General features: G+C 45.7%; 6 protein-coding genes, 1 long non-coding RNA gene and 1 pseudogene across 15 annotated transcripts; 4 read left to right on the forward strand and 4 right to left on the reverse strand.

Moving 5' to 3' along the window:
• Positions 1-3,814: 3,814 nt before the first annotated feature.
• Positions 3,815-5,897, forward strand: LOC100273738 (MYB transcription factor). Its single transcript, NM_001148147.2, has 2 exons — positions 3,815-4,317; positions 4,525-5,897. Exons 1-2 carry the CDS (start codon positions 3,858-3,860, stop codon positions 5,268-5,270), a joined length of 1,206 nt encoding a protein of 401 aa, NP_001141619.2. The 5' UTR covers positions 3,815-3,857; the 3' UTR covers positions 5,271-5,897.
• Positions 5,898-11,918: 6,021 nt separating this feature from the next.
• On the reverse strand, positions 11,919-16,178 carry LOC100216799 (Phosphatidylinositol:ceramide inositolphosphotransferase 1). 3 transcript variants are annotated; one of them, XM_008656256.3, is made up of 12 exons: positions 15,684-16,124; positions 15,512-15,601; positions 14,389-14,522; positions 14,249-14,317; positions 13,610-13,690; positions 13,460-13,531; positions 13,312-13,372; positions 13,141-13,243; positions 12,925-13,020; positions 12,798-12,844; positions 12,556-12,716; positions 11,919-12,391 (listed from the first exon to the last, which is right to left on the reverse strand). In XM_008656256.3, the coding sequence occupies exons 3-12, from the start codon at positions 14,398-14,400 to the stop codon at positions 12,311-12,313; spliced, it is 783 nt and encodes a 260-aa protein (XP_008654478.1). In that variant the 5' UTR covers positions 14,401-14,522; positions 15,512-15,601; positions 15,684-16,124; the 3' UTR covers positions 11,919-12,310. The 3 variants fall into 3 exon arrangements, with proteins under 3 accessions (XP_008654478.1, XP_008654477.1, NP_001145356.2); NM_001151884.2 differs by having other exon boundaries at positions 11,929-12,391; positions 14,389-14,475; positions 15,684-16,132; XM_008656255.3 differs by lacking the exon at positions 14,249-14,317 and having other exon boundaries at positions 14,389-14,475; positions 15,684-16,178.
• Positions 16,179-17,986: 1,808 nt separating this feature from the next.
• LOC111589978 (uncharacterized) lies at positions 17,987-19,851 on the reverse strand. Its single transcript, XR_002749051.2, has 2 exons — positions 18,906-19,851; positions 17,987-18,235 (listed from the first exon to the last, which is right to left on the reverse strand). It is a non-coding gene; the product is annotated as an uncharacterized lncRNA (long non-coding RNA).
• A 3,905-nt stretch (positions 19,852-23,756) lies between these two features.
• On the reverse strand, positions 23,757-26,200 carry LOC100191633 (uncharacterized). Of its 3 annotated transcripts, none has more exons than XM_023300724.2 (5): positions 25,537-26,200; positions 25,096-25,437; positions 24,633-24,972; positions 24,417-24,524; positions 23,757-24,340 (listed from the first exon to the last, which is right to left on the reverse strand). In XM_023300724.2, the coding sequence occupies exons 1-5, from the start codon at positions 25,750-25,752 to the stop codon at positions 24,201-24,203; spliced, it is 1,146 nt and encodes a 381-aa protein (XP_023156492.1). In that variant the 5' UTR covers positions 25,753-26,200; the 3' UTR covers positions 23,757-24,200. The 3 variants fall into 3 exon arrangements, with proteins under 3 accessions (XP_023156492.1, XP_008654252.1, NP_001130534.1); XM_008656030.4 differs by having other exon boundaries at positions 23,757-24,307; positions 25,537-26,197; NM_001137062.1 differs by having other exon boundaries at positions 23,761-24,347; positions 25,537-26,116.
• Positions 26,201-35,522: 9,322 nt separating this feature from the next.
• LOC103636498 (universal stress protein PHOS32) lies at positions 35,523-36,804 on the forward strand. Of its 2 annotated transcripts, XM_008658841.4 has the most exons (4): positions 35,523-35,947; positions 36,047-36,156; positions 36,293-36,411; positions 36,485-36,804. In XM_008658841.4, the coding sequence occupies exons 1-4, from the start codon at positions 35,776-35,778 to the stop codon at positions 36,558-36,560; spliced, it is 477 nt and encodes a 158-aa protein (XP_008657063.1). In that variant the 5' UTR covers positions 35,523-35,775; the 3' UTR covers positions 36,561-36,804. The 2 variants fall into 2 exon arrangements, with proteins under 2 accessions (XP_008657063.1, XP_020398441.1); XM_020542852.2 differs by having other exon boundaries at positions 35,632-36,156.
• Positions 36,805-37,296: 492 nt separating this feature from the next.
• LOC103636499 (uncharacterized) lies at positions 37,297-41,221 on the reverse strand. 4 transcript variants are annotated; one of them, XM_008658842.4, is made up of 6 exons: positions 40,943-41,221; positions 40,172-40,250; positions 39,545-39,723; positions 39,367-39,421; positions 39,226-39,274; positions 37,297-37,646 (listed from the first exon to the last, which is right to left on the reverse strand). In XM_008658842.4, exons 1-5 carry the CDS (start codon positions 41,099-41,101, stop codon positions 39,258-39,260), a joined length of 489 nt encoding a protein of 162 aa, XP_008657064.1. In that variant the 5' UTR covers positions 41,102-41,221; the 3' UTR covers positions 37,297-37,646; positions 39,226-39,257. The 4 variants fall into 4 exon arrangements, with proteins under 4 accessions (XP_008657064.1, XP_008657065.1, XP_035817827.1 ...); XM_008658843.4 differs by having other exon boundaries at positions 40,175-40,250; positions 40,943-41,220; XM_035961934.1 differs by having other exon boundaries at positions 37,297-37,681; positions 40,175-40,250; positions 40,943-41,219.
• A 19,745-nt stretch (positions 41,222-60,966) lies between these two features.
• LOC103637530 (protein CHROMATIN REMODELING 19) lies at positions 60,967-61,618 on the forward strand. The gene is made up of 3 exons (XM_008659696.1): positions 60,967-61,156; positions 61,231-61,404; positions 61,481-61,618. Exons 1-3 carry the CDS (start codon positions 60,995-60,997, stop codon positions 61,616-61,618), a joined length of 474 nt encoding a protein of 157 aa, XP_008657918.1. The 5' UTR covers positions 60,967-60,994.
• Positions 61,619-65,157: 3,539 nt separating this feature from the next.
• Positions 65,158-66,195, forward strand: LOC103636500 (G-type lectin S-receptor-like serine/threonine-protein kinase B120; annotated as a pseudogene).
• The last annotated feature ends 3,123 nt before the right edge of the window (positions 66,196-69,318 follow it).

Below are 69,318 nucleotides of genomic sequence, written 5' to 3' on the forward strand. Positions count from 1 at the left end.
GAGTTTAATTGCCAAAATCAAACTTACACAATAGTTGGATGACCATACATATATTTCTCCCTTTTCCCACTTTGGTTAGTGATCCGTTGGGCCAAATAATAAAGCTTACATAGAGCATCTCTTTCAATCCTCATTTCGAGAGTAATTTGAATAAAAAGTGTTCTATATTTTTCACCCTCTAATAATTTGTTTATATCTCATGCTTATTCTAGAAAGTGAGACCCTCTTTGGAACGTGAGAATCTTTCATGTTTCATGTGTTTTTCCGTGAAAATGAATTAATTCCTTTGAAATTTTTGTATGATTTCCCCCCTCCCAAATTCATGTGTTCCAAAGGAGTCTTTAGTCTCGTTCTTTATTTTTATCTGATAAAAAAAAGAATGAAAATATTTAGAAATATAACTAAAACAGTTGTTGGAGAATATTTTCTCACTAAAATCTGGATCTGTTAATACAAAAGTGTATGAAGAAAATCATTTAGCAAGCAACACAACAAAATAAGGCAGACATGCACAAAACGAAACAACTACCCGTGCATTACATCGTACACACTTAAATTTTAATAATAATAATAGAGTAAATAATAAAATATTTATATAATTTTTATGCCTTTTAGTAGTTTAATTGTACGATAATTGCAAAAAAATGTGTAGAACAAATTTTGCCACTAGTCTAGATAGGTTTGGGGATTCGGTTCGTTTACTTGTTTTTTTTTAGAAAATTCAATTCCTAAAAACCTAGAAATGAAATATGTATCAAGACAGGACCGAAAAATCCGGTTTCCTTTTTTTCGATTTGGTTTCTTAACCAAATAGACCGAAGTTTAACAAAAACAACATATTTTTAAAGTTAGCTAAAGTGTGTAGATGACAGGATGAATGATTGGAGTTAAAGATAGATTTATTTGGAGATGTTGTGTGCTTATATACTTAGTATTTGGGAAGGGTATATTGTGATATGCCTAAAATTTTATTGGTCTATTGTGCTTATATTATACTAGTAGCTTGAGCGCGCTACGCGCGCGTGAAAAATATCATGATAAGAATATTATATTTTTATAAGCAATCAATTTAAACATAGTGCAAGTAGAATATTTATGTAAAAGGTAAAACAGTTGGTAGGACCGTTAGTTCGATCTAGAACAGCCAAGCTATTTAAATTAAAGATTTAGGTGATTTATGACAAGAGTTAGTTTTTTTGCTTGTTTCACTATATACAATTAGACAAGGATTTGCTCAACACCAAGGATTTGCTAAGACAAAGAGCTCCCTTACATCAAATGTTTGTTTAATTAGGTTTAATAAGTTTGTCTCGTCTTTTATTCTTTTATGTATAATAATAAGTTTTATAGTTAGACAATATTTAATACTCGTATTTATTATTTTAATATTTGATGCGACATGGACTAATCTTTAGTTGGGAGGAACCAAACTTTAGTGGTGGAGATGCAGCGATGAATTTGCACCTGATTGAAAGCCAACATAAACAATGAATAAATCAATTTTTATTTTTTAAAACCACCCGTAATTTAACCTGCATAATAAGTCAATTTAAATTATTGATAGATCCTGCATCATATATTAATGGCCTTGGACCCAGCTCTGACACGTTGCAGTTGTACCCCATTCCCCAACTAAATTCCTATACATATAATGCAGCTGTTTGATTTCTAGTGAGAAGATGCTGTAGTTAAACGGGTATAACGAAGAAGAATGACATAATGGATGAAAAACGAAGAGGTAACAAACCCGCTATCCAACCGGTTTGTGGCACGAAATTGCCCGCACTTATCTTGCTTCCGTGGAGCACTTGCTGCCGCTGGTACGATGCGACGGCCTTGGCGAGGGCGCACGGCGCGGCTGCGGGCCTGCGGCCTAAGACTGCTGGGTGGTGGGCATGAGCGTGGGCGTGGGCATGGGCGGAAGAGAGAGCCGGTCGACCGAGACGAGACCGCGAGGACGCTGCTGTGGTGGCAGACGGGTACCAGTCGAGACTGGAGGATTGAGACTTGAGCGGGGCGAGGCTGCGGCTACGGAGCGGTGGCGCTGGCGTCTGCGTGTTTTTGTTTAATCTGCTGGCACCGCAGCCCGCCTCCGTCCTCCGCCTCACCATACCAGTAAGGCAGTACCTCCGCCTAGTGAAACTCTCTTCCCTCCCTCCCCACTGTCCACACTCCACACTTCTTGTCCTCTCCCCTACCTCTCGTCGACCGCGTGCCTGGCAAGGCTCTCATTTATCCATATGCTCGCCGCGCCGACTCGTGGGCGGTCTCGGTACCCAGAGCTTAGAGGTCGGACCTTTCAGACGCGGAACGTCGCGGGATTGAGTTCGACGCTTGAGGCAGTGATGGCGAGCGAGGACCTGCTGCCGCTGGGCGCAATGACTTGAGGGCACTGAGGTTGGTTCTTGGTTGTGGCTTGGGTGAGAGCGATGACGGCTGGCGCCTAGGATCTGGCAGGACGACTGCTATGGGCTGGCGCATGCGCCGCTGATTTGCCGAAGGCCGAAGCACGGCCACACGACCGTGTTGGTCGAGCAGAGCCTACGCCAGTGCCGACGACGATAGCTGAGGATGGAGTTATGTCGGTTTTTTCTGGAAGGATCCCGTATGGTATGACCGTGTCGCCGTAAATGAAACAGGCTCGTGAACGTTTGATGCATATGGTATGACTGACGAAGAAAGGGACGACGTGGACTAACGTGGAGAGAGTTTTGCTCCCACGGTTAATATATAGATTTTCAGTTTTGTTTTTCGGTTAATTCAGTTTTCTGAGGTCTAGAACCTAAATTATTTTGATGATTTTGGTTTTCTCAAACATAGAACCGAAATTTCTAAGGATTAATTCGGTTTCGGTTTATTTTGCATAGGCCTAAGCCTTGTAGTAGAAAAGACACACTCTCTATGTAAATATACTTATTCCATCTTTGAATAAATTGACTAGCAATTTTAGAACACGTTAGTATTGTTAGACAAAATATTATACTACTTTTTTTATCAAGTGGAGTAGTTACACAATGGTCGGTGGTTGTCCTGATATCATACTAATTATAACATTTGTTACACATATTTGCTTTTGCTTTTGGCTGGATTCTTGGGCTATTCGTTAGAGAGAGTAGGAAAAAAAGGATGGTGATCCAAGAAAGCCGACTAATCATAAAGATAGCAAGTGAAGTAATGAGTAGGTCGTTTGTGTGGTGTCCGAGAGACCGTCGTATTTCTGGTTGAAGGGTACTTTGGGTGCATGTCTGTAGTTGGCTGCCGCTCAAGTGCTTGAATATCATTTTGGTCATCTAGGTTTATCTGGCGTGTTAGCTTGTAGCTGCTCACTGGCCCGTCGCCGTTGTATATAAGCTCTGCTTAAAAACTATGGTTTCGCCTGGACTGATGTTAGTGGAGGATGATCCTTGCTTATCTAGCATGATAGTATGTAGGAGTTAGTTCCACTAGGTGCTCTTTTGGTGATGGGTTATATCTCATCGTTTCGGATTGTAATGTCATTTATCCTATTTCCTAATGAAATAGGGGCTCTGCCCCTTCATAAAAAAAATATTTAAACATTTAAGTGCAGAAACTCAATATTGGATTAGAGACGAAATGAATATAGTAGATGCAAGGAGATTTTTTCGAATAATCTAATAGACCATTACAAATCTAGATATTGATTTGTTCGTACTTGAGATATGAATCAATTTACTCAGAGAAACAGGGCTTCAAGCAGCACTGATAAAAAAGATTGTCCAGGAAAGAGAAACGATTGACCAGTGGGACCTACATGTCACCTTCGCCGAAATGAAGCAGCACTCCTCCGGAACATCGCTCTACCATCTAGCGGCAGAGACCAAAGTGCCCATCGCACCATGTCGGCCGCCGAAACCGCTGTTTCTCCGACGACGACGCCGCAGCCGCAGCTGCAATCGGATCCGAACGCCGCCGCCGACGCGGCCAGTTCCAATTCTCTCTGGGTGGCCGACGAGACGCAAACCCTAACCGAGGTCCTGCTCCAACCCCAACCAAACCACCTGTCGCCTCCTCCTTCTGGTGAAGGGGACGACGGGATCACTGCCTCCGGTGCTCCTGTTGGTGGGGACGCCGCGGCATCTGCTTCTGCTGCGGCGGCGGCTAACGCGACGATAGAAGAGCGGGTGAGGGGGCCGTGGTCCCCAGAGGAGGACGCGGTGCTGAGCAACCTCGTGGAGAAGTTCGGGGCGCGGAACTGGACGCTGATCGCGCGTGGCATCCCGGGCCGCTCCGGCAAGTCCTGCCGCCTGCGCTGGTGCAATCAGCTCGACCCCCAAGTCAAGCGCAAGCCTTTCACTGGTACCGCCCTTTTCAATCTTTACTTACATTGCTATTTTGAGCCCATGATAAATGTATCAAAACCTAAGCTTGGCCTCACATATGCAGTATCTATGTGATATGTTGATCTCTGGTTACCTATATGGATTTGATGCATTCTGTCATTCATGCGGATCTTATATGCGTATATGTCTTGCTTTTTTTTGTTACCTTTGGCTTTGGCTGCAGAAGAGGAGGACCGCATTATAATGGCAGCTCATGCTGTCCATGGGAACAAGTGGGCATCTATCGCAAAGCTTTTGGATGGGAGAACAGACAATGCCATCAAGAATCACTGGAATTCCACCCTGAGGCGTCGCTACTGCAATGATGGCCAATGCAAGCATGGTGGTTCTGTGGAGCGAAGTATCCCAAAGGTGTCCAGGGAAGTTTCAGAAGAACCTTGGCCTTTAAACGATCTTAATTCCTTCACCGCTATGGATGTAAAGGATGATCCTGTGCAAACAGCTCCAGATACTTCTCCTCGGGCAAGGCACATCACAGATCATTGTTCTATTACTCAAGTCGTTGATCCACCATACCTGTCCCGACCAGCGGCAAAGATTGGTGCTTTCAGACCATATTATCTAGGACACACGGAACCTACCCAACAAGAAATGCCAGGTGCTGTCGTCATGTTTGACTCAACTCATAAAGTCTCGACTCCTGAAAGCGAGGTATTCAAGTTTGTTGATCCTATATGCTTTGCTGCTGAGGTGCCAGACAAATGTGGGTATGGTTGCTGCGGTGCTCATGAGCAGCATCGTAAGAACTCATTGCTGGGTCCTGAGTTCAGTGAGTTTGAAGGTCATCCACCTGTTTTAAATATTAGCTTTGCTTCATTGGTATCAGAAATTAGCAGCATTGCCTGGATGAGAAGTGGTATGCAAAGCAGTGATTCCAGCAACTTGATGCAATCAATTCCACCAACCTGACAAAGTAGGAATCTTTTGTCAGTGGCGGATCCAGAAACAGATCAAATGAGGGGCTAAATTATGGATTGGGGAGGCTGGAGATGGCTGCAATGCGAATGAATGGAACCACCATGTAAATAATGTGCGAATTACAAACGCGTGTGGGTTGCTGTGTGCCGTGCACATGGGTGATGAACTGATGGACCTGCATTGTGCTGTTATGCGCCTGCATCTTGTAATCGTGGGCCTTCTTCGTATTACTATGCTGAAATCACTACATGGTACTAAGTGTTACTTAGGCTGCTGGACCGGGGCTGCAGCCCCGCCAGCCCTGGTCCTGGATCCACCCCTGCTTATGAACTTGCATGCTGGAGTATTCTGTAGTTGTTTGCTATATTCAGACATAGTGATGTCAGGTCATTAATTACAATCCTGGGGCTCACTGTCAATAGGTGACGATGCATTTTCTTTTGCAAGCATTAATTTATATTTATTTCGGTGTTTCCACCTTAATATAATTCTATGTTAGCCTAAAGTAGATATTGTACTGTACCGTGTGTAGCTGTGCTGCTTAAGGTATTGGCCGTGTTTATTTCATTGTAGAAAAACACATGCTATCTATTTGATGTTTGTAGTTGTCTTCAGTTCATCACAGGCATTGACGTAAAAGAAGCCTCTAAAATATAGACTTGTTGTCTAAGGAACCATATCTTTGAAAACAAAATTAGGAGATCCATGCTTAGCACGTTTGGTGGAAGCAGTCGGGGAACAGTCCACCTGTGGGTTTTGATCGCTGGTGCCCGAAATCAGGTAGTGTAAAAGATCCACGGTCCCTTTCTAAAAACAGAGATTATTTGCTAATTTATGGCTGTTATACTTTGCTGACGATCGAGCTGTGCTGCTGCAGATAAAGTAGTAACTGAATAATGTTTTGATAATGCTCTTCCTGTGATGTCTGCTTCTGCAATCAGTTTGTTCCTCAAGTCATTTCCATGCTGTTTTATTGCTTGTTTGTTACTTTCTTCACCGGGTCATGATTATCTAGATAGCTTATGCATGGTAATTCAAGTTTTCATACAACATATGACTTACTTTTCCTTATAACAGCATATGGTTTACTCGAATGTGTTTTATGGATTCTCGTACAGATTGTCTTTTATATTAGTTCTGTCTATCATTTGTGATAGTGTGATACACACTATAGTTTAAGGCAACGACAAATCTCGCAATGCCATTTGTGTAATCCACAATTCCACATGCCTTCTGAATTAGAAACATATTATGCTATTGTCAATGAAGATATGTTCTGTTCCTTCACTTAGTATCTGATGTAGCTATACATGCTATTCACACCTTTTTAGTGGCATTTTGTTTGGTATAGCTTACGATTACCTAATCCTGAAAGGTGATATGGAAAAATAGCTCTTGAGATATTTTAATATATGCATTCACATGCCTCCAAGTTCATTTTTTGTTTGTCAAAAAGTATAACTTGTTATATATGTTTATGTAATGTTTGGCATCTTTTCACAACATTGCTGAATTTGTGTTACTTAATCCATGACTATACTCAGTCACAATTGGTGATTCTGAGAGTATGTGCGTGTTTTTTTTGCGGTGGGGCAGGATCTCTAGTGGCTCTTTTTCTTTGCCTTTTTGGTGAACATGACGTTCTGTTTACCTTCTAGCTGGGTTATGTTCACTAAAGAAAATCTGGCTTCGATGCTATATGCTTCAGGACATGTGCGAGTTTCTTCGCTTTGCACTTTGCTTTCTCTGGAAATAAAAATGTTGCCTTTTGTTTTCTCATACCTTGGAACAAAATAAGCAGATTGCCTTTTCTATGCACTCATGACCCATAGCATCATTTCTTATCCAGCACTATTATCGCTGTATTTGCATTGATTCAGAGTATCATGTTAAATCATGCATTCTGTTATCTCCTGATGCCATAAAGTTAGCGAGCATTCCATATTCTACAAAGTTATTTTAATGGTGATCTTATACGAGTATATGCTATCTCCGTCTCAAAAAAAGAAAACAATTCTAGATGTGAACCAAGTCAGGTTTTGTTAAGTTTGACTAAGTTTATAGAAAACAATATCAATATTTATGTATTCAAATAGTTTTACTATGAAAACATATTCTATGATTAACTAATCATATTTATTCATCATCATAGCTATTAGTACTTTTTGTATGTATTTGGTCAAACTTAAAATTGTCTGATTCACTAATGATATCTTTTTTATATAGATTTGGGCAAACGTAAGATTGTTTGACTCCTTGAAAAAAAAGAGAGAATTGCACTTTTTTAGGACGGAGGGAATAAATCCTAAACGATAGGGGTGGCAGCTACTGTAGTTTGATCCTCTTTTATGTTCCTTCACAAATTATCTTTTCCAGAGATCAGATTTCTCTGTGTCAACATTGCTTGTGCTGTCTGTCTTCGTAGCTGAGGCCTCTGAAAAAGCAGGATTCCTGTCTTCGTAGCTCCTAATAACGCTTGCTGCAGACAGCCAGGAACACGACTCTCGTCGTTATCAGGTTGAAGTGCTCTTTTTCAGTGAAATATAATGAAATGCTCTGGTTGTCTGTGCGTGGTAATTGGTTAGAGCAATCATGTTTGGTTGGTTGCTGATTAGCCCTGCTTTGATTAGGCAGCATATATTCTGCTTTGTAATTACTAGAATAGATCAAAAAATCGTCCTGCTTTTGAAGGAGTAGTCTTGCTTTCAAGTTTCAATGCGTCTGCCGCAAGGGTTTGGGTCCTGAGTTCCTGACTAGTGAATGTGTCATGTACTGCAAGACTGCTCTTTGGCCTTTGCTAACGCCGCCTGAGTTTTGTCAATTTCTTTAACTTTTACATGTCTGCGTTCATCAGGTGGAGGTCAGTTTAGGCACAATGTTCCTTCAACCTTTTTTTTTGCCGATAACAAACAGACATACATCGAGTCATTTTTTGCCGATAGCAAACAGGACAGACAGACAGGGATGAAACCACCAGATAAGGGCTTGTTCGGTTCTACCCCAATCCATATGGATTGAGGGGGATTGAGGGGTTTCAATCCCTAGCAAGTCAAAATCTCTCCCAATCCATATCAATCTCCTCCAATCCATATGGATTGAAAATAACCGAACAAGCCCTAATAGGGATACCCAACTCGATAAGCAGCAGCACCTGATTCAGACTGGTACAGTTTAGAAGCGGCCTAGTTTTTAAAATCTAGTTTTTGTTTCCAATTTCTAGAAACCGATTTATGCAACAACAACAAAAAACTGACTAGTAGTGTTTAGAACCACCTTAATTTCTATAAAATAGTTTTAGCCATGAGAGACTAGCCTTTTGTTTTAAGAAACTAAGAATTCAGTTTCTATAAATTAAGTCATAAACTGTTATGTTTGGAACCACCTCAAATTTTATAAATCAGTTTTTAAAAACTGAGGTTTCGCTTTCAAACAAGTCTTAAAGCTACCAACCAAACAGCTACAAAGTTCGAACCACCCAGTTTCCACATTAATCAACATATCAACTCCAACAGATTACAGACCACCGAACTGGACACATAAAAAATGTTCCTTCAAACTAAGGAGCTGGTGCACCATGGATGCAGAGCCCTTTCGGCGATGGAAGTTGCAGGAACGTGCGTGCCCATGCCACCAGGCGATGGGCCTGGCGACCCACTACACGTTGTAGGTGTCTGATGACAATAAGTTTTAAGTTTTACGCTATAAAATTCAAATATCGGATCAGATTAGAATTAAACTCTATTTATATTTATTTTTAAACTAAAAATAATTTAAGATCCTAACGAATTGTGATGAAATATTTGTTGTCCGGGGACAGCTCGATGCGTCGCGAATGAGGTTCCTTAGGCCCTGTTTGTTTCGGCTTCTGGCAGCTTCTGGCCACCAAAAGCTGCTGCGGACTGCCAAACGCTCAGCTTTTCAGCCAGCTTCTATAAAATTCGTTGGGGGCAAAAACCATCCAAAATCAACATAAACATATAATCGATTGAGTCGTTGTAATAGTAGGAATCCGTCACTTTTTAGATCTTAAGCCTTATGAACAACTTTATCTTACTCCATACGTAATCGTAATGATACTCAGATTTTCTCCACAGCCAGATTTTCAGAAAAGCTGGTCAGAAAAAAGCTTCGATTAGATGAATGAATGAATAGCGCTGGTTGCCTTGGGGGCAGATTTCACAAAGACTAGTTTTGGTCATTGCCAACGGCGAATGATTTTATCTCCCTAGATTTCTCCTGCCTTTGTCGCATGTGTTAGTTTTGGGGTAGCATCTGCGCACAGGACTCTGTTTATCCGCCTTTCCTTTTCTCCTGGCATTTTGGAGTAGATGATATACTATTTGTTGAGCCTTTTCTCCTGGCATGTGGCCATGTGCCAGTAGTAGGGATGACAATGGGTATGGATATGGGTAAATGGCCGCAGATAATTATTCATTAGATATGAGTATAGTAGAATTTAGTATCTGTATGTACGCTTATGAATATAATTAGGTATCCGTGGATAATTTTTCGCGGGTATGGATATCCAGTATCCATACCCGTTACCCAATAGATATATGATATATGGGTCATCCGGATTTAATATATTATCATAAATTCCCATTTTCAATTTTTATCCATGACATATTGTTTGGTACTGAAATTATTATTTGATGTTGCTGAAATGATAATTGTTTTGAAATGTGATAAAAATTGTTGTTTGGTGTTGAATGCTAAAATTGTAGTGGACGAGCGGATAATGGGTATAGATCCATACCCACGAACGTTTATAGGTACGGGTATGGGTTGAGTTTTGTCTCGCGGGTATAGATTCGCGAACTATATATCTGTGTACTACCCGACCGATTGCCATCCTAGCTCGTACTAGCAGCGAGCCGCATACATTTGGCAATCATGTTACTGTTGTAATAATGTTACATAAATTGTTTTATGTATTATTCGCTCTCTACAACAACAACAAAAGTCGAATAAATATTCGAATTCGCGTCCAAATTTGCATTCAAATTTTATATTTATCATTTGATAAAATATATGATAAATTTAAGGTTTACTTTTCATGAACTTTTACAAGCTCAATGGTAAAAACAAGAATAAAAAATTGTATAGCAGATTCTATATATTATTTGTTCGCAATCAACCAAAAATTGATATCCAAATAAGTTTCCATTTTTTACCATTTTAATCTCTACTTGCATAAAGCAAAGAGGACCGATTCTAAGCCCGAATTATATCTCGCATTCACCACCAAATCCAAATCAAGCCACATGCATCTCCTCAACTCGCGGCTGATGCTTCTTTCTTGTGGATCCCCACTTTAGAGAAGTATAATAAATTGATGTAGACGGGCTGTAAAAGATATCATATCAGATTTACAGTGATGTGAAAAAGGGAAAATAAAAAATGAGCTACTGACTATAGTAGCCAACTGAGAGCAGGCCCAACTCTGAGCCTAGGCCAGAGGCACGACGGCCAGGGCCCCAACCGGAAGGGGCCCAACTAGAAAGAAATAGAATTTGATTGGTCACGGTGTAACGGAAAGACGTTTCTTAAAATTGGAAATTCTGAAAATTTGTTTGTTATCAACTATGGTACAACAAAGATTGAATAGCTTGGCAATGTGTAGCATTGAGAAAAATATTTTAGATAACATTGATCTTCATATTATTCTTAATGATTTTGCATCAAGAAGCCTCAGAGGAGAATTTGTTTAAAGGACTAAATCATTATTATCCATAGAGTCACGTGGCTTAGTTACTATTCGAGATAATCATGTTTTTTTAAAATTTTGTGGCTCTTTTAGTTTGTGTTATAGACATGGTTTCTGCAAACTATATATACATATATCATTATTACAATTATCTCTTTAATTATACGGTAATTTTAAAAAGAAAGATAGCATAAAGGGTCTATACTGGCTAGTTTGCTTGGGGCCCTTAAAATCATAGAACCAGCCCTGGCTGAGAGTAGGCGACAGACGGACTCGGCTCTCTAAGAGAGAGAGGTAGAATAAATATTAAATGTACAGCTTGTATCACGAATGAGTTATTATATAAATAGGTTTTTAATTGACTACTAGTTATGTGCTCATGTGTTGCCATGAAAGTTAAAAATTTGTTTAAAACATAGATATGAAACGATAAACATCACTATGTTATGTAATATCCGTGTGACTATAGCCATGATATGTAAAATGGAGAGTGAAAGATCTTGTTCTCCATTGATTTGTGTACCTTATGGTTAAGTAGAGCTTTTCACCATAGTGTAGACTATAGCTATTGGCTATTATGGCAGAAATGGGAAGAGCTTTTCACCATAGTATTTACTGCAGACTTCGATAGATGTCGTGGAGCAGAGCAACTGCCGTACACCTGCACGGCCGCACCGCTGACATGGGTATGGGTAAGCGCCGTAAATGCAAATTGACCATGTCACATGGCAATGGCAGGAAGCATTGTGCACGGAATGCGGCGAATGCACGTGCTTTGCATCATACGCTCATCTCGCGGCAGCCCCAGTCAATCGCTGCTGTTTTGTTTTACCCATACCCGTGAGCGAATGAGCCATTCAGGTCTCGTGAACCCTGTGCCCGGATTAGTGGTGGTTGGACATTCAAAGGGGTCGTCACAGGGCTCCAACAAAGCGGTCATAACAGCTGCTCACGTTAAATTACCAATCAGCATAAGTTAGTCGTTCATTACCCATTGCCACAGCTGAATCTAATCAATATTTACATCAAACATCAATCTCCCTCTCTAACATCATCGACACTGAAACGTCTGAAGGATGCAAAACTGTAGCTGCGGCCTCATAGAAAAGCCGAAAAGGTCCTGATTCCGTTACTACTTCAACAGACTGTCATCGTGCCATGGAAAGCACAACAAAACGCTCTGTTATGAATGTCGCAACCTCGCGGGTACCTGAGAAGCCTTTCATCACACAATGATAGAGGCAGCACACCACACAATTTTCTTTTTGCTCGCAGATTCCATCTGTGGATATTGAAGACGATATTGACAGAGAAATGCTGCTGGTCATGTCCCAGCAGAGGTGGCATCAGCGACAGTGTGGCTCGTGTCTTCTCCGTGCTTTCCATTCATCTGCACTCGTTGTCGCTGGAATAATCAGAAAGGGATATATCAACAAAACTCAGTACCAAAAGCACGAGGTTATGAACAAAAAACAGTGAGATATAATCTAATAGCTCATTTTATGCATGCAGCCGTGCATTGAAAGGTACGCCCAGCCCGTTTACGATAATTCAGAAACTGTGAGGTACCCAATCTGTAGCATCGATAGAGTTTCCATTTAACAATTTATGGAACTCATCCATCATCCTCCCGTCCTTCTCAAGTTTATGGAGTTCTTCCTTCATCCTGCCGTCTTTATCCTTTGTGCTTACTGGAAGCAGAGACAATCCATTTGTACGGTCTGCCATTTCTGCAGAAAAACCACAAAAAGTTTGTTACAGAATGCATCATACGGCTGATTTACATGGCACGGGAGGGTGTAAGATTGTACCTGGCAGCTTGTTATCAACAAAAAATACAACCAAATTAACCGTGTACCTGTGGAAAGAGACTGTAAAAAAGGAAGGCAGGTGCTACTCCAAGATAACCATGTCACTGAAATTAGGTTTTTGTCCTACCAAGCAACAACAACATCGACAGTGTAGTGCTTGCGAGAAGCAATTATAAGAAGACTCTGAATTACAGCCATAAACCAAGAAAGGAGCTTAATCAACCTACAAGAACATGTGAAGAAGGTTGAGTTCGTGGGGAACTAATAATTTGTAAGATGTCACACAACTTGCATGTAAAACACACGGGAGAACACACATGATCGCCATAATAGATTTCCGTACCTGTTTGAGCCATATTTATGGTATGTGCGCACAAAAACCAGAGTGAAGATCATGTGAGATGAAAATATCAGATCACCACAACCAAAAAGCACTCCACGAGGAACTGCAAGGATCAATTTGAATCAACAGAACTTTCCACCCACAACAGTAGGCCAGCAACAGAGAACTTACAGTTAATCAGGAGCACTTCAAGTGCATTATTTGGTGGTGGGAGAGTGGCCAGTTTTGAGCCCTATGAAAGCAAAAGGTAAATAGTTTGGAATAATTTTGTTAGCAACTGTTCACATATGTTTTGGCTAGAATGAGAAATCAAGGTTACCTCACGGCAGTGATAATTGGGACCAGGAAGTTGAGTGGAATAGAATGTCATAATCCTTAAAAACTGCGAAGCCTGGACAAGAAACTAGGATCACTTGTTGAAACATGGATACAATCTATACACAATCAAAGTTAAGATAATCAAACTTACCACTAGAAATGCCAGCACCCTTCGCCATAGTAGAACAGTGTAGAAACGTTTGCTATGATAAATAAAAGGGTGAAAACTCCACTGCGATACAAAAAGAAATTAGCACATACCATGGCTCAAACAGGTACTAAAACTTGATCAACCATAAGTAAAAGGATACAAAAATAAAATTAGCACATCTCATTTCAGAAAAATAGCATAAGAAAATTAGGAAATTATGCAATAGACACTGAGAACGAGTACAAACACAAGTCAGTGTAACAAAACATTAAAATCATTTTTGTAAATATAGACATCAGAAATTTACATGAATCTTATCATTTAACCTTAACAAACATAGAGTACGATCAAAATGAGAGCTCGAATTTAACTAAAGCTAACTCATACTGGAGGTTCCAATAATTTCATACGTTGGTTAATTGAACCACGGTCTTCATGGTGCAAAATCATATTAAGCTAAACTACTAGGTTTGGTTTGACATGTCAATCTAGATGATCACCACTTCTGATTTACCGCTCAATGAGTCTGATTGCAGCATATGTTGTTTAATTTCAGCATTAAACGTACACACAAACACACAAATGGTACAAATATAATCAACATCAAATAGATAAACTGCAAAGTAAAAGGTCGCCTACCAACAGAAAGGAAATGAAGATGAAAGTGAAAACGCTTTCACTAAGATAACCTTTCTCTTGGCCAAGCTCCTGCCATACACAAAACAAATTAATGTTGTGTATTTTATGAACATGAAACTGAATAAAGGCAGATGACATACTGGAAGGGCCATAAATCCCAAGTCCTGGAGCAGTGGTCCGGGCTGATGCAAGTAATGCACTCCTCGAGCAGCTAATCCATGGATGTACTAGTTATAGGCAAAACGATTGCGTAAATCTCCAAAATCATCCATTACTGAAAATATGTGAAGAAGTAAATTTTGAAAAGACAATGTAAAACTACTAGATTCGGATATTAGGAAGTTTCTGCGGACTCAACCAGAAAAACTTCATATTAGCAGACAATTGATATGTTCCTTTGCTACTTATCAATAGGAATAAAGAACTCACTAGTTTCTAGTTCTACCAACTGTGCGCACAGAAAACCCAATCTGTACTGAGGTCTACAAAGCTCTTGGCTCATCAAATGAAGCAAAGTGCAAAACAGTTATATAATAGAAGCATCAGAAGGTCTTCTAGTGAAAACAAAAAATTGATATAAGAGGGATGCAGATTGATTGATAAGCTACACACAGATCAGACAAGCACAGAAGGCCTCAATTACGGTAAGGAACAGGAAGCTTTAGAATCTCTAGAACCACTTACAATGATTTCTCAAAATTTTGATTAGAGAAAATACAACAGTCAAAGCAGATTGCCAGGATACATCATACATAGATCATGCTAGTGACATGTCACTATGTCAGGGCTAACCTAAAAAGAGAATGAAGGATACCAAAATCGTATGGCTCAGTTAATTTAAGTGTCAAGACATAGGAAGTCTGAATATACATATCTTTCACATTACAAAGTTAACCCAAGGACTGTGATTTCTCTTGACGTCTAGGACTGCTATTTCCTTTCCTATAAAGCTTACGTCTTACTTGACGGGTGTTGTCATTTGTTACAATAAAACACAGCAAAAGAGTTGCCTAAAAGAAAAATGCCAGGCGGGCCCAGTTTATATGCAGAACAAAAATAGATTCAAGAGGCTTGGGGCACCCTGCTAACTAGGTAAAGGGGTAATATAAAAGGCAAATTACATAGTATTTCCAGAGGGGAGGGGGGGTCAATAACGTATTCATGAATTGAACTATGGCCATCTGCAAGTCAACGAATATGCGATGATGGCACAGGAGCGGTAAATAACATCTCATGACTAAGCAAACGAGATCGATCGGTCACCTGAAATACCAACCCTGCAAGTAGCAGTTGCCACTTCTGGAGCAGGAGCTGCAGCTCCGCCGTCGTCTCCGCGCACACCCTCCTCCACAGCTGCGCAGGAGGAGGCACCAATCAGAAAAGTGCACGAGCGGTACCCAGCAAGCATCCGGGGATGAGCGCAGCGAATCGAGACCTTGGTAGACTCCCGCGCGACGTACATCGTCGCGGCCGCAGCTCCCTCCCACTCCAGGCCCTAGTCCTCCACCAGCAGTGTCCACTACTTCCCGGTTGGGTCACACCCATATTCTGATCCGCGCATCGCAGCGGGATCGCGGCATCCCGCGCCGGAATTCCCTCCCCGCTTTGTAACCGCCGCCGCGGCGGCGGCCCTGTGGACCACTCGACGACTTAACCGAGGCAGCTCAAAGCTCTCGGGCCTCCGCGAGGGAGAGGGGACGGGACGGGACGGGGTGGGCGCAAATGCTGTCTGCGGAGAAGGGACGGCTGGGTAACGGGTGGTCGCAGGCCGCCGCTGGGGGGAGTCACGACTCTCTCGGCGACGGCGGCGACGGTTTGAATCGGGGAGGGTGGGTTCGGGTTCGGGAGAAGACGAGCCGGCGGTGTGGGCGTTTCCGTAAAAGTACGTGGGCTCGCTCAGCCTGGCGGGGCGGTTGGGTTGCTCTCAGTTAGAGATGGCCAAACGGGCCGCCCGGCCCGGCCCGGCCCGGGCCCGGTGAAGCCCGGCCAAAAACCGGGCCGGGCCTGCTGTGCCAGCGGGCTTAATTTTCTGTCCAAGCCCGGCCCGCAGCGGGCCTAAACGGGCCGGGCCGGTCCGTTTAGCACGGAAAAAACGGGCCAAAAGCGGGCTAAACGGGCCGGTAAGCACGTTTTAGTGTAAAAAAACCGGGCTTAACGGGCTTAGAGGTAAACGGGCCGTGCCGGGCTAGCCCGCCGTGCCTAGTTTCCTGTCCAAGCCCGCCCGCTTATTCTACCGTGCCGGGTTCGGACCGGGCCCAAAAAGCGGGCTTCGTGCCGGGCTCACGGGCCTCGTGCTTTTTGGCCATCTATACTCTCAGTTCAGCCGCGTTGATTCCGAGGGGAGGGGAGGAGCAGGACTGCAGGAGCCGGTGGACTTGGCGATCTGCCGTGCTGTGACCTGGGCTCCATGTGCCCCGTCGCTGCCCTTTTATGCCATCCGGTAGCCTGATCCATGACCATGTCCATGAGTAGAAATGGCAATAGGTACCCACGACCCGATATCCGATGGGTATTTACTCAATTAGAGTATGTATGTGGGTTAAATATTCTACTCGTGGGTTTGTTATTGGGCAAAAATCTTCACCCAATGGATAGACGAGTATTAGAACGTTCCACCGTCACTCATACTCGTTAACCCGTGGGTATAAAATACCCAATATAAACTTAGTCCAAGCATGAACTTAGACTTTAGTCATCCATCTTTTTTACTATTTAATAACCTTTTAGGTCATTATGTTATAGAAGGCTTAACGACAATTTAATGACCATGTAATGGAACATGTAATTCACCCAATGTGTGTTGAATGGATGGTTAAATGATGCTAGAAATTTTGTAATGATATTTAGATGGATATACTTCATATTTGTATAACTAGGTGTGTGCCCGTGCGTTGCAACGGGAGTACGCTGGGATGAGCATCAACACATATCTGATCGGATCTTATATTTCCTTGGTGTCTGGAGAAAGTTTGCTTGGAAGCCAAACATGTTAAGACCTGAGCATTTGTTACTCTTTTGCCCCATCAGCACACTATTCCGCGCTTATATGAGTCTTGTTAATTTGCATGCCTCGTGCATAGTCTCTCACCATCTATTCACTATAATATACAAAATTTGTGTGACAAACATTATCAATATCACATAAACTGTCTTTGAGGGGGTTATATATATATATATATATATATATATATATATATATATATATATATATATATATATATCCCTCATAATAAAGATAGACAGAAAGAGCTTACATCTACTATGTCTCGTGTTCCTCTCTGTGTTGGATTGCTGGGTAAGGGAACAGGCTTCTACAACTTATCGTGTCCCTACTGCTGTCTGGAGGGTTCGGAGTCCGAATCGAGGATCTGCGACGACTACGTTGTTTAACATATTCGACTAATACTTATCTATCAGATGCATGACGTAGTGGGACACTTCAGCACGAATGGAACAACTGACTTCTAGATAGTATGATGAGCCCATTAGCCAATTTTTCTGTTGCACCAATCTAGGAGCAGGGCCACTTGGGCTTCTTCCAAGGGCCGACGATGAGCATGGCGCGGTTACCAGGGGCACGTGGGCAAGAAGTTGCACTCCTCGCAGCAGAGGCCACATGACCTCCCCGCACCGTCGACCCCAAAAGCAGAGTCATAGACGACTTTGACATGCAGTCTGCAGATATCTAAATATCTGTGTTCTGAACCTGCTGGGATTAAATAGGCCATTGATTCAAAGTAAAGCAAAGCACTGCACCCTAAAGGTCTTGGTGCCAGTAAGGGCCATTCATTTGATGAGATGAGATTGCGCGAGGCAATGTACATTCCCAAGTCTTCCAGTAACCGATGGCTTTTCATAACAATTTTATTTACACAAACCAGGAAATGAAGTTACCATACAAAGCCACTAAATATCGAAGGTACACAGCATGTGTGGACGGCTTATGGTGAGGCTTCGAGTTACTGCTTCCCTTCTCTAGCAAGACTTCTGCACAAGAGATGAAATAAATGTGAATTGCTACTCCCAAGCATGGATCATCTGTTCAAGGAAAAACAAACTTCAGAGGCTGCTCAATCTAAACCTTGAATAACTAAATAGGTTGAAAACCCATAGCGCAATTCAGGATAATATCCATGTAACCAGCGGATTGTATTGAATCCAAAGTCTAAAACATCTAGCAAATCGGTCTCTCAGGTAGAGAACACTGCTAGAGCTAACACTACATTTCCTCTCGCGCAGGCCACCACGGCCGTGGGCACCTGCTGCTCATGATGTTGTTTTCTTGTTCGGAAGACTCATAAGTAGCCCGCCGTGAATAGGGACTTCCGCATCCTTGCAGGTTCTAAATATCGTGCGGAGGAAACATCTAGATAGAAGCAAAACCTATAGATTATGATGGGTGCACCTCAAATAAAATGATTCCCCAACTGATGAACGATTAGGAAGGTTTCAATCAGATTTTCAGTAGCCTTCTAAATCAAAAAGATGCTTTATTTGACTGGCGATATGGCATGTTCTCTATTCTGAACCTTGAGTACATGTACATGTTAAAGGTGAAGACAAAAAAACACCGGAAGTAGAATTCTATATTTGAGATGAGATTTGAATGGAAATTCTTTTTTAGACGGAAATTTTTTTAGATGCAATCACCGGGTACCTTGGAAGGGGAAAGGCTTGTGCTTCTTTGGCGTTGCCCAGTGGCCGGCCCCGCCGCTTCTTCATCAAGGCATCCTGCATCCTGGCGTTGTTAAGCATGTCGGGGCCGGACAACATGTACCTCATTCTTGGCTGTGCGGCGGCGATGAGGTAAGACGGAAATTTTTTTAGATGCAATCACCGGGTACCTTGGAAGGGGAAAGGCTTGTGCTTCTTTGGCGTTGCCCAGTGGCCGGCCCCGCCGCTTCTTCATCAAGGCATCCTGCATCCTGGCGTTGTTAAGCATGTCGGGGCCGGACAACATGTACCTCATTCTTGGCTGTGCGGCGGCGATGAGGTACTGTCGTGGACCGTGGTGTCCTTGGGTGCGGCCTGCATCTATTGCGCTTTCCGGGCTATGCGGGGCGGATAGAGCAGCTCGAGATCGTCACTTGCTTTTCTGTCGAACAGTGCCAAACCTCTGGCGCCAGTCGCTGGTTCCGAGAATAACTTCAGAAGCTTTAGCGCTTGCCAGGAAGGAACATCCGGACGACAATGCTCAAAGGCGCCACCTTAGCGACTCCAGCGGCAATAGGAGGGGCACGCCGGCTCAGTGAAATCTCCTCCAGCGCGACGACCGAACTCAGATCTTGACGCCGCAAGCTTCAGAAGGGCATCTCCGAACTCCAGGGGACCCCTTCCGTCGCCGTAGCGCAGATCCAACCATAGGAACGCCAATTTAGTTATTTAGGAGCTAAAAATACAAAGAGGAAGTTGATCAGTGTAGCTAATATGACATAGGAAGTTAGCCCGGTCAGTCTCTGGTGCTGATGGCCTGGCCAAACATAGGAACCCAACCTCAATAGATTTACCATGGTGATACCTGACTCGATTGAATCTGACAGATAGCCTGGCCGGTTTCTATGGCGGAACGTTCTTGAGTGTTAACAATTGTTCAACCCCCCAACGTTGTCCGTTCCAACTTTTGAAGCCAAATGTGAATTCTTCTACGCGTTTCTAGTTCGAGTTGAAAACGACGCACGCACAGAGTAATTAAATTAAACAATATATAAGGGGCGGCAGTGTCACCGTCCTTCTAGTACAACTGTACATGAGAATAATAGCTTTGCAACGCCCATCAACGTCACGAACCTTGTCCCGTGCCAGTTCGTCGGCACAAAGCACACGCTTTATCCGCGGTACGCAACCGTCACGCTGATGATGCAGAAGCAGGCTAATTTTGCCTCGGAAGAACATTGAAAACTCGTCAACACATTCAGAAGATGCTTCCGAATAAGAAAACCGAGGCTGGGCCGGCCCAAGATGCGATAGAAACCGCATCTGGATGTGGAGCCACATGTTGGGCCCCCCGATGCCCAACTCATCCTCCTACAGATGGCCCGGTCCAGTTGAACAAACAACACCGACACCGTGCCACATGGAGGCCCAGCCCATCATACATTGGCGCCTCAACTTTCATCGCTCATAAACAGAACGGAAACTTGGAGGCTCGATCCGTCGATCGAACTGTGCAATGACTCTAGAACGGCAAAATGAAACTAGGGAGGGGTAAAGCAGCTGTAACGATTTGCGGTTACATTAAAACTAGTAACTGACGCGCGCTAGCGCGCGTGTTCTTATTTGTGTTTTAAATAATAATAGAATTACTTAGATGAGTGATAGAAATTGATTTAATAGGTATTTATACATGTAAAATGGTATACAATTTTCTTTCTAAAGTAAAGGCGGAGAGGAACTTTAGAGGCAATTTTGTCAGGTTTTTCTTTAGCTCGAGGCACGTCATCCTATGAATTAATAGCTAATATGGCTAGACAACCGAAAAGAAAAAAAACTCATACAAATACACATGGAGGAGCGCGTGTAACTATCTATATAACAAATATAGAGGTATCATTCAAGAACTTCTTTAGCATAAATCATTCACGTAAGCAGCGAACAGAAAGTTATAGAACTGGATAAAAATTGAAACATGATACTAATAGGGAAAGCAAACAATAGATAATATATCAGTACTAACGAAACAATGCAAATTTATACAAAAGAAACGATTAGTACGAAATTTTTTTCTTTTATTCTTTGTTCCTATTTGGTTTGATGTCAAAACAAAGAACATAGTATTATTTGTTCAAAAGTTTGCAAGTCAAACTTAGAGATATGAAATGTTGACAATGTTATTATACAATGCGATTAATTACAAAGTGCACCTACAATTAAGAAGATAAATAGAGCACATAAACATATTATGAATGTACACTAAAAGAGATAACACCTTTTGGTGATCAGTGAATGCATGATGACCATTTTTCAATTCAACATAGTTACTATATATTTTGAATAAGTTTGTTTTATTAGTTGCAATGAACATGTCACAGTGGTTCTTTTTAGATCAATAGCGTTGGCACACATATGTTATCTAGAAACTATTGAATAAAGACTTGCAGCATCGAACATCTGCAGCGATATTCTTTTTATGAAATTACATCAAACGAAATTGGCCATATACTTAAAAAATGCAAACATTTTTTAATAGCATTTGTAGGCGCTAGACGATAAAACCAAAAAATATTGTAGTTCATGAGCAATTCAGTTAACAGCAAGTAGCAACATAATGACAATGAGTTAACTGATTTGTAAAGTTGATGTCTTATGCGTATAGATACAGAAGAAGAAGGAAACGAAAAGAAAAACAGATTTGCACATTGATAGGCGGTGTAAATCGAACGATTACGGACCAATTAATTGTGCTCCATATGTGCAACGGGGAAGCAATAACCTACGACATGCTCGATGCTTAGCGATTTAGGGAAATTTATCAGAACGAAGCTCTGTAGTGGGAAGTAAACTATACATTGGGGGGCAGGGAGCGATGCGAACGCGTCTGTTCTCACTGTCCCTCGTCGTCGATGAGCAGTTGAGCACTAATGGTGTGGGAGCGCCTATAGCGACAAGGTAGAGGTCAACACTAACACCAAGGAGATACATAAATGTGGAATCTGCGTTTGGGGATGGGCTGATGGGAGTTCGATTTTGTGCCTGCGTTAGGCAGCAACATGATTGGGAATGGGAGAGCTGGGAGGAGAGCAGATGGACCGCGGGCCGGCAAACACGCGGAGGTGAAGGGTGCACGACGCTTCCCCTTTCTCCCGTTGTCAGCTGCGCTTCTGCTTACTGGAGGACTTCCATGGCGTGGGTAGGAGCGTGGACGTGCTGGGAAGGAGAGGCAGCGGGGCGCGAACGGCAACCAGGGTCGGCACCATGGATCAAGAAGACGACGGCTCGCCGGATTCCCCTTTTTGACTGCGCGCCCGTTCAACTTATTTCTGGAAGAGTATCGACCCGTGGTGACGACGCGGCCCATTACCACCGCAGCGACATCTGAAGAGGGGGGAGGAGGCAGTTCCTGTCGGGCGGCGCGCGTTGCAGCGAAGGGACGCAACATCTCGGAGGGGCACTCGAGCAAGCGAGGAAGCGTTTGAGGTAAATACGACGGTGATGGGGGTGAGGGGAAGGAGGATGAAGTTCCTGCCTGCCGGCGTGCGTCGACGAATCACCCGGGCGGTGTTTGAGGGCGGAGGCGTGGGATTCGTCGAGCTGAGTCTAGAAGCTACCGGGAGAGACTGAAGCACAGAATAACTTTTAAACTTGTCAACAAACCCATGGCCGCGAATTTCCAGGAGCATAATGTTGCAATGGACACGGATATATATATATATATATATAACTAAATCTATCTTCCAAGCTGTTGAGCTCCCCTTCTTACCGAGCCAGAGCAGTCTGACTGAAGTTCACCACAATCAATACGCTGGCTGCTTCCAGTTCCCGGAACTGCGGCAAGCCATCCAAACCGAACACACGCACCTAGGCGACGTGCCGCCGGCCAGCATCGCCCGGACCCAGCCAAAAGCCATGGAAATTGAGACCCCCGACGTGATGATGCACTGCGGGGGAGGCGCAGCCTCCTCGGTGACCGGCACGTGGTGGCACGATTAATCTATTGAACGGATTACTTCTTCCGTGCGAGCCACACAAGGCTCTCCATTGTCGACACGGGGATGAGGACCTGGAGCAGCATGGCGGCGAGGAGCACCAGGACGATGTTGCGCGCTCACATGTTTGCGATCTACAACAATCGAAAGTGGAGACAATGACGGCTGGAGAGACGTGGGTTGCAGTGGGAGAAGGAAGCAGGGGAAAGAGGTGGAACCACGAGCGGGTGGCACAAGTTTCGGCGGCGACCATGGGCGAGCAGGCGGGAGCTAAAGGATTTCATAGAGCGGTGGGAATGTGGGAGAGAGGCGCTGGCCAATTTATGGGAGGAAGAAGAGCCTAGAAATGATTCGTGGAAGGAAGAAGAGCCTAGAAACGTTGTTGCTGGGAGCCGTCGAAAGCTTGATCGGTGTTCGTTCGACAACGATCCAACGGTCTTAAGAAAAGTGATGATGTGGACTAATATGGCGCGATCTTTCCTTCCGTGCTTAATATATAGAAATAGAAAAGAGTGATAATGATTGTTGGTTCTCCAGGTCGGCGCGTCACGGCACATGCATGACGACTTTACGGCTTTGCTCACCAGAGGTGGGAGGCAAAAGATCACGACTCCGGTCCGACAGATTATACTTATATTCGCTATTACCACGGAAGGAACAGGTCGCTCTCGCATTGACTGCAGATGGATTCACAGCGACATGCTGGCATCGCTGTCCGGGGCCTGGGGACAAGAACATGGCTGGCTTGGCGGCCACGGTGATGCAAAGATCCCAGGCCCGGGGCCTCGGCCGCAGCCAGATTCTTTGGCGGTAGCTGACCAGTTTGCTTCGATGGCAAAAATAAGCCAGAACAACGGGCACACAAGCCGTCAAGTTAATGCAACTAGACTCACAAGAAGTACACTGAAACAACCCACCTGTTGTTCTTCCTGCACCCAACTCCAACCACGCCGAACCGAACCAAGCACTCCAACAATCATAAAAAACGATGAAGCCGCAGCCAAAACTGGAGTGGTAGTACTCCTACTGTGGTTGGTTCTATTTCTGTCCTGGAGATGGAGATTCCTTACCCTTGAAGCAACGGGAACAAAAGAAGCAAGAGAGCCTGATGCGTTTCTGCACCGCAAAAGATGATGCAACCCCTGCTGCCTCCAACTTCCTAGTCAAACAACTATGCACACTCTCGCTCTAACCCACGCGAGCAAACGCTACCCCTTCCTACCTATCCCTAGCATTAGCGACAGTAATTTTTGTCTCAAATATGACCCGTCAACCTAGGGGAGATCGTCAGCGGTGCCGATTCGGCGCTTTCAATACGTCCATTCCTGGGGGAGATTCACCTCGCGAGAGGAGGCGCCATGGTGGAGCTGGGACGGACGGCTCGCCAGCAGGGCGTTGCTCCGACTCACCAGCGCATCTGACGAAGCAAGATCACGACAGGAGCATGCGACTGTAGACTGTTAGTGGTGCCATTCATTTATCAGTCCAGCCATGCCACACAGCCACAGTGACGAGAGAGTAATTACCGTGATCGAGAACGAAACCGCCAGGGTAGATGGGACGGGCTCCGAGGTCCACGACGTTCAGGTTGAGTGCCTGCACGACGCGCACCGGGAGAAGAACAGGCGAGCACGCTGTTCACAAGCGCCATCACAACACATCGGTTACGATCCTTGAAAAGAATCCAAGCAGACCGGAAAACCCGAAAAAGGCACTTGTGAGCGCCGCGCAGGTGCGCTTACCTGGCCTTTTCTTGGGCTCAGCGGGGGCGCCGGCCTGGCGAGGGATGAACACGCCGGTGCCGGCGCACTCGCGCGTGGCGCCAGGAGGAGGGGCGAGGAAGAGGGCGCGCACGCCCTCCGGGGACGCCGGCGCCTGCCGCTGCTTCTGTAGCGGGGGCCACGCGTACGAGCTCAGGACACGTGGCGCCGGCGCCGGCGCCGGCGCACCGTACCCGCCGGCGGCGGCGGCAGCGGCACGATGAGACCCAGCAACACTGGTGCCCCACGCCGCCGCCGTGGCGACGGCGAGCTCCCGATCCCGCCGGTGCTTGAGGAGCTGCCGCTGCTTCAGGGCATTAAACTGCAAGAACAAACCACGCCACGCCGAGGAAAAACGCCCATCAGATTCAGAGACCAAACAAACCAGTGGCCGAGCCTGCGCGCTGGTGCAACCTACGGCGCAGCGTAAGGACATGGGACTCACACGAGCAATCTGAATCCGTCGCTCTTCCACCGAGTTATTCGGCGGCTGGGAGTGGTTGGCCTTCGCAGTCTCCGCCGGCGCGGAGAGCTTCTTCGCCGGCGGCGTGACGGGGAGTCCTTGGTTGGCGGCAGCGTCGTTCGTTGGCACGGGGGTGCTGTTTGTGCGCAGGCGAGCCACCTGGCCAGCCGCCTCTTTAAGAACGTCCCAGGGATCCGCCGGCGGGCGCTCCAGCGGCGACGACGGCGGCGAGCAAACCTTCGACGCCGCGCCGTTGGGGCTGTCCTCCCCATAGTCCTGCAGGCCGCACAGAATCGACTGCGGCGAGCCGGCCAACACCTCCGCCTGTCACACGACGCGACGAGGGGGGTGACGACCAGAGCTCAGCGAAATTCGAAAACGGAAACCTGCAAACACGGCACCACAGCAGAAAAGGTGACCCACATTTGCAGGGGAACCGTCCCCCTGGCCCTTCGCGTTGCCGACGACGAGCCCAGCCCTGCGGCGCGGGAGGCCGTCAGCCCCTTCCTCCTCGTCGTCGTTCTCGCTCCTGGCGGCGACCGCCGCCTTCTCCTCCTCGGAGAAAAAATCGTCGTCCAGGAACTCGTCCGGAAGCCAGAGCTCCACGCCGCCGCCAGTGGGCGGGCACTCCTCCGCCATGAACGACACGCCGCTCTGCTTGCTCGGACGGACCGGGACCGGCCACGAACCTGTGAGTAATATAGCGCCCGCCACTGTGGCCAGAAATTGCCGCTGGAAGAAGAAACAATAATGGGCAGCACGGACGGACACGATGATGGCTCCTCTTGCCACCTCCTAAAACTCCTCCCCCTTCTGCTTTGCGTGAGGTGAGAAGGTAGGGGACCCGGCGCAGCGAAGCCCCAGGGATATCAGATTTTGTTATCTGCCCCGGCCAAAGCTTACGGACGGAGAGGGGGGGGCAGGCGGCCAGCGCAGCGAGAATGTCGAAGGAGAAGGACGGCGAGAGGCCTTGCGGAGTGGAGGGAGGTGAGGTGGTCAAACTACTTGCTTCTACCGGCTCTAGACATACTATGCGGGTGGCTTATAAAGCGCGGCGAGCGGAGAGAAACGCGAGATTGGATTAGCGGCGGGGCGTGTTTTCGTGCTCCTCGCGGCGTTTGAACTCGTGTGGTTAACTAAACCGGGTACGTCAGGCTTCCATTTGCACGGTTGTTATTCCTATTTGGCTATTTGAGGGTTTGGCATCGTTTTCACATTTGAGGATTGCTCTTTTCATATTGGCTGACACCCACCAACAGCTCCCACCGCTCGAGTCCTCGACATTAAAATGGTACTTCAACGAATGTTGACAACACAACACCATTGGTTAATAATGGAAAGTTCGACACCCAATCATAGCCTAATCAATTGCTCCTTCCATGTCTATGTTATAAGAGCAACGGTAAACTAACCCTAAAACAGATATTAGTCCGGAATAGTGGTTTTTCTTACTCCAACAGCTCATTCATTCTTCCCCAAAAAATTAGCGTCCCGCATCCACAGTCTCTTCTCGCTTTGGTGTGTTTCATCCCTCCACAATCCACTCCTCAACGTATCAGATCATTCACTGTCTCCCGACGACTGTACAAATTGCGTCACATGTCACATTTAAATAAACTGTTGGAGTATTCATCATAATTCACTCTTAAAAACTTTTAGCCTGCTCTTAATAATTAATTTTTGGGGTAAAATTTTTAACATCCTTTTAGAGTTGCTCTAAGTGGTTTAGAACAACGACATGATATTCAAAATACAAATTTCACACTTTTAATCATTTTTTGTTCAAATATACTTTTGTAAAAGTATTTGTAAGACAAATTGGTGCAAATGAGTACTTAGAGTTCAAAACTAAATAACAAAATGGTTAATTGTATTCAAAGTTTTATAAATTTGACTTAAATATTGTCCAAAACGATGGGATGGACTTAACGTGGGAAAACAATTTGCCAACTCAATGAAGGTCCATGCCCATGCGAAAATAAGTATATGGACGTAGTGTGGACATATATATTTCTTTTTATTATTATTACTTTTTATGACGTGAGCCGCTACAACTTAAAAGATATAGAGGCATAGAGCGAAGTCTTTATAGATGTTACCAAAACGTAACATATACATCGACATATTGTCTAATGCCTAAGATATAAAGAGAGGTTTTATAGATATTGTCTAAATATAACGACACATTGTCTAATGTCGGACTGGAGATGATCGGATAAGCTTAGAAGTAAGATTATATACCACTATGATAAAATGTGGCTAGTGCAAAAGATGGATAAATATAAAATATTACTACAAAGTGCATCTTTGTGTTTTCTTGTACTTATTAATTTCCATGGTATGATACACTTCAACACAAAAAACACGACAACAGAAAGTACATATGTAAAAGCAAGGTTTTATATAAATTGTCAAAGCATAGTGTCGGGGAATGAACCCCGAACCTGGGACCCGCCGGTCAGTGAGCGTACTAAGGGAAAGAGTCCCTGATCGCTGGGGCTCATTATTCAATCGGAAGAATGTGTAGAACCATAAAATATTATTAAAAAGGCCTCCTTTTGTTTTCTTTTATGTATCTAGTTTTCTGTTGTGTGGACTGCTTTGATGTAAAAGTACGATATCATAAACATATAAAAGCAAAGTCTTTATAGATATTGTAGAAACGACATATGAACATCTTTGCTTGAACTCGGCGTGACGAGGATATAGGTTATTAGCAAGCAATCAATATATCAGGGACATATCTTATGTCATTTCTTCCCCCGCGTGGTTTAATTTGTGCTTCTTACTTACCCTCGCAATTGCATCCATCTACTTATTGTTCAATACTCGATTATCAAGCATTATGTAGATTTCATGTAGTTGTAATTGTTATCTAATATATCTTAAAAGTAGCTCGCGTCATTTAGTTTATACCAGAAACCAAGCCACTAGTCTTTTTTACGGGTTTAAATAGGATAAACTAAAGCAAAGAGCAATCATACGCTTCACCTCCTCCTCTTATACCAGTCAACGTTGCTATATTTACGGGTTTAAGTAGGATAAACTAAACCATCGGTCATGCATACTCTACTTCCCGGCACTATCGCCAATTTCGCATGCATAGTGCCCACCGCTAATCATCGGTGGGCATGCGCGCGGCTCCCCTCCCCTCTGCGTTGTCGCTGGCGAACAGAAATAGCATGCGGCGCCTGTATTTTGGGGGTGCAAAGAAACGTGGAAGCGAGGCGCCGACAACGTCGGAGGTCGGACACGCCCCCGCGTCCGCGTGCTTTGGTCGCGATCGTGCTCCGAGTTAACGGGAAGCCAAAAACGTGCGCCCCAACCCTTTCGCTCGAAAAAAAACCGGAAACTATGGTCAGGGTGCAAAAGAATCTGCAGGCTAGCGAAAGGGTGGCTGCTATACAGGACAACAGAGGCTGCTATACAGTAATTTTCTCATCCACCGCAAAAAAATGCACACATTTATTTAAGCACGGCGAGGTACAGCAAGAAGCGGCTTTTTCCTGCGGTGACGACAGTGCTTTGACCCGGGCACCTTTTTCAGCGAGGCTGTGCCGCTGTGCCCAGCCCAGTGACGCCATTTGGCATTCGTAGTGGACGAGCCAGCACCAGCTGACTCCCACCCGCTGACCCTCATGTACACCAAAATTTGAAGGACGCCGGCGCCAACGACTCGTGCCGCCCACCCCTCTTTTGCCAGTTCAGTTCGCCAGGCCAGGCACGAGGCACCCAGGCGGCCACGAATCCGGTTTCCGTCTGGTCTGCCACCTGGGACAGTGACCAAGCCGTGTCTCCTGCCACGCGTCAGGTCCGCGAAGAAGAAAGCCGGCTCATGACGCCGACTCGGCAACTGTACTGTACCCCGCTCCGGCCTCCGGAAGCCACTTGTGCCGACGGTTGTCCAAGTACTCGTTCGTATCCAGCCAGGCTACGGGCTACCTACCGTCGACAACCGTTTAGGAGCCGCCAGTTGTCCAAGTACACGAACCATAACCACCACGCGCGCGCGAAATGAAAAGATAACTCGACGGGCACGGGCAGTCGGGCACTCGACGTTGCTAATATTTTCTTGTATGAATTCTGCTTGACTTGAAGGCTAGCTGTCATGTAGTGCACATGTCTGTGATGTGCCGTCGGTCCACGCTGTGTCCAAGTGACTGACTGACTGATGAGGACGTGGCGTTCGCTGTCCCTGTCCGGGCACCGCTGTCGTCTTTCGGCCTCGGTCGGCGGACTCGGCCCGATCGCCGGTGATCAACCGACATCAACGCAACGCCGACGCCGGCGAGGGTCACGGATCCGGATGGTCGTTGTCATGCCATGGCCCCACCACGCCACTGTTTCCTCTCGGGGCGATGAGTCGCTGGAGTTTTTTTTTTTTGTCTCGTCGCTTGCGTGTTGCTGGCCTGCACTGGTCTGCATTGCAAACTGTCAGTGTCAGTCAACTCTGCAAACGTAAGCTCGAGGTAGGGCTGTGCGTGGGCCGTTCCAGGGTAATAAATGCTATAAGAGATGTAGTCCAATTTACTAGAACGAATTTCATATTTCAAAATGGATGTAAATATAATTTATTTTCAATAGCTAGTTAGTATTTTGTTAGGCATATTATAAAAATTAATAATTTGTAATTTAATGTTATATACATTATTTACGTACTACAACAAAAAGAAATTTAAAGCATTCGAATACAATCGTACCCGATATTCGTATCTACCATTTAGAAGGATATATGATAAATCTGAGGTTTAATTTTTATTTATAAATACTTAAATATAAGTACTATATTTACAACAAATAACTACAAAAACAATATATACACACGCTATTATTAAGATGACATCGTGTTTTTACAGTATATAGTAAGATCATAAATCGCACAATAGTATCATCACATACTATGGAGGGGCGAAGCCAGAATTTGAGTTTGAAGGGGGTAAATCAGATTGAGGGGGCTGTTAAGAGGTATTTTATATTACTTGCATAGTGATTAGCTAAAAAAGTAGTAGCTTCTATGGAATTTGGGGAGAATTAGGGGGGACTTTGCCCCCCTCTGCCCCTCCCTGGAATTGCCCCTGATACTATGAGTTTTTTTTTTTGTTATTTGGTCTATTCAGATATTAAAGATTAAGAACCAAACCCTAATCCGTACTCGAAACATAGTAAATGTAGGAATCGAACCTAAAACTAAAAACTCCAATATACCGGCAATTCAATATATGTAGGTTGAGTTTAAGTTCGAATTTGTTTTTCAATTAAAAAAATGCTCACTCCTAATGGTAGGTAGGAGAGTCCATATCACCGAGTACGACACGGGTGGTAGACGTTAAAGAAAAGGTGCCAAAAAAAGGTTATTAGACAATCTAATTTTACAATAACCCTATATATTTTTTCCTGTCAAAACGTACCTAAATAATAACCAAATGTACACATGTGCAACTAAGTTTTTTCCCTACAAAGTAATTGTTGTTGTTTCCACGGTGTAAAAGGTGTTACGAGATCTAGTTTTTATCTATCAAATAGACTATGACTTAAGAGGTATTTGTTTGTTATTATAATCTGTCCAGATTATATAAACCAAAATATTTTGAACTAATAGTTATTTTAAAATATATTGGATCATATATTCCAAACAAACATCCTATGAGTTAGTTAGAAAGGGAAAACACGTAGCCAGAGAATCCCGTCGACAAAAGACATTTGTTTCCTGCTGTGTTCATGCTTCATGACGGCGCGCGCCGCGCGCGCGCACACATTCACACCCTACCAATCTTTTATCAACATGGTCCCGATTTTTCTCTGCAGCGACGCCGCCTTTCGGTTCCGAGAGCAAAACTGGATTCTTCAAACGCAAGCACAATGCTTTCCCACCGCCGAAAAGCAAAGCATACTTGTTGCAGGACTGGAACCACAGAGATTTGATGCTCGGGGGAAATTAAGAACGCGGCGTATCGCCGTAGCGACCGATCGATCGGAAAACTCAGTGCTACTGTCGGCTGCTTAACTTTACACGGCCAGCATCTTGGGCTCTTGGCAACATGCTCGCACAGCGCTGCTCAATGTTGACCGCTCCATGCGCCAGGCCTCCAGCGTTCGCGTGCGCTCGCAGCTTCAGAAGCAGAGCTGCCCGGTGCCCGCTGCCCGCTGCCGTGCCGGTCCAATTCAGAGTCGGAGCTTGAGTACGGCCATGAATATACTGCTGCTTTTAAAGACCGCAGCCGAATTGTATTCGAGATGGAAACATGAGCTGAATTGGACAGGAGATCAAGGTGGACCGGTAAGTAATCCGGATCACTGTCTAAGTTTACGTGCAGCTGCGGCCAGCAAGCTTCGAAAAAAAAATAGAGAATCAGCGTCGCCCTTAGACAGTGGAGCCGATCACAAAGACAAAATCAGGCATCCATACCATTTTTCTGAATACCACTACTGATGTGCAGGAATTGCGCAACGGCCCGGACGATCACGGTCAGATCTGCCCGTGGACTCGTACACTAATTCGTACAGAAAGATTTGCTTGTTTGAACAGGTGAGTTAGGTGCATGAGCCCTCACTGTGATGACTGGCAACTTTCCAGCCCGATAAGGGCTTGTTCGGTTAGCTCTCAATCCATTTGGATTGAGTGAGTTTAAATCCCAAGCAAGTTAAATTTCTTCGCGATTTTTTCCAGTCTCGTCCAATCCATAGGTAACAAGATTAATCGAACAAGACCTAATGGTGTCGTTGGGCGACTTGGGCCCTGTTAAGCACCGGCTCGACTCTTGGGGTGGAAACGAGCCGAGCCGAGCTCGGCTCGGCTCGGTTCGCTCATGTAACGAGCCGAGCTCGGCTCGGCTCGCTCATCTCACGAGCTCGAAAAAGCGGCTCGGCTCTGCTGGCTTCTGGCTCGCGAGCCGGCTCGCCGAGCCTAGGCATAAAATTAAATCTGCTCTCTAAATTATAATATAAAACCTTAAAAATATTTTAAATAATATATTTTAAATTAGTAAAATAGATATATCACTAATATAATATATAAAATAGATTATTTTTGTATAGTAATCTCAAATAACATAAATTAATTGTTTACTCGGCATTAATATTATATGCTAATTAAGATTTTATGTAACAAATTGTTGTTGGGTCGAGCCACGAGCCAGCTCGCGAGCTGCAACGAGCCGAGCCGAGCTGGCTCGCTCTTTTCACGAGCCAGAAAAACAGGCTCGGCTCGGGCTCGTTCGGAGCGTCGAGCCGGTCCGAGCCGAACCGAGCTGCTGCGAGCCCGAGCCAGCTCGTCGAGCTCGAGCTTTTTTTCCGGCCCTACTTGGGTATGCCGGCCACGAATGCTAATACAACGTACAATGACAGCCTCCAAGTGCTAGGCTAGGCTCAAACCATACAGTAGCCATGCACGTGTACACGGCAAGGACACAGGTTACGCATTACTGTAGCAAGCACTACCAGTGTCCAGGGAGCTTATTTTTTGTTGGTGCAATATGCTACCGTCGATTATCATTGAATTATTAAGTGGGATTGTGCCATATCATCCTAAACAGCACATACATTTTTTCAGCCTTAACATACCAACATCTCGATGCTGACAATAGGTACGCCCCATATCATAGGTATTGTTTGGGTTATGACTTATCTTTAAAAAGAAACAAGTCTAAATTATTCCTCTCTTATGGACGTTGTCGAGATGACTCCCTAAGGGCTAGTTTGAACCATATTTTTCCATGGTATTTTTATTTTTCCAAGAGAAATTAATTCATTTTCTCTTGGAAAAATGGAAATCCCTTGGTAAAATGGTGTTCCCAAACTAGCCCTAAAATATTTTTAGTTTATTTTACCTTCCACTACTTCTTTGAATTGATTAAATTTACCATTCAACAAAATTTATCTTTTTTATTTCTTTACATATAAATTGAGTTTTCAGGTCAAATTTTGTTGATCAATAGTAGTAGTTAATGACCTAATTTAGCCTAAAAACGTATTACTCTTTTTCATAATTTTTCAATACGTTAGGGATTAGATAAGGTAATAGTTTTAATGGTATAAATTAAATGTGAAAATTTGTTTACAAAATCTTAATATATTTTTCTAATATAAGTTATGACGTTCTTAGTTACCTTAAAAAATAAGAGCTTGAATTTTCAACTTATAAGTGAAGAAACGAAAAAGGAAAATCTTCATCTTTTTCATTTCTCCACATACACTATGAAAGGTAGATACCCATAACTAGAGTACTCACTTCTATTGTGAGTACTCTATTGTCGATACCTCACCGAACACAGGGCATGTATAGGCTTTTGTCATGCGGCGCGGGTATGAGTGACTGCTCCCCATGTTATCGAGGCAGACGGTTGCACGACAATAAGCTCACATGGTCTGCACAACGCGCCACCTGACACCATGCCAAGCGGTTGTGTCTTGGCATCGTGCGCGAGAACGACACCATCATGGGCAGCTGCTGGCCTGGGCAACACATTCACCCTCCATCGCATTAACTCTCGTGCACGTTAGCGTGCATGGCCCCGACATACGTTATCATACTAGGCTCAAGGAGACAATTGGGACGCATGACACGCCTGGTCAGGTTATTCGCACGACGACCGAAGAAGAGATCTTTGTCTGCTGTTGCACTTACTGCTCCATATAGTATATATTTATGACAAGATTGTATGGGCCCACTTATTGAGGCTCAACTCTCTTATACGTGCCCCCTTATAAAAGGGAGGGCACGCGCGATACAAGGGGACAAGTTCATCTATACTCTTAGCAATACAATGGAGTAGGATATTACGCTCTGATGGCCCGAACCACTCTAAACCCTTGTATTCTTACATCTCCATAGGTAAATCCTAGACAACACCCTTGTTCATAGGATTATGCGGGTGCTTTCTACCACCCGTCTCGACCGCCAGAGACTACTCTCCGACACAAGGAATTCCTCTATTTGTAGCCTAGATTATAGGAATTTTTGTTAGGTTTGGAACGGCTAGCCGATGTGGCGTACACATGGATCAACCAGAACACATCGCATCGTTAAAGACAACTAATACCAATCAAACTGTATAACCAAAAAATGCCATGTGTTACCAACTGGTCGATATCGACCAGATCATTCAACGGAGCTGTCGATATCGCCGATCGATACCAGCCAGTAGTGAACGAATACATGATCTTATCAAGCCCCAGACCGGTCTATTAGATTTACTGGGCTAATACTGCATTCTTGTCTAAAAAGACGGTAAGGTAACTAAAGACACATACATGATTTATACCTTGGGCGTTGAAAATAAATCTTAGGTGCTAATTTTAGTTTGTTGCTTAGTTTGATATGCTACTCATATTAAGAAAGTACCCTTTATGTCTTTGATCTTAGATGTTATGTTAGTTGGTATTACTCGTATCAGAAAATCAGCATTTACATGTTTGATATAGAACCACGATTTACTTTATTTGTAATATTCTGACTAAGCAAGGGAATAGACTCTATAGAAAAAGCCATCAATCTTTGCAGCATCAAAGGAAGACCATGTTCTTCTATCTTTTGTGAGCTTGTGTGTGTTCTTTTGGCCTAATGTTTGCTACGACGAGGTCCTAAGGTTCTTGACAATTAGTACTGGAGCGACGATTAGTTAGCTCATATTTTGACGAAATCACTTGGCAAGACAAGATTTCATAAAACTCACTCCAAAACTAGTTTGATTGAAATGCTGATAGCTCGTACGGTCGTACCACATGACTCAGGAGGAGGGCTGAAAATGAACTCTGGATGCAAAGTTCAACTTGTTGCTTAGGGGGCGTTTGGTTAGAGGGACTAAAGATTAGTCTCTAGTTTTTAGTCCCATTTAGTCTTTTTTTTTTGCCAAACACTAGGACTAAAATATGGACTAAAATGATTTAGTCTTTAGTCCTTCACATAGGTGCTAAAAGGGACTAAACCATATTAATTCCACATTTATCCCTCGTTTAGTTCAATTGTACTAATAGCAGGATAATGTTAAAGGTCATTTTAGTCTTCTTATGAGTCATTTAGTATATTCTTACTATTTTTAGCCTCTAGAACCAAACATGTTAGAGACTAAACTTTAGTCCCCTAACTAAACTTTAGTCCCTAGACTAAAGAAACCAAATATGGCCTTAGTTTGGTATGCTACTCATATTAGGAAACTATCATTTACTTGTCTGATTTTGGATACTAAGTTTGTTGCTTAGTTTGGTATATTACTCATATTAGAAAATTAGTCTTTACGTGTTTGGTTGATTGTAGGACCCGTAAATTATTTTGAATGTAATCTTTTATTTAAGCAAAAGAATATAACTTACAAAAGGTTGTTAAACTTTGCAGCACCATGTTCGTTTTGTTCTCCCAACGCCCCAACCCAAGCACCCATCGTCGTGCGCGGCGCGGCGCTGCAGGGCAAGCCAGTCCGCCAGTAGGCCACGTCGCGTTCGCCCGCGCGCCTCTCGTGAGTCGTGACAGGCAGCCCGCGCACCGCGCCGCGCGTCTCTCGTCTTCTCTCTCATGAAAGGGCAAGTGTCGAGCAGCGGCCGGGCGCACGCACGCACCCCACGAAACCACAGGCTTGTCACGGGAGATCGATGCCAAAGCAATAGCTAGCCGGAGCGAAAGAAAGCGGACACCGCGATTATATTACTGCGGAGCGGCAGGGCAGCAGCATGGCGGAGCGGAAGATCGGCGTGGCGATGGACTTCTCGCCGAGCAGCAAGAAGGCGCTGCGTTGGGCGATCGACAACCTGGTCCGCAGGGGCGACACCCTCGTGCTCCTCCACGTCCGGCACCACGGCCGTGAGGAGGGCAAGAACGTCCTCTGGTCCCGCACCGGATCGCGTAAAAGCTTGCTCGACTGCCTTGCCTTGTGTACTGTTATGTTAATAGCTTCTCAGCCGCTCCGCTGGGTTTTTTTGAATCTGATGAATCGACGGGCAGCGCTGGTCCCGCTGGAGGAGCTCATGGAGCCGCCCGTGAGGCAGCGCTACGACGTGCCGTATGACGCGGAGGTGTTCGACATGCTCAACGCCGCGGCCCGGCAGAAAGAGGTGCGCGCCGCCGCCGCTCTCTTTTTCCTTCGCCGCGTCCGCGTCTATCTATTAGACTATAGACGGCGATGATATTACTGATAGCGTTCGAGCTCGTATATAACGCATGCACGTACGCACCATGCTCGACGAGCAGATGCGCGTGGTGGTCAAGATGTACTGGGGTGACCCGAGGGAGAAGGTGTGCGACGCGGTGGAGGAGCTCCAGATCGAGTCGCTCGTCATGGGCAGCCGCGGCCTCGGCCAGATCCAAAGGTACGCGCCCTGCATGCAGCAATTTTCTGACCGTGCGTGCGTATTTTATCTGCTCCATTCCATCAACCTGCAGGATTCTGCTGGGAAGTGTGACGAACTACGTGCTGTCCAATGCGTCATGCCCCGTGACCGTCGTCAAGTCGAAGTAGTGGCTCTGGCCTTTCATTTCCAGAAAGATGAATCTGCAGCTAACCTATACGCAAACCGAAACAACTAAATCCGATATATTGCACCTTACGTTTCAGCTGTTTTCACTCCATGATTTGTTTTATTTTTCTAGATGTACCTGGACACTGTTGTTTTCGTGAAAAAGGCTGCCAGATAAACTGCCAGCTTGTATCACTACATGAGAAAGTCACTGGACAGCATCACTATACCATTTCTTTTTAACAAGGGATAGAATGGTTCTGCGTGTGGTCTAAATTATCCTCTTTGCTGCCTACAGATCTGCAAACTGATAAGGTACTACCGATAGCTGATTTCCCGTCCTAAGGCCTTGTTTGGATAAAGAGGGATTGAAGTGTATTTTAGGGATTGAAAGGGAAATTAGTTCATATTACACTTCAATACACTTTATACCACCTCAATCCACTCCAATACAAGATTACCCAAACAAGCCCTAAAGGATTTCTGAGTTATGGGCACGACATTAGACAAGGTACTACCGATAGAATGTTTTTACCCAAATCCTCCTAATAATCAAAAGCAGTAAACTGTCCGGTTTTTTATGGTTTTCGAATTTTTCGGCCCAAACTCTGACCGGCAATATGCCGTGTCATGTCATATCGATACCTAGAATATTGTGGCTGTAATAATGCCTGAACTTAGGAAATAGAAGTTTTTTCCCCTGAAGTCGATACCTGTATAATGTAATTGACAAGAACAGTCTCCAAACTTCAGTCAAATCCCATCCGATAAAAAAAATGTACAATGTGAAGCCACCGCCGCTTCTCCAGCACTTTTTTTTTGCTTTGGAGTGACGATCCAACTGTACAGACATTTGACTAATAATTAGACACCAAACCCTTCATATTACTGGCGTACAATGGACAAGGACCCTTATGCGACCTAATTCGTACTGTCCTACAGCTTCATTGCTTGCACATCTGAGATGATGCTTCTAGATAATGGCACCACCACTGAACGAAAGCGGGTTCACTATGACACCGACAATACTATTTTCTCTTTCTGTTCTTCTGTTCCAGAAGAACTGTCAATAGAATCTCCTTCTGTTCCTGCCATGCAGAATCCAATATAATTCTGAGGACAGCTGGAAAAATTAATAACATAATAATAAATACTTCTACTATTCACCAAAGGGTGCATAACAACAGGTAGAGTAGAGCATCAGCTGGAAAAATTAATAACATGATAATAAATACTTCTACTATTCACCAAAGGGTGCATAACAACAGGTAGAGTAGAGCATCAGTTACATATAAATGCTTGGCACCTATCTCCATTTTCAATTTCAATTTCATACAAACTCTAGATCTTTGTCATTGATTTTCTATGCGTTAACAAACCAACCATTTCTATGCTTTAGAGAAGACTCCCTCTGATCCATAAGGATTTGAGATTACGTACGTGGAAGCCCTCCGACATTGGATTTGTCTTTTTTTTAAATAACAAAAAAAAAGCATGGAAGATGGTAACACCAGCCAAGTAATATAATATAGTAGATCAACAGAGTTAACATTTTAATTCTGCTTAGCTTCTTGACATGGAAATAAAGTTGTGGCGATATCTAATTTACACTATTATTGTCTAAGGTTTCCCTTGCGCTCCAATATAATGAAACATCACATCACTGCGCTCAATTAATAGTCAGGTGTGCTTTCCTTGATTGGCTTCTCACTCTAAAGGCTTGCTTGTAGCAAGAGTAATGGAGGTGATTGAAGGGACCAAAATACCTATTTAGGTTCCCTCAATCCCTTTCATTATCCTTGCTACCTACCAAACTGTTTAGGTGACAAACAACGGTAGCCCATGTAACCATACTAAAAACGATGTGACTAGTTATCAGCCAAAACAATACCAAAACAGCAATAGTTAATGATTTGCCTACGCAATATGGAAATGATGTTAAGGTAGATGTCAATCAAAGCTTTCACTCCAATACAGTTGATCCCACCCCACCCACTGGCCTTTCTCCACATGCACATCATTGTACAGCAATCCGGCAGCTAGTTCTGCAGAAAAAATTGTTGTCTACCAAAAAAGATGATGACAGCTCGAGACACATAAAGAATGAAACAAATAAATAAGTTTATCTTTATAGGTTGATACCGCAAACACGAAAGGCAGAGTTGGAAGATAGCCTAAACGTCGAACTATGCGTTAACAGAATTTCAACATAGGAGTGGGATTGGCTGGGCATCCTCTTTAAGCCTTATTCGGTTATTCCTACTCCACACGTATTGGATAGGATTAGAAAAAAGCTAGTAGAGATGTTGACTCGCTATAGATTTAAACCTACCAAATCTCCTACAATCCATATAGATGGGAGTAAAACCGAACATGTAAATAGAGGAGATCCATGGAAAAGGAATCCTTTGTTGTTTAAAATTAAATAGCGAGGAAAATAACGTTTGGAGAAGTAGAGGACATACGCTCCCTTCTATATGAAGAAATAAGATTACACGTGATGTATCACAGGCCAAGTGAGCCAACATCGTTATCTACAAACTATCAGCTGCGAGTATTAAAATGGAATTTGAAAAACATTCTCTGGTAAAAAATGTGAGATGGATAGCATATGCGTTGTAGCAACAAACTTGGTAGCTTTAACAGTAATAGGATCCTTCTGTTTACCTTGTTGTCCAAGGAGAGGCCACCGGGTTCTCTTAGTAATAAAATGAGCCTGTGAGCCCCACAAAAGAAAAAACAGAATTAACGGTAGAACCTTGAACATATAGTTATGATATACGTTTCAACATTAAAATAATGATATACCTTGCCACCAATCGCCATGAGAATCTGCGGCGGGATCTTTCTTGTTCCCTTTGTACTGAAAACACACACGTTAGATTCAAATCCTTGCAGGATTGCAGAGTAATTCATGACGATCTAAGAAACTGTGGAGTACAAATTACCAGAAAGAGTTCTATTTGAAGGTTTCAGTGATTCTTACGTCAGTGGAGGATTCTGTCACTTTCTTGGGCGTAGAGCTGCCGTAGAAATAATCTCGACCACCATAATCCACAGACGATCCAAAACACGACGTATCAACTGAGTCATAAGGCGGTGAATGTTTACCGTCCTTCGCATTCGCGGCACGACTTCTGGAAGGAGCCCATTGCGGTTTACCATCTGGACATCAAATTGATCTTTGTTCAGTTTGAGATCAAAATATCAAACTAATCATTGTTCAAATGTTCAGTTAATGTGTAGCTGTGTCATATCCTCCTCAGTGCTTCCATACTAAGCAAATAAAATGATCAACCCAGATAGTAAACAGTCCAAATTAAGCCAGGGAGATCAGAGTCGGAGATCAAAAGTATTTATTTATGGGTATCAAAAGTATTTATTTATGGGTCGAAAAACAATACACACACTGTATCTATGTATGTATGTATGTATCTATCTATCATCTAAGCGAATGGTAACTATACCCTACATGATTCCCAAGATTCATGTGGGAATGTAATTATTCTCGTGAAATTAAACAAAGGCTCTTCGGTTTTATTAGCGCAGCAGTTCCTCCTAGTAATAACATATAAGACAACAGAAATAAGACGAAACCGGACAATTCCACAACTACCTGTGACGCCAGCTTGTGCGCTCCCGCTCTGCCCTTTGTAAAGAATGCTGTACAAGTCCGAATCTTTCCCATTTGCCTTGAAAAACGCAAGGGAAAAAAGAAGAAAGATTTTTTTACTAATATATACCGACAGCAAGAAAAAAATGTTTAGAAAAATATATATATATATAAACCTTTTTCTAGGGAAATTAGGTATTCATCATATCACCATATGACTCCTAAATAATAATCCTCTAAAACCGTGTTCAGAAAACGCTCCTCTACGATACTAGAGCATCCTTATGAAAAAGGGGCGTATATCCGCGTGTATCCACATTCGACACACGCCAAACTTAACAAAAAATAGACTAGAGAAAAGTATTGGTATATAACGCGCCTGTACGCGAAGGAACACTAGTAGAAAAGAGCTCTAAGGTGACGGCACACAGAAATTTATAGTGGCGGTTTCAGTTACAACACGCCAATAAAAATATCAGGCGGGCCCACCCGAACCAGCAGTGTAAATATATATACACCGGCGGTTCCAGCGTAAAGGATGCATACACTGGCGGCTATATTAAGTAAACTGCCAGTAGAAATATTATATACACTGACGGCTGTATAAAGTGCACCGTCAGTGTCAGTGTAAATGATGTATATACACTGGTTAGAACCATCTGCATCATCATCGTAAACAATAGAGTAGTTAAAGAACAAAATTCCACGTCGAGCTCGAACCTCAGAACGAGGCATAGCATCGAACAGGATAGGGGGCGTCAAGGAACGTACCGCGGTCGGCGCCGGCGCCGGCGGGTAGAACAAGCTGCACAACGGGGACTCGGCTTCGGTGGTGGCGGCGGGAGCGGTGGCGGTGGCGCCGCATGGAGAGGACTTGTTGGGCTCCATGGCGTGGGGCTGGCGCTGGACGGAGGATTTCTTCGGCTCCATTTGGGGTCGGAAAGGGGACCTGCGAGGGGCACGTGAAGCGGTTGCAGGCGGCGGCGGAGAGACGGGGCCGGGGACTACAGGGGGGATCACTCGAGACTGCTCGCCTCGTGGCGTTCTGTGCTCCGGCCTCCATGCGTGACCCCCGTATTTAAAGGGCCGGTCCGGGGACTTCCGTGTGCGGTTCCGTTGGTCTAGAAGGACCTGTATGCAAAAAAGAAAAAAAAACGTAGATATGCTCGTCCATGACATTCCTGTGTGGCTGACAGGTAGCCAGCCATAATCTTGCTGCATGGACGAGGACGACTATCTTCCTCCGACGACTGATGGGGTCTAGTGACGCTGCCTCAAGTTTCATGGTACTCCGTAGTACGTGGCAGCGAAGCAAGTGTTAGGCTAAGCTTACTATATTCAAACTTACATGTGTGAACAATATATTCTACAACGTAAAACAGTGTAAAACATTATTTTAGATGATTATATAGATAAATCGTTGGACATAAGCTTACAGAAATAGATGTAAAATTATTATTTTACACTAGTACAAAAAGGCTCAAAGCCTGCGGGGACGATATATTTTTACAGGCGGTTTCGGTTATCCACCGACTGCGTTATTTCTAGTGGCGGTTCCTTAAGAAAACCGCCACTAGAAATCGTATTTCTACTGGCGGTTCCTTAAGAAAACCGCCAGTAGAAATCCATGATTTGTAGTGGCGGTTTTCTTAAGGAACCGCCACTAGAAATACGATTTCTAGTGGCGGTTTTCTTAAGGAACCGCCACTAGAAATCATTTTTATCCTTAATTTTTCGAGTTTTTCAAACGGCCTCGTATGACAAAACCACCAAAATAAAAGTTGTAGATCTCTAAAAGTTATGAAACTTTGTAGTTGACAACTTTTTTATTTGAACTCATTTCGGTTCTCAAACATTGAATCTAAGTATGTCAAATTTAAAATTCAAATTTTGCAAACTACCTCGGATGAAAAAAGTGTCAAAATAAAAGTTGTAGAACTTCAAAAGTTATTTATCTTTGTAGTTGACAACTTTTTTATTTGAATTCGTTTAGGGTCTCAAATAAGCAATTTACACTCAAATGGTTGTAATATGTGGAGAAAACAACTACAAACTAGACACAAGACATGTCATAGACGGAGTGGAAGGGGAAGGTACGCGCGAGGGTGAGGTCGACGGTTCGAATACTAACAACCGCGTAGCGCGCGAAAAATGCCGCGGGTGGGGTGGGCCTAATAAAAATAAATTTTTTAACTATTTTAAAAATATGTTTTATGTTTCCTGGAAACGATTTGCACTGGCGGTTTTATTACGTCGACCGCCAGTGCAAATCGACTTTCACTGGCGGTTTTATTACGCCGACCGCCAGTGAAAATCGATTTTCACTGGCGGTCCTCAGTTACCCGCCTGTAAAAATGATGATTTCTACTAGCCCCTAGCACTGGCGGCTACGAAAAACGCCACTATAAATAGGTTTACAACCGCCACTATAGAACTTCTCTGTACTAGTGTTAGAGGCAACGATATGGTAGCGATCAAATTGATGCATGTATATTTATAGTGTTTTAGTTAATAAATTAACAGGTGATAAATATTTGAGAACGAAGACATGTCTAGTTGTTAAAACAAGAATAGTGTGTGTGATGCGAGGTGGAGTAAAGGCAAAGAGGCCGGCGTTGCCGCGGTGGTACGTAGACCAAGCATGGAAACAAAAACCGTTGGTCGGTGGTAGATATACATACATGAACATGAATGGGGGAGAGAGAGGAGGGAAGACAACCGCTTGGTGGCACAAGCAAACAAAGGAAAGAGGCGGTGTGCGTCGTCAACCATGATCGATGAAACGTTCGTGTAAACAAGGGAAACGACAAGGGAAACTTGGTGCGTACGTAACCGAGGGGCGGGCAGGTGTCATGTTGGGACGTACGCAAGAGATATTGATCACAATATCTCTTTGAATCTTCATCAAACGCACGCCATATCTTTGAATCTTCATCAATTAGAGAATGCCAACTTATTCGCTTTGATTGTAACTTGAGCATATATACCCTGATCTCTGCTCACTTGTTGCCCGAATTTCCGAGTGCCTGATCCGGCACTGGCAGAACATGCATGCACGTTGCGCGTACGAGCGGGCACTGCACACATCGCGGCCCGGGCGGGGCGATCATCATCCTAATCTCGATACCCTTGTCAAGATTCCAATCTATCTGTACAGGTCCAGATCCGTCGCGCGGTGGCAGCAGCGGCCGCCGGGGCTCGGGGTCCCTCGCTCCCCTTCGAATCGACGTGAAACCGGCAGCCTCCTGCCTCCGCCGTCCCGTCCACACGACCCCGGCCCACTCGCTCTCGCCGAAGCCGGGCAGGGGCGAGCGGCAACGCCAATGCACGCGCTCACGTACGTGGTCATCCAATAATCGCTGCACACATGCATCTTTCGGATTCGGAGCCCGGCAGGCCTGCGCCGACGTGTCTCGCAGATGCAGCTAGCGCTCTGTCCGGCAGGCCCTGACGCTGGAGTGGTGTCGGGACAAGGGTGGTTTGCTGGAATTGACAAGCGATGTTCTTTGTAATAATCTGAGGCCAGCATACATCATTCCTTGTAATCCAGTAGTATATATATACATAATATAATACATATTCTTAAACACCAATACTTTTAGTTTTTTTTTAAATCTACATATGTTAAGGTGGATTGATGTGTAATTAATTTAAGTTACACCGCAATCTACCTCAATACATGTGAATTAAAGTCAATACTAGAGTATTCAAACTAGACTCATGGGGTTTCAAGACATAATCTCTCGTTTAACTCGGACCATATATCAATAGCGAATCTAGCCGATAATATTATCGAGATCGGCAGTGTTAATTTTGTTATATAATATTTTTTTTAACTTTAAGAGTGTTTTAGAATTTCAAATTTCAAAGCTAGCTAGCCAGTTAACTCTCTCCCTTTTTTTTGATAATGGAAGCTTCATAGAAAAGGTTACTACAAACGTTATATCAAGGGCATACAAAGTCTTGTACTAGCTCCTGGCCTCCCTAACGTACATGGTCAAACTAATAAAGATAAAGGAAAAAAAAAAGAAAGGCGGCATCATCCTCAAGCCAGGCAACTCTCTTGGGTAGGCTAATGATTTTAAGATTACGGAGCAAATGTTAGGAATTTACGGACAAATTTAGGGTCCATACCTCTAATCGAAATTGAGTATCTCCTCATAATCTATAATAACGTGATACTATCTACGTTCTTAAATATTTATCACCCGCTAATTAATTTTTGAACTAAAAATGGTAAACAAAAAAGAACGGATGGAATAGTCATTTATTTTATATCCTAACACGTTACTCGTATAGATACTTTTAGGGTTGATTTGATGATAAAAAGATCACAGGAGGATTGAGAAAAAAATAAACTAATTTCTCTTTCAATCCCCTTCAATCTCTGGATCACCAAATCAGCTCTTATATCTTTGTCCAATGGTATTATATTAGACCTCAGTAACTCCCTCCCTCTATACTTCTACATCCCCATTCGTACGTTTCTTTTTGCATCGCACCTTCTTATGTCTTTGACACGTGTTCCAAATCTTAGCTTGAGCTATCTGTTTGTCATGGAAATATATATATATCTATACTACCTATTAAGGCTGTAAGGGGTAGGCTGCCTCCCCTGGTTCTGCCTTCAGCCAATCTGCACCGTCCATCTATATGCGTCAAATCATCACCGTCCGTCTCGTCGCCTCCGCTTCAAGCCTCTTCCATCCCTCGATCGCAACTGCTCCTCTCTCTGCTCCCCTCTTCGTCGACAGCAGGCTTCATTCGCGCCGTCATCGGCAACGGCTCTGGCCTTCCCACACCGCCGTCCACCTCCCCCACACCGCCGCCGCTCGCATTGTGGCGGTTTGGTTGGCCACAGAGCCCCCGCTCTAGGTGCCTCTAGCTCCTCCTCGGTTTCGTTCTCGCCCCCGTCTCCTTCCTTTTCTTCTTCCCCAAGTTCTTCGCCCCCATCTCGTCGCTTCCATGGCCAGACCTCAACGCCTGGCGCCTCCCAGCGACCTCCGCACGTGGGGCCCAAACAGTCCTTGCGCCTCTGATGTTGATGAGCCAGCGGCTGACGACGACGTGGCCTCGTCGCTACTGGAGATGGGGGCGCTCGTGCTATCCACCGCCGACCCTCTCACCAAGGCACGACGCACCCACGCCGCCTTCTCCCGGTGGGCCGTCGGGCTCCCTGTCGGCCAGGCGACGGCCCCCCTACCACCCCAAGCGCAAGGACCGCCTCGTCGAGCGCGCGCCCTACGCCCGCCCGTCGTCCCCCGCGGAGGAGCCGGAGAAGAAGACGGTCAAGCCGGCCTCGGCCTTGGCCTCCTGGCTCGGGCTCGGCAGCACGGAAGCCGACCGCCTCACCATCGCTACCTGGTCTGCCCCGCCGTCTTCCCCCAGATCGTGCGAGACCTGGGTCTACCCAGTCACCGCTCGCCCGCTCGCCCCCTCAACCTCCAAGCCCAGGTAACCTCCGCCTCACGCTCTCCAGCTCTGCCTCATCCACTGCTAGGAAGTACACACCAGAGCGCCGCCAGAAGTTCATCGGAGGGCAACGAAGCAACCACGAGAAGATCCACACGGCCACAATGAAGGTCGACGCAGTTTCCTGCCCTTCCTCCTCCATCCCAACGCCCTGCACGCGAGGTGTTTGTGCGAATGTCTAATCCACGTTTGTGTCCGCAGATCCTGATGTACCAGCTTTGCAACAGCGTGGCCTTCGTCCACGACCCCAAGGTGCTGCACCGGGAGCTCAAGTTGCACATCCTTCTCAAGGACCACAAGACCATGGTGCTCAAGATCGCCGACCTCAGCCTTAGCCACGCCATCAGGTTCACGGAGATCTAGCATCCATAGTATTAATCAATATTGTTTTAACTCAGTTATATTCTATAGGAAAACAAGTCTGTGATATTTCCTCCCTTTTGTAGGCCAGAAATGGTTGTAGATTGGTATCACTCACATCCTGGCTTCGGATGCTGGCTATCAGGCGTCGATATCAATACTCAGCAGGTCTATGCAAATCCACTTGTTCTCTAAAAGGGATCTTTTGGAATGGTCTATCAAAACAGGATAGCTGCTGTCATTGCATTGTACTATATGTCATGTCAACGTCATTATAAACACTGATGTGTTTTTTTAATAAAGCATGGATATGATATTATGATATGTTGTACTATAATTGATCAACTGTAGGCACCCGAATTCCCTATCGCCAAAGAGGTCCTAAACCCTAGATGTTAAATCTGACACCTAGTGTAGCATCCCAATTTCTAACCCAGGTTTGAAACCCTAATCTAACCCCCCCTTCTTATTATCTATCCCAAAACTCCCTTAGATTCTTTCCAACATATGCATACACCTTGTTTGAATATGAGCACCTCACTTAGATTTTATTTTTCAGCACCTAGATTATCTATTAAATTAATTGTTCAAAAGAAAAGGGTATAAAAAGATTTGGATATAGGAATTAGAAAATAAAAAGGAAAAAGAGAAACCCCTCCCCCTTCCTAGCTGGGCTGAATCCAGCCCATGCCGCGGCCGCCCTTTCCTCCCTCACGCCCGCGCTCTCCCCCCCCGGCCCATTAACCGGCCTGCTCCCGCGCGCACGCAGCTGCTCCGCGCTCCCTCTCTCACTCTCGCTGACAGGCCGACCCCACCTACCGGTCAATCTCTCTCACGCGCTCGCTCCCACTGGCAGACCGGCCCACCGGTCAGCCGCTTCGTCATCCTCCCCGCATACGACGCCCGCCGTCCCTTCACCGCCGTCCTTCACCGCCGTCTCTTCACCGCCGTCTCCTCGCCGCACAGGAAAGTTTGGCACCGCTCCGTCCTCCTCCCCTTGACCAGCGTCCTCTCCAGTACCGCCCCGCCGTAGCGTCCCCTCGGCGGCGCTGTGCACCATTAATGGCGGCACCGGGAAGCTCGCCGGAGTCAGGGAGCTCCACCGCTCCCCTCGCCCCCGCGCGCCTATAAAAAGCTCGCCCCGAACCCCGTCTTCCTCGCACCAGCCTCGACCGCTACCCTTCTCCCCTCGCCCGAGCCCAATTCGGGAAGCGCCGTCATCTTCCTTCTCTCCGGTGAGTTCCTCCCCTCTCCTCTCTCTCCCTCTCGGTTGGCCCAGCAAGCGATTAAGCTAGCCTAGCAGCTTCCTCACCTTGCCGCAGACACAATACATCACTCCCCCACCCCGATTGCTCGCCCAGAGCTCACCGACGGCGATCCCCGCCGCGGAGCTCCGCCACCTCCCCGCGGGCAGCCCCCTCCCTACCTCCTCTGATCAAATTAAGCCCACCTCTAGGTCCGCCATCCCCTCCCCGTGCTAAGACACCTGCGCATTGTCCTAGAACCGGGCCACCGGCGGCGAACCGCCACCGAGCTCACCGGCGGCCGGTCCTCCCCGCGGACGGCCGGTTCACCCCCCCGTCAACCATAACGCCGTTCCTTCTCCCCCCTCTCTCGCTGGCAAGTGGGCCCTTGCGACACCGTCACCCCCTCCCACGGCCGCGCCGTTCCCCCGCTCGTGGGCCGCCGCTGGGCCGAAAGCGCCTCAGCGCGCGCGCTCGCGCCCGGGGTGGGCCAGAATTCATGCCCCCAGCCCAGATAAGGGGAAATCCCTTCTCCTTTTCTTTTCCACCCCTTTTTCCATTTAATTAGTATTCTTCAATATTTTATGCACCAAAAATTATCCAAATAATTTCTAAGGATCTCATACAACATTGATGTTAGAAAATGACACACTATAATTTGTAAATCCCTGTTGATGTATTGTTTTATTGCCTGTTTTCCTAGAAGAAGCAGGGATCTTTGATCCGGAACCCGTAGCCCCGGAAGAGGGACCAGAGCCCGAACTTCCGGAAGTAGGACTTCTGTGCCAGGAAAGCTTCGACGAAGGCAAGTCCATCCTTCCCTTGATGCATAAATTACCTATTCTCTCTACTACTGCCTAGGCCGGGAATCACGGGGGAATATTGCATTGTGAGTGAGAGATGGCCCGCATTATCATATACTTTCTGGGTACGTAATGTGGTTTGGAAAGAAGGGCAAAGTGTTTCCCCTAATAAAGTCTCTTCTTGAAAAGTTTTGCGATGAAGGGTGCTCACCCTCATCACCCTGGGAGTGGGATGATCAGGGACTCCCTGGTTTAGGGGAGGGCCTAAGGTGTTGGCTCAGCTGGTTTAGGCGTGAGCAGAAGGATTGTCCCCTCATATAAGGACCGGTTTGTCATTTTCACTACCTGTACTCCTTTGTCGTACAACCACTCGAGACTGTGTGGGCAGTCACTCAATCCGAACTCGTGTGGTCCGACCCCAGGGTTAAGAAGGCTGGGGAGCACCGGGAGGATAAGGAGGGGGAAAGTTTTGTCCGGTTTGGGCATGGTGGTGGCCTGACTCCTTCCGGATAACCGTTAAGGTTAGGATGCACGAGTAAGGAAAGAGATCCGGCATTCGGGTCTCGCGACGGTGAGATCGCAGAAACCGGGCTAGTGGGTAAAGTGTACCCCTCTGCGCAGAGTTGAAATCTATTCGAATAGTCCGTGTCCACTGGTATGGATGGGTCTGGTATGGTATGGCAATTAGAACTTTTTCTCTAAATTTCTTAACAAGGAAAAAGGTGTGTTTAAATGGGTTTTGAAGAAGAAACAAAGCCACTGGAGCGGGAAGCTCAGTGGTGGTTGAGTTTTTGGTTACTTATAATATCATGGGAAAACCTTCAAGCAACTGCCTCTCTCTAAGAAAATGATGAGTGACTACAACTCCACCAAATTGAGCATGTACATCATAGGTCTCTTTCTCTCTACGGGAGCGGGGTGGGCTTGCGGAATACCTAGTGTATTCACCCAGATTTATTTATGTTTTTCAGCAACCGAGGACTTCTTTTCTGCTATGCTTGATTAAGAGGGCTGTGTCTGCACCCAGTTCTGCCTGTGGCTTGGGCTAGTGTATTTTCCTACTACGCTTCTCTATTTGGCTCTCTCTCGAGCTTGTACCCCGGTATTGTAATAAATTTATCTAAACTCTGTACTATTTGAAGTAAGGAATGTGTTTACTAGCCTCCTGGGACTAGTAATTGTATCACATTTGAGTCCCAAAGGATCGGGACGCTTCAGGTGGTATCGGAGCCCATAGGACTGGCCGTAGGACGCAGCCCTGACCCTAAAACTTACCTTAGAAAGAAAATACCCCTTACCTCAGGAAAAGTTTTTCCTTCCCTTCCCCGGTTTTAACAAGACCCTTCTTTTCCTATTCCAGATGGAAGACTCTCTGGCCATTAAGTCATCCTACTGCTCAGAAGTGGAAGGGTTCCCCCGCCTCTTGCGAAGCTGTGCGCTCCGCATGGGAATCCGCAAGAAGCCGGAATACGTCTGGACGGAACATTTCGAGGGCGGAATGATAAGATGCTCTATGGCAGTCTACCTGGGGGAAAGCCAAAGCTATCCCAACCAACGTTCCTTCCAAGTCACTTTTACCGGAGTCCATTTCCTAGATGCTTGCCAAAATGTCGCCCGAAAAGCCCTCCGACAGCTGTGCCAGAACTACAACAAAGTAATCATTGAAACCCCCCTTCACTACTTTCCACCCAGCAACAAGAATACCCCCACCTGGAGGAAAAGACTTCAGGCCCTATCAGGAGGAGATCCTATTGAGAATGATCCCACCATTGTCTACATGGCTGGATATCTTCATACCCTTGATAACCAATATGATGACCTCGCCCTCCACTGCACCTCCCTAACCTCCCAGGTGGAAAGCCTGGAGCAGAAAGTCAGGGAACTTTCAGAAGAAAAAGCGTCCCTCCAAGAGAGCCTCTCGTTAGCTGAAGGCGAAGAGACCAACACCCGTGAAGCCTACCGCACCCTCAAAATGGACTACGACAAGGTACTGAAGAAGCTCGCCCCCGCAAGGAAAATCCGCAAGAAGACCAAAAGCCAAGGATGTCAGACTGAGCAGCAGGAAGAAAACCCTCCCAGAAACCAGTCCGACACCGAGGACATGTCCCTGGCCAGCCTTGATGACCTTCTCAAGGAATTTGGGGACACTTTAGAGAAAGAGTTCAGGGGTACCCTAGGTAGCACTCGTGTGTGACGAGCTTGTGGTAGTGGTATGCTATGTAATGTAATGGCTTGATGTGATGAATAAAATAACTAGTTAAAAAAATGGCATGTGCATAATAGTGACTCTCTTCCCATGGCAGATGGCTTCGGATAGAACCACGCCTACCGCCTCCGGGATTGGAGCAAGACTTCCCCTAGGAGCTGAGGGAGAGGCTGGCGGAGAAGGGGGTGAGACCCACCTCCCCGCACCTCCAGAACTACCACTAGACCTAGCCCAAATTCTGGCCAATCAAACCAGACTCATTGAAGTCCTCACTCGAAGCCTGGAAAACCAGCGCCCAGGCGGTGGAAGGCCCCAGGACAGGATGGGAGAATTCCTGAGACTGAAGCCGCCCACGTTCGCGGGGTCCAGCAATCCCCTCGATGCAGATGACTGGCTTCGCACAATCAAGAGGAAGTTGGACGCCATCGCTTGTCCTGAGAATCAACGTATTCAGCTGGCAGCTCATCAACTTTCAGGAATGGCTTTAGCATGGTGGGATACTTTCAGTGAGGCCATCAGAGACGCTACATGGGCAGAATTTGAAGCAGCCTTCCGTGAGCACCACGTACCCCAGGGGATAGTTCAACTCAAGGAGGATGAGTTCCGGGAGCTAACCCAAGGCGGAAGAACAGTCAGTGAATATGTGCACAAGTTCACAGAGTTGGCCCGCTACGCGCCCGAGGATGTCAGCACCGAGGCCAGAAAGATGGCTCGTTTTCTGAGAGGGTTAAGACCCGAGCTTAAGACCATCCTCGCCAGCCAGGACTTCCACAGCTTCTCTCACCTTTCCAACAAAGCTATTCAAGTGGAGAGAGCAAAAGAGGAAGAAAAAGGGCACATCAAGAGAAAGTTCCAGGTCCTCCGAGCACAACAGCAAGAACGTCACCAGAGAGCTCGACCCTTTGGGCTCCCACCCAGGGGTCCAAGCTTTCATAAACAATCTGGACCCTCTCCATCACGCTTCAGTCAGCAGAGTCAGAGCTCCCATCAGGCACCCTCCGTTGCAAGCAACCAGCCGCCAGCAAATGCCTGTTGGCACTGCGGGGACCCCAATCACTTCAAGAACAACTGCCCCCAGTTGAAGGCACCAGGACCAACTTACTCCAACTCGGTGAATGGCCCCAAGGTTCCATCAGCACCCACCCCCAAGGCGTTTCCTTCCAGCAGCCAGCAGAGCAGGGCTCAGTACCAGGGCAGGGCTCGGGTCAACCACGTCGACGCTCAGGAAGCCCAGCAAGCCCCGGGAGTAGTGCTCGGTGAGTTCCTAGTCGAATTTACTCCCGCTTCTGTGCTTTTTGATTCAGGAGCATCCCATTCATTTATAGCCGCTAAGTTTGTGGAAAAGCATGGCATACCCTCTACACCTCTAGCTATCCCCTTGGTCACCCGAACCCCGGGATCAGACCTCCTGTGCAAACTCAGGTATTCCCAAGTCAGAATTCTTTTAAGTGGGGTAGTGTTCCTGGCAGACTTAACCATCTTGCCATCCCAAGGAATTGATGTAATTCTAGGAATGGATTGGCTAGCTAGGCACAAGGGTGTTATCAGCTGCGCAAGCAAGACTGTTCTTCTCATAGATCACCAAGGAAAGGCAGTTTCCTGTCAAGCCCAACCGCCCGCAAATGATCCAATGATATTTAATCTGGCAGTAGAAAGCATGTCTGTAATCAAGGAGTTTGAAGATGTATTCCCAGAAGAGTTGCCCGGAATGCCACCAGAAAGAGAAGTAGAGTTCTATATAGATCTCATTCCCGGCACCGCACCCATCGCAAAGAGACCATACCGCATGGCCCCCACTGAGTTGGCAGAATTGAAGCTTCAGATTTCAGAACTACAACAAAAAGGGTACATCCGTCCCAGTTCGTCTCCCTGGGGAGCACCCGTTCTTTTCGTTACCAAAAAGGATGGGAGTATGAGGATGTGTATTGATTATCGATCCTTGAACGAGGTTACAATCAAGAATAAGTACCCCCTTCCCCGGATCGATGACCTATTCGACCAACTGCAAGGAGCCAAGTACTTCTCCAAGATAGATCTCAGGTCAGGATATCACCAACTCAGGATTAAGGAAGCAGACATTCAGAAAACTGCATTCGTCACCAGATACGGGCAATATGAATTCACAGTAATGCCTTTTGGACTTACCAACGCACTCGCCTTTTTCATGAACCTCATGAATAAGGTATTTATGGAAGAATTGGATAAGTTTGTCGTGGTCTTTATCGACGACATCCTCATCTATTCCAAGAGTCGCAAGGACCATGAGCAGCACCTTCGAACCGTCCTCGGAAGACTCAGAGCACATCAACTTTATGCTAAGCTCAGCAAATGTGAGTTCTGGTTGGAAAAGATAGCCTTCCTAGGGCATATCTTGACTGCTGAAGGAATAGAAGTGGACCCATCTAAGGTAGAAGCTGTTTCAAATTGGAAGCAACCATCCAACGTCAGTGAAGTTCGAAGCTTTCTGGGAATGGCAGGGTATTATCACCGCTTCATCAAGGGATTCTCCAGCATAGCAAAGCCCATGACGGAACTTCTCAAAAAGGACAATAAGTTTGTATGGACTCCCAAATGTGAAGAAAGTTTCCAAATCATCAAGGAGAAACTTACAACTGCACCAGTCCTGACCCTACCAGACATACACCAGGATTTCGTCATCTTTTGTGATGCTTCCAAGCAAGGCTTAGGGTGTGTCTTAATGCAAAATGAGAAAGTCATTGCTTATGCATCCCGTTTGCTCAAGCCGCACGAACAGAACTATCCTACCCACGATCTGGAATTGGCAGCCATAGTGCACGCCCTAAAAATTTGGAGGCATTATCTGATTGGGAACAAATGCCACATCTTCACTGATCACAAGATTCTAAAGTACATCTTCACGCAGCCGGACCTCAACCTCCGTCAAAGAAGGTGGCTCGAATTGATCAAAGACTATGACCTCGAAATCCACTACCACCCCGGAAAGGCCAACGTGGTAGCAGATGCCCTCAGCAGAAAACCCTTCGGGGTTAAAGGAGCAAACTTTTTGGAAGATTGGAAGAAAGAATCAGCTCAGCTAAATGCATGTCTGGGAGACAACGGTAGCCTGGAAGTCAAGTCAAATCTAGAAGACCTCATATGCAAGGCCCAACGCCTGGACGCAGAAACAACCAAGCTTATGGAAAGAGCACGAAAGGAGCAACTCCCGGACCTCAGGACAGATAATCAAGGAGCCCTCTGGTTCAAGGATCGCCTGTGCGTGCCAGTGGGAGAAACACGAGAGACCCTGCTCGATGAAGCCCACAACTCAGCTTACTCTATCCACCCAGGGACCACCAAGATGTACTTAGACCTTAAGACCAGATATTGGTGGAAAGGGATGAAAAGGGAGATAGCACAGTATGTGGCCCGATGTGACACCTGCCAGCGAACAAAGACCGAACATCAGAAGCCTGCAGGCCTGCTTCAACCCCTCCCAATACCCGAATGGAAGTGGGAAGAAATAGGCATGGATTTCGTCACCGGACTGCCCAGATCACAAAGAGGAAATGACTCCATATGGGTAATCATCGACCGTCTCACCAAGGTGGCCCATTTCATTCCAGTAAAGACCACTTTTGGAGGAGCAGCCCTCGCCCGATTATACCTTAAGGAGATAGTCAGGCTGCATGGCATTCCACGGAAGATAGTATCAGATAGAGGAACGCAGTTCACTTCAAAATTTTGGAAGGGCCTTCAGCAAGCATTGGGCACCAAGCTGGATTTCAGCACTGCTTATCACCCCCAGTCAGATGGTCAAACGGAAAGAGTCAACAAGGTCCTTGAAGATTTACTCAGAGCCTGCGTATTAGCCTTCGACAGAGATTGGGAGTCTAGTTTACCATACGCCGAGTTCTCATACAACAACAACCATCAGGCCAGCATCAAAATGTCACCATTCGAAGCACTGTATGGAAGAAAATGCCAGACTCCCCTAATGTGGTCCAATGTAGGGGAAAGAACATTAGAAGGACCCGACTTTGTTAAAGAAGCCGAAGAAAAAGTTGCCTTGATCCGCAGAAGGTTACTTGAAGCTCAGAGTCGACAGAAGAGTTACGCGGACAATAGGCGAAGGGAGCTCAGATTTGAGGTAGGAGATTTTGTTTATCTCAAGGTTTCCCCGATGCGTGGTGTCAAAAGGTTCCAAATGAAAGGAAAGCTAGCACCCCGTTTCGTCGGTCCTTACCCTGTCATTTCCCGAATAGGACCTGTGGCATACCGTCTTGAGCTACCAGAATCCATGTCAGATATTCACAATGTGTTCCATGTGTCTCAACTCCGCAAATGTCTAAAAGTACCAGAAACCCGTATCGAGGCAGAAGCAATTCAGATTCAAAAAGATCTCCAGTACCGGGAAAAGCCAGTGAAGATTCTCGACTCAGCAGTCAGAAGGACCCGCAATTCAGAAGTGAAGCTCTGTAAGGTTCAGTGGAGCAGAGATGGGGAAGAGGAAGCCACTTGGGAAAGTGAGGACTCTCTGAGGAAGGAATACCCTTACCTTTTCTCAAGCCCCGTCTGAATCTCGAGGGCGAGATTCCTTTAAGTGGGGTAGGTTTGTAGCATCCCAATTTCTAACCCAGGTTTGAAACCCTAATCTAACCCCCCCTTCTTATTATCTATCCCAAAACTCCCTTAGATTCTTTCCAACATATGCATACACCTTGTTTGAATATGAGCACCTCACTTAGATTTTATTTTTCAGCACCTAGATTATCTATTAAATTAATTGTTCAAAAGAAAAGGGTATAAAAAGATTTGGATATAGGAATTAGAAAATAAAAAGGAAAAAGAGAAACCCCTCCCCCTTCCTAGCTGGGCTGAATCCAGCCCATGCCGCGGCCGCCCTTTCCTCCCTCACGCCCGCGCTCTCCCCCCCGGCCCATTAACCGGCCTGCTCCCGCGCGCACGCAGCTGCTCCGCGCTCCCTCTCTCACTCTCGCTGACAGGCCGACCCCACCTACCGGTCACTCTCTCTCACGCGCTCGCTCCCACTGGCAGACCGGCCCACCGGTCAGCCGCTTCGTCATCCTCCCCGCATACGACGCCCGCCGTCCCTTCACCGCCGTCCTTCACCACCATCTCTTCACCGCCGTCTCCTCGCCGCACAGGAAAGTTTGGCACCGCTCCGTCCTCCTCCCCTTGACCAGCGTCCTCTCCAGTACCGCCCCGCCGTAGCGTCCCCTCGGCGGCGCTGTGCACCATTAATGGCGGCACCGGGAAGCTCGCCGGAGTCAGGGAGCTCCACCGCTCCCCTCGCCCCCGCGCGCCTATAAAAAGCTCGCCCCGAACCCCGTCTTCCTCGCACCAGCCTCGACCGCTACCCTTCTCCCCTCGCCCGAGCCCAATTCGGGAAGCGCCGTCATCTTCCTTCTCTCCGGTGAGTTCCTCCCCTCTCCTCTCTCTCCCTCTCGGTTGGCCCAGCAAGCGATTAAGCTAGCCTAGCAGCTTCCTCACCTTGCCGCAGACACAATACATCACTCCCCCACCCGATTGCTCGCCCAGAGCTCACCGACGGCGATCCCCGCCGCGGAGCTCCGCCACCTCCCCGCGGGCAGCCCCCTCCCTACCTCCTCTGATCAAATTAAGCCCACCTCTAGGTCCGCCATCCCCTCCCCGTGCTAAGACACCTGCGCATTGTCCTAGAACCGGGCCACCGGCGGCGAACCGCCACCGAGCTCACCGGCGGCCGGTCCTCCCCGCGGACGGCCGGTTCACCCCCCCCGTCAACCGTAACGCCGTTCCTTCTCCCCCCCCTCTCTCGCTGGCAAGTGGGCCCTTGCGACGCCGTCACCCCCTCCCACGGCCGCGCCGTTCCCCCGCTCGTGGGCCGCCGCTGGGCCGAAAGCGCCTCAGCGCGCGCGCTCGCGCCCGGGGTGGGCCAGAATTCATGCCCCCAGCCCAGATAAGGGGAAATCCCTTCTCCTTTTCTTTTCCACCCCCTTTTTCCATTTAATTAGTATTCTTCAATATTTTATGCACCAAAAATTATCCAAATAATTTCTAAGGATCTCATACAACATTGATGTTAGAAAATGACACACTATAATTTGTAAATCCCTGTTGATGTATTGTTTTATTGCCTGTTTTCCTAGAAGAAGCAGGGATCTTTGATCCGGAACCCGTAGCCCCGGAAGAGGGACCAGAGCCCGAACTTCCGGAAGTAGGACTTCTGTGCCAGGAAAGCTTCGACGAAGGCAAGTCCATCCTTCCCTTGATGCATAAATTACCTATTCTCTCTACTACTGCCTAGGCCGGGAATCACGGGGGAATATTGCATTGTGAGTGAGAGATGGCCCGCATTATCATATACTTTCTGGGTACGTAATGTGGTTTGGAAAGAAGGGCAAAGTGTTTCCCCTAATAAAGTCTCTTCTTGAAAAGTTTTGCGATGAAGGGTGCTCACCCTCATCACCCTGGGAGTGGGATGATCAGGGACTCCCTGGTTTAGGGGAGGGCCTAAGGTGTTGGCTCAGCTGGTTTAGGCGTGAGCAGAAGGATTGTCCCCTCATATAAGGACCGGTTTGTCATTTTCACTACCTGTACTCCTTTGTCGTACAACCACTCGAGACTGTGTGGGCAGTCACTCAATCCGAACTCGTGTGGTCCGACCCCAGGGTTAAGAAGGCTGGGGAGCACCGGGAGGATAAGGAGGGGGAAAGTTTTGTCCGGTTTGGGCATGGTGGTGGCCTGACTCCTTCCGGATAACCGTTAAGGTTAGGATGCACGAGTAAGGAAAGAGATCCGGCATTCGGGTCTCGCGACGGTGAGATCGCAGAAACCGGGCTAGTGGGTAAAGTGTACCCCTCTGCGCAGAGTTGAAATCTATTCGAATAGTCCGTGTCCACTGGTATGGATGGGTCTGGTATGGTATGGCAATTAGAACTTTTTCTCTAAATTTCTTAACAAGGAAAAAGGTGTGTTTAAATGGGTTTTGAAGAAGAAACAAAGCCACTGGAGCGGGAAGCTCAGTGGTGGTTGAGTTTTTGGTTACTTATAATATCATGGGAAAACCTTCAAGCAACTGCCTCTCTCTAAGAAAATGATGAGTGACTACAACTCCACCAAATTGAGCATGTACATCATAGGTCTCTTTCTCTCTACGGGAGCGGGGTGGGCTTGCGGAATACCTAGTGTATTCACCCAGATTTATTTATGTTTTTCAGCAACCGAGGACTTCTTTTCTGCTATGCTTGATTAAGAGGGCTGTGTCTGCACCCAGTTCTGCCTGTGGCTTGGGCTAGTGTATTTTCCTACTACGCTTCTCTATTTGGCTCTCTCTCGAGCTTGTACCCCGGTATTGTAATAAATTTATCTAAACTCTGTACTATTTGAAGTAAGGAATGTGTTTACTAGCCTCCTGGGACTAGTAATTGTATCACATTTGAGTCCCAAAGGATCGGGACGCTTCACCTAGCCTCCTGCTGAAGGTGTTGTCTGGCACACCGATGTGAAGAAGGGGTCACCCTCACCGACCAAGGCTAAATGCCAGGCTTCCCAAACATAGGAGAAGAATCGGGCTACTTCACCCAAGAAGGTCAAAATCACAGATTTCCTGAAGATAGAGAAGAATATCACCCTAGAGCTAAAGAAGAAAGACACTGAGTTAAGCCCGATGGCTGTTCAATAAGCTTTCGAAGAGGTAACTCCCTGTTTTGTGCTTATTTACACTCCTACATTTATTTTGAATAGGATCAGATTGAAATTATCCTATTGCTTGCACATTAGATTTTTGTTAGTATTTTAATCAACTCTACAGTCAGATTTCCTAAAGATAGAGAAGAATATCACCCTAGAGCTAAAGAAGAAAGACACCGAGTTCAACCCGATGGCTGTTCAATAATCTTTCGAAGAGGTAACATCATGTTTTGTGCTTATTTACACTCCTACATTTATTTTGAATAGGATCAGATTGAAATTATCCTATTGCTTGCACATTAGATTTTTGTTAGTATTTTTAATCAACAATACAGTCATGGTAGGATGCAACTGTGCAATACACGTTTTACAGGGTTCTACATGTGTTCTTCAATAACCTTAATTCTAATTTATTGATGATTGTTTGTACTGTAAGAAATGGGCTTTGCAAAATTTAGAATAAACTATGTAATAATAATTATACTGTTATAGGGTTTTATCCTCCTATATAAGAAGTTCAAATGGATAAACAATAAAGGCAGTGAGTTCAATCACCTTTAGAAGATCAATGTTTACTTTGCTGGTATGATACTCTTGTTGAGTAGTTTATTGAATATATGTGAATAGATAAGGTTGTTTTTAGTTAACAAAGGAGGCCACATTTCATATGTAGTCTCGACATAACCTACTTGGAGCTTTTGCGCTTGCATGATTTTTTATGTTAATGCTAGCTATTATCATCTTTGGTTATTTTTCTTTTTTAATTATACTTCTCTGATAGATGGATGTGTTCTTTCTTCATAATTTACACCAATTGAGAATGAAAATTATAGTGAAGATTTTGATCTCAAGCAAGCATTAAAAAAAGAACAGGAGTTAACATACCTCATCCAACCTCTGCTATACCAAATCAGTTTGGCTTATAAAACCTTGATTGTATATCAAATTGTTCTCTACTGGTTTCTTTATCACCTTCAACAATAGTGGGAACAACAGACTCATAGTCACTGATAGCAAATGATTCATGAGAAGGACAATAGGGAGTAGATTTTGAAGATTGAATGGGTATATCAAGGTCCCATGGTAACATATTCTTTATTCCACTGTCCTCTAGTTCTTTAGATGTTAAATTTTCATGGGATTCTTTGGACATAGCTTCACTGCCATTAACAACACAATTTGTAATTGCATATTCTACAAAAAATATTTTAATTTTCTCGCCACTACAATGTTGGGTATTAATTAATACTTGAAAATTTGATATGCAGGTGGCTGAGGGACCCAGGAGTTGTGGAGCGTCAAAGATAATCGACATGGAATTTAGTAGTTTATAACAGTGCCTGAAGGAGCTAGGATTTATGAATCATTCTCCACCACCTTGAGGTACTCACTGGAGCCAGAATTTATGAATCGTTGTCCACCATCTCGAGGTATTCACCATGTTACTTTTTCCTTTTCAACACTAAATAATTGTTTGCTTAAATGTCAATATTATTTAGCTATTCCTTTGAAATTTACTAATCTATATTGAATAGAGACTTGGGGTGGATCCATCGCTAGCTTTGATGGCAATGGTTATCTATATCTATACTACTTATTTACATCTGCAAATTCAAATTAATTAATTAATTAATTAGTGAGATTGTGTACAAATTTACCTCATTCTAATTCTTTTGTGAAGGTATGGTTTATTGGGTAAGAAAATAAAAGATATATTTGGTCACATAGGAGGACCGACATTAGGTGGGCTTGTGGGATTGAAGAAGCCGATCAACCATGGCGTACCTTATTCTTTGACTGAAGAGTTTATCAGTGTTTACAGAATGCACTCTTAAGCTCAGGTATCCGACCGGCCAACCCGATGCAAATAATTCCCCACCGTACCTGAAGCAAATACTCTAATACCAATTGTATGTTTCTTTGAACTTGTGGACTTTATTTAAATACAAGATATTCTATAACATGAACGTACATTCAACCATTTCTTTCATATTTATTGAACAACAACTCAGTGTCAATATATGAGTTTACAACTTTATATCTGTCATGTGTGTGCCACTGTGCCCCAAATAACCTATCAACCAGTGGCAGATCCAGGATTTAGCATTAGGGCATTCTGAGAACATTTTCCCCCATCCAAGACAACAAGAAACAACTCAGGTCTAAGAGTACTAACTACTAACCAGAGTGGAGGATGTGAACTTTCATCTCTTACAGTCAGACAGGAATGGGCCCAAGTGACTGAGACGAAGGGCGGAAGTTTCAACTGACAGACTTGCTTGTCTCTGTGCCTGCTTTCTGCGCTGTTGGGTGCTGCCCGCCAGCTGCCACTTGCGCCTGCGCTAGGGCTGTGGAACTTGGGTGCAATAGGGGGAACACCAGGCGGCCGCTCGGGGAGTCGGTGATGATTGCGATAGGAATAACACGTTCTCTTTTTCCTGTAGTCCTGAATCCTTGTATCATTATGGGGTTGTTTGATATGTTTGTTTGTGCCTTGTTGGACTGGTTGAACAGGACAGTATAGTATACATAATACATATTCATTTTTTACGAAAAACATTGGCATTCCAAGGATTCAAGGAATACCCCTTCTGTTGTCCTGCTATCAACCATCTACCTCCAAAAATATAAAGAGGAACCACTGAAGTGCTAGAATAAGTGAAGGGCATTATGAATTTTTCTCTCTTACTCTTTAATCTGTGTGCTCAAAGCTATAGTGGTTTATTTATCCCTTCCTCAGACCCCATTTATGTGGGAGCCTCCGGCACTAGATCTGCCTTTTATTATACAGCACATGAAGTCCTTATTTGCATCTTGCTGTTATGTGCTGTGTTTTATGTTTTTCTTTTATAACACTAACATGTTCTGCCTAGCGACATGACACGTGTAATGGCAGTTAAAATTCGAAAAACAAATATGTAATACATTTTTTATTTATTTGAGATTTCTACAATCACTGTTTTTATAGGCACTATTAATGCTTAAAATTCTATTTCATCTTAAATCACCATGTACCTAAAACTTCTTTTCATGGAGTTCTTGGTTTTAATATGGTATGTAGGAGCTATGGTCATTGTTGGAGTTCATGATGCCTGATATATTTGCTACTGGGGATGTTGATCTGAAGAAGCTGCTGAATGCAGAAGATCGCAAACTAATTTCACAGATAAAGTCCATTTTAGGGCCATTTATTCTTAGACGTTTGAAGTCAGATGTAATGCAGCAGCTTGTTCCTAAAATCCAACATGTGCGTGACTCTTTTTACACATTGGCAATTAGTTGTGTCTCTATTTTTTCAGCATAAATTCATCTCGCTTGCAGGTTAAGTTTGTTGTCATGGGCACAGAGCAGTCTGAAGCTTACAAAAATGTCATAAATGAGTACCGTGCCGCTTGCCAGGCTCGTAGTGCCAAGTCTTCAGATGGCATTTCCAATAATATTGCTGGATTGATTCCAAAGCGACAAATATCAAACTATTTTACACAGTTTCGTAAGGTGAGCATATCTTATGATGCAGAGATTGAGAAATTTGTTTATGGTTATCTTCAAATGTTATCTCATTGCTCCATAGATTGCGAATCACCCTTTGCTTATAAGGTGTATTTATGGTGACAAAGATGTTGATCGAATTGCACGGTTGCTGTACCCTAAAGGTGCATTTGGCTTCGAATGCTCCTTGGAGAGAGCAATACAAGAGCTAAAGAACTAACGCCCCGTTTGGATCATTGGAATTGAATTCCATTCTAATACCAGTAATTTAGGCATATATCAATTAAGCTAATTCGGTTTTATGCAAAATATATTTGTATACTATTATTAGCAAGATGTTGGAGATATTTATGTGCTACATTTTTACTATAGGGGAGTGAGACGAAGAGTGTCATGTAAGTTATAGATTAGAAACCAATTCTAGTAATGCATAAAATCATTTCCCACCCTCCACCCCATGAATTTGAGATAGGCTTATATCTGAACTTTAGAAAGTGGTGGAATGTCAAATTCCAAACTAAATAAGTTACTTTATTAAGTGAATTCCAATTCCTCTAAAATGAAGGGATCCAAACGCCCCGTAAAGTGATTTCAATATCCACCAAGTATTGTTCTTTCTTGACTTCTATACTTCTACCTTATAAGCTGTTGCATACTTGCATTGTCTGGTGTCTTTGTGACTGAACTATATTTTAGGTCTTTCCATTTGCAGTGTCTGGTGAAAACTAAAACATTTCCCTGCGTTTTAATATTTTGCTCTGGTTTAAAATAATTAAATGTAGGACCGAGTAGCATGTTCATGTTGTATTAATGGTTTGCATTGGGCAAATAATAGTTTTGATTTTGAGAAACACACTATTGTCTGAAAGTTAGGGTCTGTTTGGTAGAGCTATGAAAGTGATTCTGATTGAATAAACTTCTTGGAGGAAGTGAATCAGGAGCAGTTTTTTTAAGCTCCTAACATTTTAGTTCATTTCAGGGAATCACTCCTACGACACCACTCTGGGGGCTGCTCTAGGAACTTTGCCAAACATGCCAATCTTGTTTTTAACTCTATAGATTGTGTATTTACTTTTTCTTTAACTTACAGCTATTATTGTCATATGGTGATGTGGGCACAAAGGGCGCTCTAAAGGGATGAGCATGTTTTTGCATCGGCAAAATGTCAGGTATATTTCTTTCTCCAGCATCTGCTTTTATATGTACTGCTGTTTTATTTATAGAAGAAAGACTAACATAAACACTGACTCAAATTCTTTCTTGTGTCGAAACATAGCATCAATATTGGAGAGTTGGTTGGTCTCAAGGGGGAAGAACAACTATCAAAAAAAGGGTTTGAAAAGAAAATATTATCAATGGGATATCAAGCTTGTGGTGCACTTGAACTATGGAACTACCCAAGTTTCTTCAGGGACCTCATACCACAAAATTTGGATCGTACCAATCGATCTGACAGGATCGACCTTGCTGCCCTAGACGGTATGAAATTTGGACCCAATTTGTACCATATCAGTAGAGGATCATGATTTTGCACCATGTCAAATTGTTACAAGGGTCCACCAAGAATAATCCAATGCATGAAAATATTTAAAATAACTCATATATTGTGGATCTGCGAGCTCGTCGACCGTGGCATGGGCGCGCCCGAGCTGTCGCATACCTACCACATCAACATGGTGCGATGGGGATTTATACCTATTGATCGAGTAGCAATTTAACAGAAGAGACACAACAAGGTAATCTATTGCTAAGTACACAACAAGGATCATAATTTATTTATGTGTGTTCTATATATTTGTTACCTATCTCCATACACTATTGATAGGCAAATCATAATCATAAATTGAAAAACATGCTTGTAGTACGTTTCAGTTTCTATTTATCCTTACCACCCCTTAGGTGCAGACACCACTTGTAATTAGCCTGTTAGTGTTTCCCTTGGTAGACCTATAGCCTAACTTTTAATGTTAGTGTTTCAGTTTCTATTTACCCTCTGAAATCTATCTTCCGGAGGACCAAGGCCATTAAAGTAGAGGTACCCTTGCTCTGTCTATATCCTACGTTTGGTTACTTAATCGGTGATTGTGTGATCTTGTAGTTATGGTCCAAACTTTTATATGGCACAAAGATGACTATGTTAGTTCCTAAGTTCATATAATGTCACAGATCTTGCTAGACAATTTCATGGTGTGCTATTGTGTTAGTGCTCTATATTCGGACATGTCATGCTCTATAGTGTGTTAGCCAATTTCATATTAGATTACCAACCAGCAACACCACTCACAAAGGTGACTGTGATTGATGCTTCCAGGGCAGTGGCTATCTTCTCAAGATCATAGCTCTGGGTATGCTGTAAAATTCTACAGATTTTGTGCTTGTCCTACAACACTCTACGACAATCAAACATGAGAGAAAATTATACCGTATTTGTCCCAACTACAGTTCTCCTTAAACACTTGCTATATGTTGTATTTTAACTGTGTTATCAGATGGACTCGTGTTCTGACATGGGTTGGAATTTTTTTACCTATGACTGAAGCTACATCAGCCGTGAAGAGGGTGGGTAGCTGACTGAACAAGTGAGGAGGCCATACAACGTGATCCTCTTTGATGAGGTAGACAAGGCCTATGTCGCCATGTTCAACACCCTGCTCTAGGTCCTCAACGACGGCAGGCTGATGGATGGGCAAGACAGGACGGTGGACTTCAGGAACACCATGGTCATCATGACATCGAACCTTGGCGCTTAGCACCTCCTCGCCGGGATGGTGGGAAAGAACTCCATGAAGGTTGCTCGTGATCTGGTCATGCAGGAGGTGCACATCGCAATAACATCCTGAATTGCACTCATTGACTATTATAACTGTCGTTCATCAAGTTATCAACTGAATTGCATATGATTCTTCTGTTTTATAGGTTGTAAATGATCTTAATCCTTCAGGTCAGAACTTACAGAATAAGGAGGATCTTCAGGTTTGGAATATTTTTTTATTAGTATCTGAAGTATATACATGCAACAACCTTAAATTGTGAGAGTGTCTCAAATATGAATTTAAATAGAATCTCAAACTGATTTAATAAGAACTAACACATAAGCTGAAATTTCTGAATGTAACTAGCATATGATGGTTTTGACAGTACAATGGTTGTTTATTACCAGGGAACATTGGTCGATGGCATAAAAGAAGTCGTCTTGTCTCCTGCACATGCTTTGTCCCTTATTGCAGCCGGAGAAGGTATTTTTTTCTTAATGGTTCAATTCTTTGTTTATTTCAGTATTCCGACTATCATAATCTCTACTACTTCATAAGTCTCTAACGTGGCCGTCCACCACAGCTTCACCGTGCCCCCGCTCCCGCGATCCTCGCCCCCGCTCCCGCCCGCCGGTGTGCCGCCACTCCGCATCCAGGCGCAACGCCGGTGTTCCACGGTAACCGCTCCTCTCCTCCTCTCTCTCTCTCTCTCCGCAGACAACCTTTCCTCTCCTCGCCTTGTCTCGTACTGATGGAGGCAACTTGGGCGCGCACACCAGGTGTTCGACGCGATTCCTTGCATTATTTTTCAGCTGTAACGTAGCTGTAACGTACCACAGGATTATGTGGTTTTGGGATTATTTATTTCTCAAGACCAGTTTATTAATTAGTTTCATTTTATTCTTATCAGCATGCTCTCTCTCATGAGACAAGGGGGGCAGGTTGTTGTGCTTGCAAGTATCTGTTGCAGATGTTGTTCATGCCTGTAACGTACCACATCATACTGTTGTGTTTGATGGTATTATAGTGCTATGCTGGACATCTCGCAGTCAATTCGTTTTGATGATGATGTGGAGGATGGAAAAAGTCATGAACTCAAAGTGTACTCTCTGGACCGTATAAGAGCTGTTACAATTAATTTTAGTGACTCTAACAAGCTTGGAGAAGGAGGATTTGGTCCTGTCTATATGGTATACTAACTTTCACTACTGTGAATGGTGTTTGATGTACACATGATTTTATGTTAATATTTGGCTTAATGATAATGAAAATCATGAACCACTACAGGGAACTTTACCTGGGGGAGAAGTAGCTGTGAAGAGGCTTTGTAGGAATTCAGGTCAAGGCCTTGAAGAATTCAAGAATGAGGTCATACTTAATGCAAAGTTCTAGCACCGCAATCTTGTAAGATTACTAGGGTGCTGCATACAGAGGGAAGAGAAGATCCAGGTGTACGAGTACATGCCTAGCAAAAGTCTAGATGCATTCCTCTTCAGTATGTGTCCTTCACTTTTCGCGCATCTCATTTCTCAATATGAACGGACAAATATGTTGATTGGGTTCTGACCACTGTGGTTGAACAGATCCTGAAAAGCAACGGCTTTTAGACTGAAGAAACAGTTTGATATAATCGAAGGCATTGCTAGAGGGCTGCTATATCTCCACCGGGATTCGAGGCCGCGAGTTGTTCACCGTGATCTCAAGGCCAGCAACATTCTCCTGGACGCGGACATGAAACCCAAGATATCAGATTTTGGAATGGCAAGGATGTTTGGAGGGGACCAAAACCAATTCAACACGAATCGGGTCGTCGGTATATTGTATGCACAAACTCAATAGGCCATACAGGAACCACACTACTGTAACTTGGTTATGATACATTGAACTTTATTTTTGCAGTGGCTACATGTCTACTGAATACGCAATGGAAGGTATTTTCTCCATCAAGTCTGACGTCTATGGCTTCGGAGTCCTGATCTTAAGCTTCCACTGTCACGAGGACTCCTTGAACATCGCTGGATATGTAAACACTGGTGGTTACTAAGATAATTAGAGACAAGGGGGCAGGTTGATGTGCTTGCAAGTATCTGTTGCAGATGTGTTCATGCCCGATGCTGATGACCCTTTTTTTCATACTGTTGTGTTTGGATGGTGTACCACCAGTGTTTTACAACAGTTTGGCTTTTGGAATTGCTACTGCTAAAACTTCGTTCCTCTAAGAAGACCTTTTGTTTTTGCATTCCCAGCTGAGGAGCTGAGGGACAGCGAAGTACTTGTATTATTACAAAATCTTTTCTTAGTATAACACATATTTATACATAAGTTATCATGGTATTATAAGTTTCTGTTGCAACGCACGGGCACTTACCTAGTATATATATATATGATGAGACTCCAAGTGTGTGCGCGTATATATTGCTGTTAATTGGGGTTTTTTGCCTTTATTTAAAAAAGAGAGGAGAAAGGGGTCTGCCGGGCTGGGCCGCTACAAGGCCTTACAGCCGAGCAACCCAGCCGGGAAAGACAAAACCCTAGACCAAGGTGTCGTATCTTGGGAGAGGCAAGGAAGAGAGGACAGGGCTGGGCAGCGAAGGCGGCTCTGAACGGCCTCTCCGTTTTCAGTGGCTGCTCGGCCGAAGCTTTCGTCCTCTCCATGCGCGACCACCTCCTGCTCGGCTCCTTATAATGAGAGTTCGATCTCCTGGTTTGGGATTTTATATACGCAATATTCCTTCTCCTCTCTCCCTGTTCACTGCTCCAGTTGTGTCGGGGACCATAATTAGGGGTACCCTCAAGACGCCTAATTCTCAGCTGGTAACCCCCATCAGCATAAAGCTGCAAAGGCCTGATGGGTACGATTAAGTCAGGGATCAGTCCACACGAGTGACTCGATCACGCTTCACCCGAACCTAGCCTCGGCCAAGGGCAGCCGACCTCGAGAGACTTCCGTCTCGCCCGAGGCCCCCCTTTTTACGGCGGACACATCACCGGCTCGCCCGAGGCCTTGGCTTCGCTCAGAAGCAACCCTGACTAAATCGCCACACCGACTGACCAAGTTGCAGGAGCATTTAACGCAAAGGTGGCCTGACACCTTTATCCTGACACGCGCCCCCCCCGGCAGAGCCGAAGTGACCGCTGTCACTCCACCGCTCCTCTGACCGGTCTGACAGAAGGACAGCGCCGCCTGCGCCACTCCGACTGCGGTGCCACTCGACAGAGTGAGTCTGACAGGCAGTCAGGCCTTGCCAAAGGCGCCACGGCGAACTCCGCTCTGCCCGACCCCAGGGCTCGGACTCGGGCTAAGACCCGGAAGACGGCGAACTCCGCTACGCCCGACCCTAGGGCTCGGACTCGGGCTAAGACCCGGAAGACGGCGAACTCCGCTCCGCCCGACCCCAGGGCTCGGACTCGGGCTAAGACCCGGAAGACGACGAACTCCGCTCCGCCCGACCCCAGGGCTCGGACTCGGGCTAAGACCCGGAAGACGACGAAACTCCGCCTCGCCCGACCCCAGGGCTCGGACTCCGCCCTGGCCTCGGCCGAACGACTTCCGCCTCGCCCGACCCCATGGCTCGGGCTCGGCCTCGGCAACAGAGGACAGACTCAACCTCGGCTTCATAGGAGCCCCCACGTCACCCTACCTAGGGCACAGACCCGCCACGTCGACAGGAAGCGCCATCATCGTCCTACCCCGAATCGACTCGGGTCACGGAGAACAAGACCGGCATCCCATCCGGCCAGCTCCACCGGATGGGCAATGATGGCGCTCCACAAGCTCTGTGACGACGGCGGCCCCCAGCTCTCTTACGGAAGCAGGGCGACGTCAGCAGGGACTCGACCGCTCCAACAGCTGTCCCTCCGCCAGGCTCCGTCGCACCTCCGACAGCCACGACATCACGCCAGCAAGGTGCCAAGACCTCTCCGGCTGCCACATTGGCATGTACCTAGGGCGCTAGCTCTCCCTCCGCTAGACACGTAGCACTCTGCTACACCCCCCATTGTACACCTGGATCCTCTCCTTACGACTATAAAAGGGAGGACCAGGGCCTTCTTAGAGAAGGTTGGCCGCGCGGGACCGAGGACGGGACAGGCGCTCTCTTGGGGCCGCTCGCTTCCCTCACCCGCGTGGACGCTTGTAACCCCCCTACTGCAAGCGCACCTGACCTGGGCGCGGGACGAACACGAAGGCCGCGGGACTTCCACCTCTCTCACGCTCGACTCCGGCCACCTCGCCTCTCCCCCCTCCGCACTCGTCCACGCGCTCGACCCATCTGGGCTGGGGCACGCAGCACACTCACTCGTCGGCTTAGGGACCCCCCTGTCTCGAAACGCCGACAGTTGGCGCGCCAGGTAGGGGCCTGCTGCGTGCTGACGAACAGCTCCCCGTCAAGCTCCAGATGGGCAGTCTCCAGCAACCTCTCCGGCCCGGGGCGGTGCTTCATTTCGGGACTCTTGAGTTCATGTCCTTCGACGGCAGCTACGACATGATACTTCTTCCACCACCGCGCGACAACGACAATGGCGGCCGACAGCCCGCCCGCCGGCGGCGGAATCGACGACATCTTCCCCGCGTGGTGGAAGAGCAACATTCGAGCTCGCTCCGTTCTCTCCCCCGCCAACGGAGGAGGAGGTGGGGCCGTCAAGGCCAGGCGAGAGGCCGCGCTTCGTTGGCCGTCGAGCGAATCAACGCCCCCGACGCCCCGACGGAAGGCACGCCGGACGTCGACCTCGCGTTCAAGACGGAGGCAAGCGCTGTCCCCCCGCGGCACGCTGACCCCGAACAAGAAGACGACGCCAGCGCGCTCGCGGAAAGCCTGCAGGACGTCGCCCTCGTACCTGAGATGACGGTGCAACCAGTCCCCGATGTGACTACGTCGCTCCTCGTCGACCAAAAGGTACCAACTAACTCCCATCTTGCGTCATTTCGACTCGGCCTCAACCCGCCAAACGACCTCGTTTTGGCGGGCGCTCTCATTGAGGCGAGTGCAACCCCACTGGGGTTTCGTATGCGGTCGCCTTGGGACCGGCTGACGGACGTCTCGACCTACGGGCCCTCTGGGTCCGAGGAAGATGACGATCTCAGCATCTGTTGGGATTTCTCCGGACTTGGCAACCCCAGTGCCGTGCGGGACTTCATGACCGCATGTGACTACTGCCTCTCCGACTG

The sequence above is a fragment of the Zea mays genome, chromosome 8 (genome assembly GCF_902167145.1).
Source record: "Zea mays cultivar B73 chromosome 8, Zm-B73-REFERENCE-NAM-5.0, whole genome shotgun sequence".
Taxonomy (NCBI): Eukaryota; Viridiplantae; Streptophyta; class Magnoliopsida; order Poales; family Poaceae; genus Zea; species Zea mays.

Coding starts and splice junctions, on each gene's coding strand:
- LOC103636499 (XM_008658842.4), bottom strand. CDS start 41,101: ATGGAGCCGAAGAAATCCTCCGTCCAGCGCCAGCCCCACGCCATGGAG. Junction 40,251..40,942: donor CGGCGCCGGCGCCGACCGCG/GTACGTTCCTTG, acceptor GCGTTTTTCAAG/GCAAATGGGAAAGATTCGGA. Junction 39,724..40,171: donor ACAAGCTGGCGTCACAGGTA/GTTGTGGAATTG, acceptor TTTGATGTCCAG/ATGGTAAACCGCAATGGGCT.
- LOC100191633 (XM_023300724.2), bottom strand. CDS start 25,752: ATGGCGGAGGAGTGCCCGCCCACTGGCGGCGGCGTGGAGCTCTGGCTT. Junction 25,438..25,536: donor GGGACGGTTCCCCTGCAAAT/GTGGGTCACCTT, acceptor GTCGTGTGACAG/GCGGAGGTGTTGGCCGGCTC. Junction 24,341..24,416: donor CGGTTTCGTTCTCGATCACG/GTAATTACTCTC, acceptor AACAGTCTACAG/TCGCATGCTCCTGTCGTGAT.
- LOC103637530 (XM_008659696.1), top strand. CDS start 60,995: ATGATGCCTGATATATTTGCTACTGGGGATGTTGATCTGAAGAAGCTG. Junction 61,157..61,230: donor TTGTTCCTAAAATCCAACAT/GTGCGTGACTCT, acceptor TCTCGCTTGCAG/GTTAAGTTTGTTGTCATGGG. Junction 61,405..61,480: donor ATTTTACACAGTTTCGTAAG/GTGAGCATATCT, acceptor ATTGCTCCATAG/ATTGCGAATCACCCTTTGCT.
- LOC100216799 (NM_001151884.2), bottom strand. CDS start 15,710: ATGTACGTCGCGCGGGAGTCTACCAAG. Junction 13,244..13,311: donor TGAAGTGCTCCTGATTAACT/GTAAGTTCTCTG, acceptor TGATCCTTGCAG/TTCCTCGTGGAGTGCTTTTT. Junction 12,717..12,797: donor TGTTGATAACAAGCTGCCAG/GTACAATCTTAC, acceptor GTTTTTCTGCAG/AAATGGCAGACCGTACAAAT.
- LOC100273738 (NM_001148147.2), top strand. CDS start 3,858: ATGTCGGCCGCCGAAACCGCTGTTTCTCCGACGACGACGCCGCAGCCG. Junction 4,318..4,524: donor CAAGCGCAAGCCTTTCACTG/GTACCGCCCTTT, acceptor CTTTGGCTGCAG/AAGAGGAGGACCGCATTATA.
- LOC103636498 (XM_020542852.2), top strand. CDS start 35,776: ATGGCGGAGCGGAAGATCGGCGTGGCGATGGACTTCTCGCCGAGCAGC. Junction 36,157..36,292: donor CCGCGGCCCGGCAGAAAGAG/GTGCGCGCCGCC, acceptor CTCGACGAGCAG/ATGCGCGTGGTGGTCAAGAT. Junction 36,412..36,484: donor GGCCTCGGCCAGATCCAAAG/GTACGCGCCCTG, acceptor ATCAACCTGCAG/GATTCTGCTGGGAAGTGTGA.